This window comes from Oryza glaberrima, chromosome 1 (genome assembly GCF_000147395.1).
Source record: "Oryza glaberrima chromosome 1, OglaRS2, whole genome shotgun sequence".
Classification (NCBI taxonomy): Eukaryota; Viridiplantae; Streptophyta; class Magnoliopsida; order Poales; family Poaceae; genus Oryza; species Oryza glaberrima.
Genome location: NC_068326.1, coordinates 29201703 through 29261032, shown reverse-complemented (window position 1 = coordinate 29261032; position 59330 = coordinate 29201703). Strand labels below are relative to the sequence as shown.

At 45.0% G+C, this 59330-nt stretch overlaps 9 protein-coding genes across 12 annotated transcripts; 7 read left to right on the top strand and 2 right to left on the bottom strand.

Annotated features, from left to right (window-relative positions):
• The first annotated feature begins 3031 nt into the window (after positions 1 to 3031).
• LOC127768939 (dof zinc finger protein 5) lies at positions 3032 to 4279 on the top strand. The gene has a single exon (XM_052294612.1). The coding sequence runs from the start codon at positions 3313 to 3315 to the stop codon at positions 3940 to 3942; it is 630 nt and encodes a 209-aa protein (XP_052150572.1). The 5' UTR covers positions 3032 to 3312; the 3' UTR covers positions 3943 to 4279.
• A 3625-nt stretch (positions 4280 to 7904) lies between these two features.
• Positions 7905 to 9114, top strand: LOC127760071 (uncharacterized). Its single transcript, XM_052284280.1, has 2 exons — positions 7905 to 8408; positions 8483 to 9114. The coding sequence occupies exons 1-2, from the start codon at positions 7996 to 7998 to the stop codon at positions 8949 to 8951; spliced, it is 882 nt and encodes a 293-aa protein (XP_052140240.1). The 5' UTR covers positions 7905 to 7995; the 3' UTR covers positions 8952 to 9114.
• Positions 9115 to 13521: 4407 nt separating this feature from the next.
• On the top strand, positions 13522 to 14399 carry LOC127760140 (heavy metal-associated isoprenylated plant protein 28-like). The gene is made up of 3 exons (XM_052284355.1): positions 13522 to 13610; positions 13716 to 13791; positions 13886 to 14399. The coding sequence occupies exons 1-3, from the start codon at positions 13605 to 13607 to the stop codon at positions 14278 to 14280; spliced, it is 477 nt and encodes a 158-aa protein (XP_052140315.1). The 5' UTR covers positions 13522 to 13604; the 3' UTR covers positions 14281 to 14399.
• A 611-nt stretch (positions 14400 to 15010) lies between these two features.
• LOC127756609 (bifunctional riboflavin kinase/FMN phosphatase-like) lies at positions 15011 to 18750 on the top strand. Its single transcript, XM_052281964.1, has 10 exons — positions 15011 to 15230; positions 15356 to 15542; positions 15629 to 15759; positions 16127 to 16196; positions 16395 to 16460; positions 16998 to 17152; positions 17239 to 17328; positions 17464 to 17603; positions 17875 to 17967; positions 18206 to 18750. The coding sequence occupies exons 1-10, from the start codon at positions 15164 to 15166 to the stop codon at positions 18302 to 18304; spliced, it is 1098 nt and encodes a 365-aa protein (XP_052137924.1). The 5' UTR covers positions 15011 to 15163; the 3' UTR covers positions 18305 to 18750.
• Positions 17047 to 24490, bottom strand: LOC127756598 (DNA polymerase eta). Its single transcript, XM_052281952.1, has 15 exons — positions 24320 to 24490; positions 24075 to 24195; positions 23865 to 23976; positions 23609 to 23776; positions 23363 to 23527; positions 23156 to 23259; positions 22918 to 23037; positions 22587 to 22710; positions 21375 to 21488; positions 21075 to 21266; positions 20631 to 20727; positions 20402 to 20550; positions 19395 to 19482; positions 19052 to 19316; positions 17047 to 17181 (listed from the first exon to the last, which is right to left on the bottom strand). Exons 1-15 carry the CDS (start codon positions 24393 to 24395, stop codon positions 17115 to 17117), a joined length of 1962 nt encoding a protein of 653 aa, XP_052137912.1. The 5' UTR covers positions 24396 to 24490; the 3' UTR covers positions 17047 to 17114.
• A 45-nt stretch (positions 24491 to 24535) lies between these two features.
• LOC127756621 (pentatricopeptide repeat-containing protein At4g21190) lies at positions 24536 to 29262 on the top strand. Of its 4 annotated transcripts, none has more exons than XM_052281981.1 (7): positions 24536 to 24741; positions 24933 to 25030; positions 25122 to 25220; positions 25581 to 25724; positions 25944 to 26156; positions 27545 to 27933; positions 28382 to 29262. In XM_052281981.1, the coding sequence occupies exons 2-6, from the start codon at positions 24941 to 24943 to the stop codon at positions 27884 to 27886; spliced, it is 888 nt and encodes a 295-aa protein (XP_052137941.1). In that variant the 5' UTR covers positions 24536 to 24741; positions 24933 to 24940; the 3' UTR covers positions 27887 to 27933; positions 28382 to 29262. The 4 variants fall into 4 exon arrangements, with proteins under 4 accessions (XP_052137941.1, XP_052137949.1, XP_052137933.1 ...); XM_052281989.1 differs by lacking the exon at positions 28382 to 29262 and adding an exon at positions 28263 to 28279; XM_052281973.1 differs by lacking the exon at positions 28382 to 29262 and having other exon boundaries at positions 27545 to 28158.
• An 8618-nt stretch (positions 29263 to 37880) lies between these two features.
• Positions 37881 to 39995, top strand: LOC127753666 (interactor of constitutive active ROPs 4; the record flags this gene model as incomplete). The annotated part of the gene is made up of 3 exons (XM_052279108.1): positions 37881 to 38284; positions 38358 to 38514; positions 38618 to 39995. Coding segments are annotated over 3 exons (1530 nt in total), but the record flags the coding sequence as incomplete, so codon positions are not given.
• Positions 39996 to 44261: 4266 nt separating this feature from the next.
• LOC127753422 (uncharacterized) lies at positions 44262 to 47529 on the top strand. Its single transcript, XM_052278911.1, has 5 exons — positions 44262 to 44479; positions 44608 to 44766; positions 46173 to 46412; positions 47060 to 47119; positions 47217 to 47529. The coding sequence occupies exons 1-5, from the start codon at positions 44363 to 44365 to the stop codon at positions 47319 to 47321; spliced, it is 681 nt and encodes a 226-aa protein (XP_052134871.1). The 5' UTR covers positions 44262 to 44362; the 3' UTR covers positions 47322 to 47529.
• A 168-nt stretch (positions 47530 to 47697) lies between these two features.
• LOC127753410 (uncharacterized) lies at positions 47698 to 51866 on the bottom strand. The gene is made up of 11 exons (XM_052278903.1): positions 51573 to 51866; positions 51329 to 51472; positions 51151 to 51206; positions 50324 to 50389; positions 50133 to 50240; positions 49839 to 49905; positions 49331 to 49415; positions 48802 to 48962; positions 48540 to 48641; positions 48102 to 48324; positions 47698 to 47977 (listed from the first exon to the last, which is right to left on the bottom strand). Exons 1-11 carry the CDS (start codon positions 51573 to 51575, stop codon positions 47832 to 47834), a joined length of 1161 nt encoding a protein of 386 aa, XP_052134863.1. The 5' UTR covers positions 51576 to 51866; the 3' UTR covers positions 47698 to 47831.
• Between the last annotated feature and the right edge of the window lie 7464 nt (positions 51867 to 59330).

Here is a 59330-nt window from a genome sequence, read left to right as displayed (position 1 = left end):
GAACAAGACTTTCTCTAAAGCACCTTTTTCGATGCCTTTTCTGCATGGTTTTCTCTGTAGATTTGTGTATCATCACTGGCTGCCTTTTGCATGATCACTGGAAGATCAGAGCAGTCCGAAAAAGTCTTTGTTAAAAGAGAGCAAACAGCTATCCATCGGCCGCTCTCTTTTCTTATTTGAAAAAAAAAACACTATTGGCAATTCACTTTATCTGGTCATAAATCAGCAAATTTTCACTTAAATAGTATTTTCTTGGTTTTTTTTCATAAGATGTACTCCCTCCGTACTCATAAAGAAAGCCGTTTAGGACAATATTTAAGTCAAACCTTGGGAATATAAATCATGATAATTTTCAAGTTGTTGAGTTTAAAAATATAAAAATTATATGAATAGATTTGTCTTTAAAAAATACTTTCATAAAAGTATACATATGTCACTTTTTAATAAATATTTTTATAGAAACAAGAAGTCAAAGTTATGTTTTGGAGACCGTGTCGCTGTCCAAAACGACTTTCTTTACGAGTACGGAGGGAGTACGGAGTAGTAGTATTTTGATTATAAAAGGTAGTCAAACTTTATTTTATTTATCAAAGTTAGTCCGATTAGAAATTTAGTGTATAGAAATCATATACGTAGATTTATATTTTAAAGGCGCTTTTAAAAATGTTTGTTTTATAATCAGGGAATGGTCAAGTTGTAATTATGAATGCTTTTTTCAAAATAAAATATATGCCCTATAAAAATCAACAAATGTAGTAGGAAAGTATAGGAGACAGTTTAGAATTCCCTTTTTTTTTTCATTCAACAGCAACACTATGCAAACAGTACTACATAAGAGTGGGCAGCCGTTTATGAATAGGTAGAAACTTGCATTATTTAGAATCTCCGAGTACATGTTTCCTGTGTGCACGTATACAATGTACTTATTCAATACCCTACACACATTTGCTATACTAGTTGGCTGCCAGCATCAGCATGTAAGTAGCACTCCGTTCTTTTGTTGGTCGAAAGGAACATCGTTTCTTACCTTAAAGGGCATGTGCATTAGAGCAAGTTTAGTAGTACAGCTCACTACCAAATGTTAAAGCTAGCATATATAATAGGTTAGCTATAAGGTTAGCTTTATTTTTTTCATCCTCCCTCTTTATCTCTCATGAATTTAATGTATATTTCTTGGAGCTTGTGTAGAGCTAGCTCTTGCATGAGAGCCAACACTCTCCACTTTTATTTATCTCTCTCTTCCACATAAGCATTTAGCTTGTTTGTAGCTCACCATTATCCTTGCTCTTAGTGGATGTGTTAGAGCAGTCATGTGCTTGAAATTCTGGTTCAGTTAGACTGCCATTTTGAAAGTAACTCCTATTTCTAGTTAGGGGTGCTTAGATCTAGGCTGTAAAGTTTTGCGTGTCACATCGGGTATTATATAGGGTGTCGCAGGTGAAATTCTGGTTCAAACACTAATAAAAAAACTAATTACAGAATCCATTAGTAAACCGCGAGATGAATTTATTAAGTCTAATTAAATAGTCATTAGCAAATATTTATTGTATCATCACATTGTCAAATTATGGAGCAATTAGGTGCCTTAAAAGATTCGTCTCACAAATTAGTCGCAGTATGTGTAATTAATTATTTTTTAGCCTATATTTTTTTAGCACTTCATGCAGGTGTTCAAACGTTCGATGTGATGATAGGATGAAAAATTTTAGGGTGAGATCTAAAGAGTGCCTTATTTTTTTTAAGTCCTTGCCAAGTAGGCCCTCCTACGTCCTGGCTTCACACTAAATTCCATGCCACACTTCTAATCTCAGTCATTCTAGCGGCTCCGACACTTATTTGCCGCCTATGGCTGTCACCCACATCGTCCCTCATGTTCACGTCCGATCCAATCTCTAACTCAAAACCCTATTTTAGGTTTTGTTTCGAGAAATCGTTGGCAATCATCAATTGTGTCGGAGAGAAAGAGCTCGCCGACTTTGGAAGGTGGTGATGCTTATGATCTCAGCATCTCTCCTCCTCCCCCCTGGTCCAGACCTTGAAGATGATGCCCTAATAACAGCTAAGCCTAGATAGTTATTTTTCTTTTCTAATTTTAGTCACATGATTGGATACCTAGCAAATACCACAAAGAGAAAAATGATACTAAAACACATGACCCAAATGGTATACTGTGTATTTTCTCAATAGTAGGTGTGAATGATTTTTTTTCCCAATAGCATGTGCGAATGATAGTTCAAAAAAGTACAATGGTCACATGTGGATTTAGTTGTGTTCCTCAGACTCCTACTCCTTCCATTTCACACTACAAGTCCTTTCGATTTTTTTTTATAGTCAAACTTTTCTAAGTTTGATCAGGTTTATAGGAAAATATAATAATATGTTAACACAATATAAATACATCAATATAAATACATTAACGAAACATATTTAAAGTTGTATTTAATGAAACTAGTTTGGTGTTATAAATGTTATTATTTTTTATATAAACTCAGATAAACATAAAGAAGTTTGGCTCGAAAAAAGTTAAGCAATTTATAATATGGAATGGAGGGGTACCTGTAACAGTGATTATCTATCTCTCCAGTGCAATCATTTTTAACATGCAGTTGCCGCGTAGATACCACAGCAACTGTGCAACACCACCTTGGATGTAGCACAAAGCGTAAAGCCGCGGAATACACACATCCATGGCGTAGAAGATCGAGGCAGGCAGTCGCCAGCCACACACCCGAATCGGAGGGCGCGCCCATCCCTTCGCTTTTCCGCAACAGAAGTTACCAGGTCCACCACCCCAAAGCCTCTCCCGCCGCCCCGCGCGCGCACACGACCCGCGAGTCCGCGACGCACCATCGGCGAGCAGCTGGAGCTCGCTTTATATAACCCGGAGATTCCCCTCGAATCACAATCCCCCACATGCAAACCAAATCATCCATCCATCCATCCATCCGCGAACTCACCGGTCTCGCCCCCGCTTTCGCATCACACCGGTGTAAAGTACCCCCCCCCCCCCCCCCCCCCCCCGCGGGACGAAACGAACTCGACGAAATATTCATCCGCGGGCACTGTGCTAGCTGCGCGCGTCAGCGCGTAACGTTTTCTTTGCGCTTTTTCTGCTGCGCCCCAAGCCCATTCTCCTCTCCGGTCTCGCTACTCCTCGGCTTGATGGCATTTAAGTAGCAGCGACCCCGGCCCTCGCACCCCCTCGTTCATTCCCCCTGCCTGCCTGCTGCCTCTCTCGTCGTCTGCTTGCCTACCTTCCTCTCCTTTCTCTTGCCCGCTCCGGTTCTTGGTCCGCAGGCAGGGCGCGTTCGGATGCTGTCCCACGTCGAGATGGCCCCGGCGGCCGGCGGGTTCAAGCTGTTCGGCAAGGTCATCATGCAGTGCGGCGTTTCCGAGGGGACACAGGACAAGGCGCAGGGCTTCGTCGTGGCCCGGGAGAAGGTTGAACCGGAGGAGGAGGAGGAGCAGCGTGTCCCGGCTGCTGCTACGTCGGGGCAGCGCGCGTCGATCAAGCGGGAGGCCGCGGACCGCGACGAGGAGCAACGGCAGGGGGGCGGGGACGCGGCGGGGCAGCCGACGCAGCGGCGGTTGCAGGACTCGGCCGAGGCGCGTGCGGCCGCCGCGGCGCCGCTGCCGTGCCCGCGGTGCCGGAGCCGTGACACCAAGTTCTGCTACTTCAACAACTACAACGTCAACCAGCCGCGCCACTTCTGCAAGGCCTGCCACCGCTACTGGACGGCCGGCGGCGCGCTCCGCAACGTCCCCGTCGGCGCCGGCCGCCGCAAGAACCGTCCCCTGGGCCCCCTCGCGGTCGCCCACCATCACCACCACCACCGCGCGGCCGCCGGCTTCGTCCTCGGCTTCCCCAACCCGTCCTCCCCAACCTCCCCGTCGCCGGTCTACACCGACCGGTGGCCGGTCACCCCGGACCGCCCGTTTTGATCCCGCCATGCATCCAGTCGAACCAACCGGCTTGGATATAGCTTCCCTTTGACTTGCTGCAGCTGGGTTGCGGAGGCTAGCTTGGCTTGCTTGTACGTGAGGCTTACACAAACACATGGGAGATGGAGATATCGAATGGGCTTTTCTTTCTTTTTTTTCTTTTCTCCTCTTGCTAGTACCACCATCATAGCATGCAGCTTCTCTCTCCTTACTACTACTCTCCTGCTAGTAGTTTGTTTCTTCCTCTTTCTCCTTTTGTTGTTTTCTAAGGTTGCGGGTGTAATGTAAGAATGGAAGTGATGAGGTTGCGGAGGCAAGTTGCGAACTCCGTGGAAAATCTGTCCGTCCAACGTGTGTCACTATGCTATGCGCGCTGCCATACGCTTTCTCGGCTTGGCGGAATGCGACGCGGCCCCATGCCTGTCCTTATTCGGATCTCGCAAGTCACCGCGCGAGAGTTTTGTGTCCTCTTATTTTCTGGGAACTGGTGGCATGAGATCGATCGATCGATCGATCCAACGCTAATTTGCTTATCGCTGAATTTGTTCTTCTGGTGGTACACCGTGTGCACTGCAGAGCCTAGCAGCACTTTTCTTGGCATGTAGAGTAGGTAGAGCCTGCTCAGTAAACGCCACGGATAAGATTTTACTTTCTCTGCTGCTGAGGTCAAATAAGCACCAGGACTTGGTTTTCTTTGCTGCTGTTATATCCTTTTGCTTGGTTGCTTGCTTGTTCATGCAAAGGATTTTTAATCTTTGATTGATGGAGCATGCTGCATGCCAAGTTGGTGGCGGATTTATAATTCCCGTGCTCATTTCCGTTTTTTTTTAATCTTTCTCGGCTTTGACTGCACAGTGGATGGATGGCCCAAAAGTGGGTGTTCCTACACTCACGTTTCGGTAAACCTTCGTGGCACTTTTTCACCACTTCCTTTTGGGAAGTTTCTCTCGCAACACCAAGAGAGAGCTGGACGGCATGGGGACAGGCACCTGACTGGTGACTTACTGGCCATCAATGCACAGCAAAAGAGCCATAATGGAAGCTTTTCCAAAAGGGCCAGGAGATAAATATTCCAACCGTCAACTTGTCAGGGTCAAGCCCCGGGGATCCTTTTGAACAGTCTTCTTTCTTTCCCCTTCTTTCCTCCCCCCGGCTTTAATACTCGCAAAATTACTTTATGTAGGCGCGCACGAAAGCGCCGCTGGCCTTTTGCGCAGATTTCACTGCCCTTTTGCGCAGATTTCACTGCTCGCTCGCTCGCATGGTTGGGACTTGGGAGTTGGGACGGACGGACGGACGGACTGCGGCGCCGGGACCTTTTCGCTGCTGGGCCGGAGTCGAGGTCATCCCCACAGGCCACAGCCACAGGTCCACTGCTGGGTGACGTGTGTATACCTAGCTAACTTCTGGCTTTCCATTTCATCAGAGCGGCTAATTAAACCGTTGATGTGCTTCATCTTTAAAACGGAGTTAAGCCGTGATGTGCCCGTGGCTGCGGCCGTGCAAGTGGCCTATGGCGCCAATGCGACACGTCGAGCTTGTAGTACCAGCAGGTGTAGCTTCCGAATGCAGCTCTCTTTCTCCCACTGCACGTACCAAAGAGGGAGCTGATGCATGGTCCAAATCGCCCGTACCGATACGGAGTGCTTATCTGCAGCAAATAGGTGTCACGTTGTAACGTCAGCGCCGGCCGGAGAAAGCTAACGCTATCCCGCCCGCCCAAAAGTGCACCGGCCGCCACGACGTGCAGTTTCGTCCCCCGGCCCCCGGTAAAGGAATCTGCAACAAAAGTAGGCGAAACTGACGGTAAACTTACCGTGTGGATAGAGTACTACTACTGGTGTGGTACTAGCTATCTCTACTCGACTACTGCTAGCTTGGTATACGTTCTCCTCATGTCGAACTGCCGATTCGGTCGCTTTCGCCGGTAAAGTGGTAAACCTCAGGGCGGCTTACATGTGTCCTTTCACCGCCTTCGTTTTCTCGGCAACGATAACGCAAAAAGGACCGGAACAACCGAACAACCCACACCGTGCGCGCCGCGTCTAAAAACGACCTGCGGATCGCGTAGCCACACATGTTACGGAATACGTACATGCCGCGCCGATTTTGGAACCACACGTCGGTGGATGGAAACGAATGATGGATGGGTACGTGACCGATCGATCCGGATGGAGGATTTGGCCGGCTTGCTGCGCTCTGGTCGTTAACTTGGATATGGACCTGATCTGATGCTGCTACGAGGAACTAATGGGTCATTATTTGTTAATCAATGCGAGAACGGGCCATGCAGGGGGTTGCGTTCATCTGCAATTAAGGCAGCTATTAGAGAGAGCCCCAGAAAAACGGATACATGTAGGCATCAGAGGAGCTATTGTTGTGCTGAGCTAATGGTGTGTTGACAACACCCGGGATACATGTCAAGTAAGGCCATGTTTAGAAGATTATGACCCTGTTTAGAAGATTAGCTCAGGACTAATTTTGAGAGCTAATGTTTAGTCATGAATTGGTAGGCTAAACATTAGTCTAGGTGGTATGTTTAGATCCATGGGCTAATTCAAGGCTAAAAGGTGGAGAGAGAGTAGAAAGAGAGGAGAGAGAACTGCTTTTTGATGGTCCCCACACAAAATTAGCCCCATTAGCATCCCTTGGAGGGGCTAATGTTTTGAGTGGGGCTAATTCACATTAGCTCAAAATTAGCCCACCTGTTTGGATCCTTGAGGGCTAATGTAAGGCTAAAAGGTGAGGGCTAAACATTAGCCCATGGAACCAGATAGGGCCTAGCTCAGGGCTAATTTTGAGAGCTAATGTTTAGGCCATGTTTGTTTCCATGGGCTAATTATTAGCCCCCACCTTTTAGCTCTGAATTAGCCCTCAAGGATCCAAACATGTGGGCTAATTTGAGGCTAAAGTGAATTAGCCCCCCTTAAAATATTAGCCTCTCCAAGGGGGTGTTTGGGAGAGAGGGGCTAAACTAAAAACATAAAAGGTGCGAATGGGGCTAATTTTATGTGGGGACCATAAAAAAGCACATCTCTCTCCCTCTCTCTCCTCTCTCTCTACTCTCTCTCTCTCCACCTTTTAGCCTTGAATTAGCTCATAGATTCAAATATACCACTCTAGACAAATAGTACCACTGGATTGTGTTCCTTCGCAATAATTAAGCATGATGTAAGGTGGAACTACTAAACTGGCAGTTCATTCAAAGAGTGAAACCTACCGTTGCACGTACTAAATATTACGATGTGTACTGCTCAATGGTAATTAAGCAAGACTGCAGTGATTGCTACTACAAGCTACAGTATCAGTTGTGAACAGTACCAACCCGGTACCTTCTGTTGGAACGTGATTTTGACTTTTGTACGAGAAGATATAAATGGCCCAGAAAGTTTTGCTTTTCTTCAACCGGCAGTATTCCAGCTTTTCTGAAAAGAAAAAGGACAAAAACATGGACTAAAGCTGAAAAAGATAACCCGGTACATTTCTTCGAAAAGATACCCCAGCACATATGAATACTTTGATCCATGTATACACGAACAGCTTCAACTTTTCCATTCTCATTTGTCCATTAGCTTGAAACTGTCAAAGGTGCCACTGTCAATATGACAAGGAAGCGATCATCTTTTCACACGATAATTATTGTTTGGCCAAATCAAGCTTAGGTTTGAAGGTAGAATTGTATGAGTATTCTTCTCAGTTTATACAGTCAACTAGCTAGAAATATCCAGATAACGGCGACACATTAAGGACTCTATCGGTTGGCCTAATAAATCAAAGCCAAAGTTAAAATTTTTTAAACTTAATTTTGGAAGTTAATTTTAAGATGTTTTTAGCGTAGTTTTTTAATGGTTTAATTGGATCTACGCCATTATAAATTTGTCTATTCAAAAAATATCATTGTAATTCTTATATTTGTAGCCATGCCACTAGAATTTTACAAAATTAGAACCGTTACTCTGTCGTCGCGTTTTCCGTCTATTGCCTTCATTTTCCGTATTCTTCCTTCTTTCTCTCATATTCTTCCGGAGTCAAGCTAGTGAAGCAATCCTCAGAATGCGGTGGTTTCTTGCCGCGATGTGTCGATCAATCTTCTGTTACTCGTTCACGATGACCTCGAAGTCCATGGCCAGCTTGGAGCAGGAGGCCACCGACTCGTCTGAATCAGGAGCCCGGCGCGGTGGCGACATGCTGGCCACCGTGCAGGAGAGCGTGCAGTCCTTCCTCGGTGCTGTCCGCGACAAGATCACCGGGCCTAGCAGCGGCGGCGCATCTGCAAAAGCAAAGGGCTTCGCGGCGGACAAGACGGAGGGCATGTTGTGCGCGCTCGCCGGCTTGGCGACGGCGAGGAAAGGCGAGAGGAACGAGTCCACGTGGCAGCAAGGAGATGACGCACGGCGGTGTGGCGCAGAGAAGGCTGAGGAGGCGCGGGGACAAAGCGCGCAACACGAGCCGTCGTCAAAGGAGAAGTAGCCGTCACCGCCACTCTTGTTCTTGAAAGGTTATCCTATTCTGCTCACCTGACAGGACGTGTCATGCGCAGGGGGGGTCCTGGAAGACACGCTGGCCTCCATGTTGCAGAGCAGGTCTTGCAAGACACCCTGCACCACCTCTTGCGCCGGCGGCGGCGCCGACTGCAGCACGTTGGCCTCCATGTCGCGGAGCAGGTCCTGAAAGCTCATCACGTCGCATGCTGCGTCGCCAATCCTTGGAGCTCGGAGGAGAAGAGGGAGCTCTCATACAAGGGGTTCGGAGAGGGAGCACTCATTGGAGTCGAAACCGAGCACCCCCCACGGCATGCGCCGCCGCCACCCTGCCTCTTGACCCCGCCTGCCCGTACGCCGCGAAGACCCATGTCGCCTTCTCCTCCCAGCGCTGGATCCACGCCACGCACGCCACCTTCCCCTCGCCGCCGTCGCCTGCCATGGTTGAGTTTGTTCACCTCGCCAGTGAGCTCGCTCGCTTTCCTCCTCCAAGCTCCAAGGATTCCGAGGACTGGTTCGCTGGCTTGACTTCGGGAAGAAGATGGGAGAAAGAAGAAAGAAGACGGAAAAGAAAGGAGATGAATGAAAAACGTTACGGCGGTGACACTGTTCTAATTTTGTAAAATTCCAATTGCACGGATACGAATATACGAATTGTAATGATATTTTTTAATAGGCAAATTTGCAATGGTATGGATCCAATTAATTTTTTTATATTGACTTCTAAGGTTCTAAATACATACTCCTTCCGTCCAAAGAAAACCAATCTCGTACTAGGATAGGACACCTTCTAATACAATGAATTTGTACATAGAGTATGTCCAGAATTATTATCACATCCTAGTACGAGATTGGCTTTTTTTGGGACGGAGAAAGTATACAAAAGTTTTACTTATAAATTATTTTTTTATTTCCTAATAAACTGTTTTAACGTATACATCTATGTTCAGCAAGCCAAACACATTTGCGTGGCGAGTACTCCCTCCTTCTCAAATAAACCAATTTATGAGAATTTATCCAGATTTAGTTTACCAGAAAATGTTCCATCCAATTTTTTGTTGGTTTATTTTTTTTCTACGAATGGAGTACTTGTAGTTGCACATTGAAATGTTTAGAGGGAGGCAGTAAGAGCAAGTTTAATAGTATAGCCAACTAATGCTTCCAATTCATCTATAACCAATATAATAGCTCATTCATACAATAGTTATCTATAAACATATGCTACATTATTAATATATGATCCCATCTCTCATACACACACAATGTATTATAGTGAGTGTTGCAGCTGGCTACAAATCTGTAGCCCGCTTTCCTTCTCTCTTCTCTTCTCTTCTCTTCTCTTGTGCTTACAACTGACTTGTAGCATGCTATTGTACTTGCTCTAATAACTGTGTTGGGATCGGACATCTGACATCTAAAAGCTGTAAAGCGTAAATAGCGGTACTAGCAGCCACTTGTCAAAAAGGAGCAAAACAGCTGTCGAAATATCTGAGGCACCAAGTCCATCTGCTTCTACACCCTCCGTATAAGAGCGATGGTATTCTACTCCTTTTATTTTTACTGATAATAGAAAAAAGACTGTGTGTTGCAACAGGTGAAAATAATTTTCGCGATTGATAAAAATTCTGTCAATTTAGATGACAAACCGAAACAAGACAAATAGAATAATGGCAAAACAAAGTCAAAATCATATATAGCATTGAACCTGGTTGCGCTCGTTTCATGCGTCATCACACGAAAAATCCCATCGATTAGGTGACTATTCTATAAGTTGACGCATGGGTTTTTTTTTTGCTATACATTGTCGACCAAATATTGAAATTTTGATTATTCAAATTATTGAGAGAAAGAAAAGAAGAAAAAGAAAACAAAAAAGAGAGAAAAAAAAGACATCGATCGGGGGAGGGGCACGCGGGACGAGGCGGCGGGATGGTGTGGGGCGGTTCGGTTGGGCTAGGATGCGGAGGGGTTGGGCTAGGAAGGGGTATATATAATAGTTATTCTAACTCATGTCGAATTAGATACGAGCATTGAAAATCTGACTCAAATACGGATGACGTACCAAAATTTTGACGGAAAACATCTTTAATTTTTATAATAGTAGAGATGTGTTAGATGATTGAAAAATGAACTTATTTTGCGACGATAAGCATATTTTGTGAGTGTGTTGTTAGTGTTCTAGATATTTGATACCCAGTACTTGTGTACTAACCTCGACATGACCTACTATATATCAGATCTTACACGGAATGAAGCCTCATACATATGACAATAGTCTTGAGTAGATAAGAAAAGTTTCTCAGATAAGAAAATAGAAACATAGTCCTATTCAGGTCCAATGAGGTTTACTCGGATTGTATCCATACGTGCCTTCTTAATTCTACTTGGATAATCTAAATTAATAGCAATGTTTCTAAGTTAATAATTACATATCGAATTTAGTTACACTGTCATAATATATTATATATAAAATACAACTGTATCTATGGAAACATAAGCTATAATTTATATAGCAAATCAAATTCCACTATTAAAACTTAAGGTAAACAAAATAAAATTGTAGTTAAATAGGAAGTTAAAAGATATATACTCCCTTCATCCCATAAAAAATCAACTTCTAGCTAAGAATCTGGATATAGACTATGTCTAGGTTTATAGTCAGAAGTTAGCGTTTTTTTTTACTGAGGGAGTACGTATTAGTCTAATTATTTTGAAGCTTCGTAAAATTTTGCTAAAAATCGGGTGGTAGAAGTAAGTGTCCCTCGCTAGCAACAAGAAGGAAGCATCCCAATACTCAACTCCTTTTCTATTAACATACATAATTATATATTGTCATGGGAGTACAGAATAGATAGAAAACACTAATGAGCCAGCTCGTTGGCCATATGATCTGTTAAAAGTTACAGCTCAATATCTGGAGATAATTTTTGGGACTTCTGATTCACTCCAATATTCGTGTAGCAGGTTGGGATGGAACCCCCTCCCTCCTCTCGTGATTTTGGCCCAGGGAGCAGGAGTGCAGGACAGGATATGTTGCGGAAGTAAATGAGACTTAATCGGTTATATAGGTGCAGACGGCGTAGAGCACAATACCCTACTCCTACAGCGTTCTTTCTTTGATCTTTCATTCATCGTCTAACTTACAATGACATTGCGAAGTCTTGCCACTTGTAGACAAATGGACCCAAACGTTGGCCCCTTATGAGCCTCCATGGGTCCAAACTTGCGAAGAGGCCGTGTTGATCTATCATATGTCTCGCGCGGTTGGAGAAAGATTGGGATAGAAAAAGGCTGGAACCTGAAGGCCGATGAAGGGGACCGTTTGTCAACATCAGGTGGAGAGATGTAGAGAAAGGTGGTGGGACCTATCGGGGGGCATGTTAGTCAACCATGTAGCCTGACAACCCACGCCCCATCCCCATAGGGGTGATGATGGTGTGTGGGATGGCTGTGCAGGAACCATTCTGTCGTTCCAGTCGCACATGAGTGGATAATTTTTTCATCGTATTTAATGCAAAGCTTGCATACATAAGAGCACAACAGCGCGCCGTGTCTCATTGCCATTAACACGTTGTTGATGTCTCCGAGCAGCACAAGACGCCGAACTTAGGGGCAAGGGATGAACAAGCCCCGAGCTCGGATCCCAGCTTGCAACAACCTGAGGAGAGACCCCGAGCTTAACCCTGTTCACGACAACCCAGGCTTCCAACCTGCCTCCTTTCGGGTGTATCACAACCTCACAAATGTTGCATTGCGGTATATTGTCGATTACTTGGGTCGTCCGGCCGTGATGATGTGTCACTGGAGGCCTCGAGCAGCCGATGGTGGGATGTCGGTTCCCACTTCACGGATAGGCTCGTTAGCCACTTAACCATGATAGTTAATGTCGGATCCCGTGGATGAAAAATTCGAGTGTTTTGGCCACAAAAAAGTGTTAAATGCCCTATAGAAAGTCCCATAAAAAATGGTTGGGGTAAAACAATGGAGTTGAAAAACAGAAACTGTAAGAGACTTTTTTTTCAGGGAAAGTGATGAATTACTCATCTATAGAGTCGTTACAGACAAGGAGCGAAATGAAATTACAAGAATCATCTGGCCAAAATGCCGTTAAAGACTCTCGGCGACCTCTACTAGCTAAAGCATGACTGACACTATTTTGCTCGCGATGAAATTTTGTTAGTACAATCTCTGAAACTGTAAGAGACTGTTTGATAAGGCCCTAACTCATAAATCTAACTCTAGGGGTGTAATCCAGAGTGGTGATATGAGATGACCCGAACCCCGCTCCACTCTTTTAGTTTGCATCTGTGTCTACTCCACTCCCTTTTTAGATGGAGCGTTGCCAAACCGGCTCTAAGTTCCTTCACACTGTCCACGGCCCAAACTTGGTTGATTCACGTGAAGTATCCAGACCAGGAAAAGGCAAAGGGCTGGTGATCTCCACATAGGAGTACAAGTCTACTTGGCGTCTTGGCCCGTGCTTGCTTGCAGCCCAGCCCATAGTTACTTATCCCAAATGTTCCTTCTGAACCCTCTGAGTTCTGACCTTTCACTTTGTCAACGCGCCATCGCCCGATGGGCTGTCTGCCTGTCTGGGCATTGGTTGGATCATATATGCAGCGAGAGTATTTAGCAAGGGGGACAGGATCCAGCGCGGGCGGCGCCAGCCACCGTACTCCCCCGCGTGTAGGCAGATCCGAGACGTGCAGCTGCAGCAGCAGCACCCGCGTGCGTGAACACACCGTGCGCTTGCGGTTGCCGCTCCAGTGAGCTGGACGACGTCGCAGACCACGCGCGCAACGGCTCGTCTCACCCCTCCGTCCCCGCCGCCCCGCGCCCGCGCTTCGCTCCGACGAAACGCGCTGACGCTGACGGGGACAAGGCCGCGCGCGGAATATGTGGGGAAGGACGTAGTCGGTGCAGTTTAGCGTAAAATAAGTTCGTCAACTGATTCTCCTTCACGCCGACCCCTGGCAGTTGAACCGTCCTTCCCTTGCTTTCCGGACAGGGTAGTCGTTGCTGCATCACATGGCCATGGCAAAGTGTCGCGTCGTGTATATATAGGGGCGATACACTAGCTAGCTAGAGGATTGAAGAAAGAATCCCATAGTGATCGATCGAGACTTAGTAGTTGATCTTCAGAAAGAGCAAAAAGAGGAAGCATAAAACTAGCGAAGGAATATGACGGTAAGTTGATTTCCCCTTTCATGCATTTTTCATCTGATTATCTCTGTACATTCTTTTTGGGTTTATTTTCTGATCTCTGACGCCGTGTCAATCTATCATGGAAAGATCGTGGAGATGAGCGTGCATATGGACTGCGCCGGGTGTGAGAAGAAGATAAGGAAAGCAATCCAAAGAATGGAAGGTACGTAATCGAACTGAGTTGCCCGACTAAGTACACAGTACTGTACTACTACTGTGGTCGATCTCTGATATGAATGTTGGTTGATCGATTTCAGGAGTCGATGACGTGGAGATCGACATGGAGAGGCAGAAGGTGACGGTGAACGGGAACGTGGAGCAGAAGAAGGTGCTCAAGGCGGTGCGGAGGACGGGGAGGCGTGCCGTGCTGTGGCCGCACCCGTACACCGGCGGCGGCGTCGTCGCGGGCGGCGCCGTGCACGTGCTCGCGCAGCAGCAGAACTACCACCAGTACCACCCCGGCGCGGGGGTGCAGGCGCACGCGGCACACGCGGCGCGCCCGACGTCCTCGTACAACTACTACAAGCATGGCTACGACGACTCGCGCCTCTACGGCGGCTACTACCACCATGGCGCCAACTCCGCCGTCGTCGGCACCAGGGCCACGGATTACTTCAGCGACGAGAACCCGCAGAGCTGCTCTGTCATGTGATTGGAACCATCGATCGCACATGCGTGGAGCAATTTTGTTGCTGTGCTTGTGGCATATGACCGTATCACAAAAGGTGAAAATATTATTCGTACAATTCCCTGATCTGGATAAAAAGAAAGGTTCGTCTCCACAATCCAAACTAGGACAATGTCACAATGCGCAGTGACAAAAACAATTTGGCCGTTGCATCGGAATGAATCCGCTTGCCATTATTCCGTTTAGCACGCCACTACACGATCAACTTAAGCAAGATGCGGTACAGTGGGACACAACACGTGTGTAATATTCCTTGTTGCAATAGTTTATTCCGCCTGTCTAATGACCGGCCGGTGAGCTTATGAGCCATCAGGGTCAACTTACCGGTCCGAACCTGACAACGTTTTTTTTTAGAACTACTACTGTTATAAACGCTCGAGCTTGTTAATTCCAACGCTTTGTTGAAGGCAGAACTAGGCACGTGACCCAGGTGAGTTCGATTCAGAATCCAGCAAGGAAAGGAAGTTCAGATCGTCAGGTGGTTTCGGAAACCTGAATGCCGCTAGCGTAGCCGCCCGCAGGTGGTTCGGCTGCAACAACCGCGCGCGCGCGCAGAGGCAGGCAGGCAGGCAATCGCAGCGAGCAGCCGCGGCGGGCGCGCGGTGACCAGAGCGCGCGTGCGCCGCTGCCGCGTCACGCGCCAATCGGCACGGAACCGCGCGACGCAGGGGGTGCACCCGCAAATCAACCGACCCACAAGCTCGCCAAATGGCCTCCGATTCCCGTCCCCTTGCTCCTCCTCCCGCCCTTAAATCCGACGCGCCGCACTCGCTCCCTCCCCGACTCACCCCCGCCGCCCACAGACTACTCCGCGCCCCCGCGATCGCCTCCCTCGCCTCCGCTGCCCATGGCGGCAACGACGCCCAGGGTCTCGGCCGTGATCTTCGACCTCGACGGCACGCTCCTCGACACAGGTACGCCGACCCGATCGATCTCCCTCGCGCCGTCCTGTCCGATTCCCCCAGCGGCCCCCCTGTTTCGTGCGAATCGTTTGCGGCCTTTGACGCCCCGGGTTCCCAATGTTGTTTTGTTGGTGCAGAGAGGGCAACGAGGGACGTCCTGAACGAGTTCCTGGCGGCGTACGGGAAGGTCCCGGACAAGGAGAAGGAGGAGAGGAGGTTGGGGCAGATGTACAGGGAGTCCACCACCGGGATCATCGCCGATTATGGGCTACCGCTCACCGTAGAAGAGTACGCTGTGGCGATATACCCGTTGTACCTGAAAAGGTTCGTTTCATGTTAGTGTGCTAAGCATGTGCTGACCACCGTCGCAAATTCAGAAAAGCGCTTAGCTTGGCTTCACTGTTCTTCAGGTGGCAAAAGGCAAAGCCACTCCCTGGAGTCGAGAGGCTTGTCAAGCATCTTCATAGGAACGGAGTGCCTCTAGCACTTGCTTCAAATTCCGTCAGGAGAAACATCGATCACAAACTGTTAAAATTAAAAGGTTTGTATGTTTGCTTCAATCTACAGTACACCATGCAGCTAGTTTTTCCTTTTAAAGGTTCTGTAGTATGGCACATGAAATCACCTTATAGTATTTTATTCGTTCCATAAATACCATTTGGTCTCTTCGGAGACATCCGATAAATACCATTTGGAATACAACAAGCAATTGTTTTTTTTTTAACTAAAGGAACCAAAAATCCTCCAATACATTACAAAGGGAATTTTTTGGTGTAATATTATATGTTTGGGCTCTTGGTTTGATCTTTCTTTCATATTAGTTCAGGTAAGAAAGTAAACCTTTACATCTAAGTAGTAAAAACAGCCGGTTTCTCATTTATTAAAAGCTTTCTTTTTATTTTTTTCAGATTGGAAAGACTGTTTTTCTGTGATTCTTGGTGGAGACCAGGTCCCTCGTGGAAAACCTTCCCCTGACATGTGGGTGGCCCTTAGAATCACTGTGTTGCTTCCATCCAACAAAACAATCTGCAAGTTTGCAATACATTATACATCTGATATATTAGTCCTACGATTTACACTTCTAAAGCATCTACGATGGTTAATCACAACTTGATAGATCTTTAGCTCTGTTCATACAATGTTATTGTTGATTCTGTAATCTGTTGGTACCCCTAGATTTCTGGAGGCCGCAAAAGGACTTGGTGTAAATCCATCATCATGTTTGGTCATAGAAGATTCTCTGTAAGTGAACTAAACACTGCTTCGGACAAGTCCTTTTTGCCCATTTTTTCCTCGAATACACAAGAGAGCTGTGTATCATTGCATTAATAGAAAACCATGTTTATGTTTATTGCACGAGAACAAAACTGTTTATAGTTCTGATCCAACAGTAGACAATTTCGTGGTTGGATGAATAACAAACGGAGCAGCTATAAAACATGAAAGATTCTATGTAACAGAACCAAATAAGAAACAAAGTTATTGTCTTGCCTATGATTAATAATTTATAAATAGAGCCCTTGCTAATTTTATTAATTTATATGGCATTTATAATTACCTATTTTGTGTGTCATTTTAGAGCTCATTTAATAGACAATGAAAATTAGCAATTAGCAATTCAACATATTAGTTATATTTTACACATGACGGATGGGATGTAAAGATGTGCCTTCTTCTGTGGTTGGTTGTCTTGATTTGCTAATTGCCGATGATATTGCATAACAGATAATCAGTACTTTATTTAGTTACACTTTATATTTTGTTGCAAAATTCTCCTAGCGTCGGAGTTCAGGGTGCCAGGGCTTCTGGGGCAAAAGTAGTTGCTGTCCCATCACTCCAAAGTCAAAGGCAGCACTACTCAATTGCTGATTCTATCCTCTACTCACTGCTGGACTTTCATCCTGAGTTGTGGGGTCTTCCTCCTTTTGAAGATCGTAACTCTTTCTCCATTAATCCCTGTCCACTGCATTCAATTTAATTTTCATTAGTCTAATTCTGATGTGGGGCATTCATATTTTAGGCATTCAGGGTGCTTTACCAATCGAACAATTATTCTTGAATGCCCAGATAGGCCATGCAATTTCAAAGAGTCTTCATATGGTAATAGCAGGTCAGACACCTTACTATCACTCTTCTAATGCGTCAATAGCCATCAAAACTGAACTTCTCAATCACATAGTAGTTTTTAAAGTACCCTAAGCACACACGTTTTTACTTACTGGTTACTGCATGTATATGCAAACAGGTGATTGTACCTATGAATATGTTCCTGACCAAATATCAGGAATTTTCTTTGGTTGGGCCAAGCCAGAAGCAGGCGGAGTATCTAGGTCGGTGATAAGCATTGGATGGGACTTTTCGCTGCGGACAGTTGAAAGAGTGATGGTTTGTATCTTAGATTTAGGTGGTCTTAAGATCTCATCATAGTTACCTTTTCTTTGCTATTCAAAGGTTTTTTATTTGCCGGGTCTCAAAGGTTTTTTGTTTGCAAGGCCAATTGTTCGAATGTTCCTCCTTGTTTTTAATCAAGACCTTTTATACATTTCAAACTAAACTTTTACTAGTAGTATTAGCACATAGTAAAACTTTGTTCATTTTTGTATGCCCCTATGTAAGAATTGGGAATAAGAATATACCTACGACTGTCCTTTTGCAGCACATATATTTCCTTGATTCCTGTTGTAAGATAACAACGGAGGAGCCCCTGAAGCTGCAGTTAGTTGGGTACATCCGGAAGCTCCAAAGCACGGTGATGACTTTCTCCTAAACCTAATCATGAATTAAAGAATCGTAGACCATATGGAACCATTCATAATGTATGTATTTGGCTATTTACTATGTTATATGGACATTCCATGGCATGCAAGGTAGAAATCTGTTAGATATCAGTAAGCATAACTTATTACAGTTCTGCTTATATCCACAGCTTATAAATCTTGTATGCAAGTTCAAGCATACTTAGCAGCTTCAGTATTTTTTCTATGCAGGAAAATATATCACAAGCATTGGCCATAACTGACGAAGATCAAGCCATTGCAAGGGATGCATTGGACCTCCCAGTTTTCTCTGAACACGCGAAGTTATAAAATGGCCTTCTGCTCTCTTGGCATGATCTCAGAAGTTATATGCTCAGGTTATTGTTTAATTAGCAAGCGAAAACGCTGGCAGCATCTGTTTTCCTTGAATTACAGCAGTATAGGAATCGCTTGCAGAGAATAGCTGCAGGAACGAAGTTTTAGACCTTATTTAAACCGCTCGAAATTGTAATTGAAAATATTTATACAGGGATAGAATAAACAGGTGTTAGGTAGGGATTAAGGCCACTGAGGAGATACGTTATTGTAACAGGCAGGGATTGGGAATACTATGAGGAGATACGTTATACAGGGAGATAATTTTTTTCGTTCTGTTCCGCCTAAGCTCATAAGTACAGGTAGTGAGTAACAAGGCTATGTAATGATTGTTCACGAAGAAATACAGTTTAATGTCTTCTGAATTCAATTAATCAATAAAGTGTCCTTACTGTCAGTCCGTCAGATCAACTTAAGTTTCCTTAGCTTCCTGTTCTAATTTGGTTTATAGTCGTACGGTTGTTACACTGGACCGTAAATAAATTTTAGTACTAATAGTATTTGTTAGTTCCACTGTCAATTAAATTTACAATGCAAATACTATTCACAAGGGCGAACACTTTGGCATTTTGCTGGTCTTTCAGTTGACGCCCATTTGTTGGCGCATCAAGCTGATGCTCCTACAATCTACAGGGGAGAGGTCATGCCAGGAGACGAATCAACATGTTAGAAATATGCATCTCATGGTCTACCTATCCTGACCTCTTTGCAGGTTGGAAGTAAGACGAAATGGTAGAACCCCGTGTCTTTGAGCTTGATTGCTTTGGCGGGCGAATCCATCCATGTATTTCTCTTTGTATTTCCGGCGGCAGTTCTTCTACTACGGCTGGATCGATATCTTCAACGTTGAACATCCATGTGCTACTGCTGGCAGAGTTACTCCCAGCAGTGTTAAACTTGTTCCTATCAACATACTGCGCAGCCTTGTGTTCTTCAGCTTTATTCGGTTCTGAAGAACTTTCAGGACCTAAAACTATCTGAAATTAGCAAGAACAATTGTAGCAGTGACTAGTATTTGTATTGCGCGAATAAAAACACCCCTTACCTGGATGACTGCAAATTAAGCTGTCAAATTTTCTTTTCTCACTGAGTACAGGACTTTGTGAAAGAAATTTCAGAATAGAGCAAGTTCCCTGAACCATTTGCAGTGGGACATCTGGGTGAGTAATTGGTTCAAATAATAAACTTAACAAGAAACTAGAATTTCAGACTTGTACTTCATAATTTGCGAGTAAAGATATTTTTCAAACCAGGACACATGTTTGTTTTAGAGTTAAGGAGGTGGACCAGCTGGGGCTGATAACTTTTCAAGCTGAACTTAATAACTATCTTGGCTCATGCTACGCCTTACTGTGGATAATAAGATGGAGCAGATATAAATTATGCCACTGGATTACAGATTATCTGGTTAAAAATGGATTCTAAGGGCAAAAGGGGCAGGTTAAGTTAAGGACACGGAAAATATAATTATAATGGAAGTTCTGTACTACTTCCTCCGTTTCATAATGTAAGTCTTTCTAGCATTGCCCACATTCATATAGATGTTAATGAATCTAGACATATATGTGTCTCTAGATTCATTAACATTTATATGAATATGAGCAATGCTAGAAACTCTTACATTATGAAACGGAGGGAGTAGTTGAAAAAATATATTAGCAAGGATCTAAATGTCTACTTAAAAGGAAGTTTAGCAACTAAAGGAATACGAGATACACAAGAAAGGAGTCAATATTATTAATCTATTTACTGACATAGTAGAACATCATTAATCATTACTCCTAAAAATTCTGAAAAAACAAATCACTAACTGCTGGGATACATTGCTCCTTCTTTTCCAACACAAATATAGCATTCTTCTATATCACTTCCAAGGATTCAAGGCCCAGTAACTACACAAGTAAACTAAAACTAACCACATTTTGATTGACTAAACTGAATAATGATTTTGTGAATCTTAACCCTGGTAATGTAGCTTCAAGGATTCAAGACCCGGTAACTGATCCACAAGGAGCTGGTTTCATGTATCCAAAGAGGGAAAGAACATCTGACCTTAACTTCAGTTAACTTCTTTGACACCTTTTTTTCTTCCTTTATTTGACACTGTTTGGCTAAATTACTATTGTTTCCACAGTCTTCTTTCTCAGATAATGATGGTTCACAGTGTTCTTCATGATTAGGTGCTATATATAACTTGTTACCTAGAGAAGCATGTCAACAGATAAGTACTGTAAGAGATGACAAAAATACAGACTGGTATTACTGAACTTATTAATCTTACCAAGAGATGGATCCTCAGGTAAAGAAGAACAATTGAGGTTAGCTGGTGAAACAGTGGAATTTGGTCCTTTAATGTATCTCAAGATAGAGCTTGTTCCCTGAAAAATATAAAAAGAAAATGAAGGAAATAAATTCATAACGTGCTTGTATGTCTAATCATATTCAAGGCCTGCTGACACAGTACAAGTAGTGACAAACTAGATACAATGTTATAGCACATTTGTTAATGTTAAAAAAGCTTCTGTACATCAGATAACAATTTCAGAAATAACCCTCAACTTTTGAGAGCAGAAGCTAATGCAATATCAATAAATGCATGGTGTATTGCAATCAAAGAAACAAGATAATCATTTTGCTCTGATCCTTATTTCTCCAGGGATGTTGGTTATTTAAACATGAGAGCAAATCGATATACTTATTACTGATAAAGTTAAAGTATGCATACAATTGGTATGTCGAATATTTTGCTTGCTGAAACAGAAAGAGATGTTATGCTCCATTTTGTGTTCTGAGAACCCAAGAAATCATGAAGCCCAGATTCAAATAGCTTCATTGCATCTTCTTGAATTTTGACAGTCCCATAACGCAACGGACAAGATTTGGAAGGAAATTTCTTGATTGAATCAGACTTGTTTTTCTGTAGCAAAGCAATCAGTAAATAAACTATATATTCATTTTAAGTTACAGAAACTAAGAGCTAATTTATGCAATCCTAGGGGGGAAAAAGATAATTTGCACCAAGTACCTTACATGCCCTGGCATAGAGAGTTAGTGTTTGAGCAATTCTCTTATTCTGGTTCAAATCAGACTGAATCCGTTCGCTCAGTTCTTCACAAAGTCGATCCAGCCATGTCTTAACCTAAACATGAACCTGATATTATTAAAGGACCATGAAATTCCCATTTGTAAAATATTTAGAACATAAACTTCTCTAAACTACACAGGAAATACATATATGGAGCTGTGCAAACACATGTGGGATTTGAATCAGGCAATACAAAGGACCTATTTAATTAGGCTCGCAACATATCTTAATGTAATTGAATGGACACAACAACATGCCACTAGCCAAACTAGTACTCCCTCCGTCCCCTAATATAAGGGATTTTGACATTTTGCTTGCACTGTTTGACCATTCGTCTTATTAAAAAAAATTGGAATTATTTTTTTTTGTGACTTACTTTATTATCCAAAGTACTTTAAGCACAAATTTTCGTTTTTTATATTTGCACGAATTTTTTTGAATAAGACGAGTGGTCAAACAGTGCAACCAAAATGTCAAAATCCTTATATTATGGGACGGAGGGAGTATTTGATAGGAGCATCTGGTACTCAAGTAGGAGGGTAGGCTCCAGCCTAGTGCTCTAGAAATGAGGTGTAGAAGGTATCTGATTAGATTATTACATGATCAATCAAGGCGCACAGACACTGGATATATCAGTAAACTGTCACTAAATGACAGCTAAATGAGGATCTGATTCTTCCAATATCAATTGTTGTCACGTGCTAGGATTATTTGGGATGAAAAGAGGAAGTAACAGCACTGTCCCTGAACCTAAACAGCGCGACGGAGTCCTATCGACGTCGCGCCGGGAAGGCAGGGCCGGTTGGCACTAAGAGATAACTCAATCTAATGCCTAACTGACCTGGAATAGGATCCTTCCTTATATAGATGGAGAACTCCTTAACCTAATCCCAACAGACCCTGACTCTATGCAAGTGAGTTACGTACTTATCGTGAGGGGTGAGGATATCGTTCCCATTGGGCCGGACTCCCGACCCAATGCCCATGACAATTGTTGATTGGAGTGATGAGCTTATATCACTACTTATGACTTTGATGGACCAAAGCAAGTAGTCAAGGCTTATACCAAATGAACATAGTCATCAAAAGACTTCCTGGATATGCTTTGCTATAAGCATCCCTAAACAAAAATGACAGAGTGTAAGTACTTACAGAAGCATTATTCTTTAATGCTTTTGGGCCAGGAAATGTCTTTCCACACCCATGGCTCTTTGGTAGAAGACGATCCTCAACTTCTTCTCCACTAATACCTCTTGCAATCTTCCATAACCACGTCCTGCGTGAGATTAAACGGTTATAAGCTGAGTTATTATTAACTAGACATGACATCCGAAAGTTGTAAAATCTGCATGAAGTATGCTTCCTTGTAATGCATAAAACTAGCCTTCTATCAGCTCTAAAGTTAAGTCATGTACTAAAGATAAAATCAGTAGGGCAACCAAACAACAGTAGAGCAAAAAAATAAATGCAAGCACCAGGTTACCCTGTATTTACTCCATAGTACTCTTGTAATTTGTCCTCTGTAAAACTTAGAAGATCACCAACAGTATTGACCCCAAGGTCATCCTGCAAGGAACTCCCAAGCTTACCACCAAGTTGCTTCCTGCATAATTTAAGCAAACAACATAACCATGAGACCAGATAAATAGGATGTTTGAAAAACTTTGTCCAACAGAAACCAAGAAACTAGCAAAGATGGAGGTGTCACATTAGCTCATTACATCTTCTTTATGGGCAGTGATACTAGAAAATCTTGAACTGCTGATGATGGAACAACTGTCTGCTGAGCAGGTTTGTGCATCCCACTGACAAGTTTTGCTAACATCTACAAAACACAGCAACATCTTGGGTGAGGATTGCAATAGGAAGAGAGGTTTACAGAGTAAAAGAGACCAAACTTCAATCGAAAGAAAGGAATGCATATAAACCTTATTGTGAGCAATACCAGCAGAACATGTGAATTGGGTTTCCTCCAAAACTTTGACCCGTAATTGCGCAACAATTATAGCCCCACAAGATAGTAACTTATCCTGGTAATCAGCATCGGCTCGACAAAGCCATGCCCTCACGCTATCTTCTCTGTTGCTGACATCCTGCACATATGAAGCCCTATTGGTCACATTCATATCAAATTGCAGAGAAACAACAATTAAATCGTGGAGAACAAATATTACAGAAGGAAGGCCCAGGATATTTGACTTTGTGGCCTCCTCAAAAATCAACTCCAATAACTCCGGTGGAGATTCTAAAAGCATTTCCTTGGCTGCATCAGTAAGGTCAAGATAAACTTCGTCGATGGATGCTCGCTCACACTTCCCCTTGGTCGAGAGGATTGCGACAACCTGAGAGTTTAGACGCAAAACTGTCAATGCCATGGAAGCACCTTCATTTTCCATTGTCAATTGTACCAATTAAGATGCACAGACCAACCTCAGAGCCAGCACTACGGTAAACATTAAGATCGGCCTTGTCACGGGCCACCGGAACCTGAACCAAATTGATACTTGGACAGACCATCTTGGCCTCATCACCACGCATGGACCTGAATAACCACAACAATGAGCATACAATCGATCCGTCAGAAAACCCAGCCGATCAAATCGCCTCCGCGGAGAAGGAGAGAGCGGGCTCTCATCGCACCTCTTCACGCCGAACTTCCGGGCCTCGTAGCTGACGGCAATCAGCCCGCCGCCTTTCCAGTCGTTGTACTGCACCACGGCGGTCGGCTGCCCCCTGAGCTCCGGGTTCCTCCGCTGCTCAACTGCGGCAAAATAAAATAAACGCTCACTCCCTCACGTCAGAGGCATCATTCCGCGAGTTTGGGGGTCGAGTCGTGGCGACGGCGGCGAGGGGGGGAGAGAGAGGAGGAGGAGGAGGTAGGTGACCTTGGACGTAGAAGCAATCCATGTCGACATGGGCGATCACCCGCGGCTCCTGCGGCTCCGGCCTCGCCACCGGCATCGCTCGCTGCCCTCACCCCCGCCGCCTCCGGCAACGGCGAAGCGCGCCGTACTCCGCCCTCGCTTCCCTATTCCCTTTTTCCTTTTTTTTTTCTTTTCCTCTTTATTTGACAGAAAACGATACTGATATCTTACTCTTACAGGCCTGAGCCACTGATAGTGGGCCTCACCTTTCATCCAACGCTGAAATTATCTTGCCCAGTGGGGCGGAGAGATTGCGTTGCGGTCGTGCGGCTGCGTCCCTCCTCCCGTTCCCGGACTCTACGCCCAGCGGAGAACGAAGCCGCCGCGGCGCACGGATTCACCGAGGCCAGCGACGGCGGCAACTGCTCCTCCCCTCTTACAAGGTGAGATGTGCTCCCGTCCCTTCGATTCCCCTATTCAGGTGGGGCGAGCGAGAAGGGGAAGAGGAGAGGACAGCTAGAACTTTTTCTTCCCAATTCTTTGCGCAGTTCTTGCTCGCTATCCCTTTTCCTGTTTCGTATACGGACCAGCACTGTCTGCTGCGGAAGGTTTATCCGATTGTTTGTCACGGCAGGTTACACGATGTTTTCTGTGAGGTGCGGGCCGCCTGCATTCGCCTTTGGATTGGAAAGGGCTGCCATTACGCATCCTTCAAAGTTCAGTACTTTAGTGGTAAGTTCAGTTCAGCTGTACTGCATGTGGTTCTTGCGATAGTGCTGGAGCTGCAGTTAAACTGATGGTTTTGATTACGATTGTGATGTAGGTATGTGGTGCCAGGGGCCCGAGGCCAAGATATCCTCGTGTGTGGAAAACTCGCAAGAGAATCGGAACCGTTTCCAAGTCTCAAAAGCTTGTCGAATGTGTGAGGTTCTTCTGCTTTCCTGTGCTGTAATTTCAGTTGCAGTTTGTATCCGCTTTTGCATCCAACATCTTCCTGGTGAGGTGCTAAATTATATGGTTTATCGTACACCTGCTTACCAATAGCTACTCTAGAATTCACCCGCTGCTGCAGCTCTTCAGTTTGCGATAGTTGTGGTTGTCCTTTTTTTCATTAAGCAGCTTATGTATTCTCTCTGATAAAGCAGGCGCCAAACATCAAAAGACTGCAAGTGTTTCATTTCACATTTTTGCATGACGGATTTTGCTGCAACAGATTCAGACTACCTGGTGTTATTCATGCCTCGAGTACCTGAAATTATTGTTCTTTTGTCCTTTCCTGTAGGTTAAAGGCTTGTCTAATGTAAAGGAGGAAGTATATGGTGCTCTTGATTCATTTGTTGCATGGGAATTGGAGTTTCCCTTGATAGCAGTAAAGAAGGCACTTAAGACCCTTGAAGATGAAAAGGAATGGAAACGGATAATTCAGGTATTGTTGCATTGGTTTCATTATTGTGTCCAATGTGTTCCTCTCATGTAATTGCAGTAAAAATCTCAGACTGGACTTGTGCATATACACTGTAAATATCTCCTCCATGAAAACTACATATTTCTAGTGTCGTGTTGACTGTCAAGAATTAGCTGCTCCCTTATAATATACCTGTTTTTTTTCTGAAACACTGTAGTAACTACAGAATTTGTGACTCAGGTTATTAAATGGATGTTTAACAAAGGTCAAGGAAAGACAATGGGAAGTTATTACACTTTGTTGAATGCTTTGATTGAGGATGGACGAGTGGAGGAAGCAGAAGAGCTGTATGGAAAAATATTCTCACGATATTTGGAGGGTTTGCCTCGTACCTTTTTCATGAGAATGATATCTTTATATTACAGACTAGAATCATATCAGAAGATGTTCGAGGTAGGAATCCAAATATATTATACTTTTGTTCTAATGTACACCCTTCTTATGTTAATTCCGGACCATGGTTTCCCTTGCATGGAGGAACAGAAGTGAACTTGTAAAAATTTTCTGCTAACAGCCTAACACATAAGTATTGTTAAGATAGTAAGTTGTAATTTTGTTTAAATTTTTTCTTTGTTTTTCTACTGGTTTTATTTCCACCTAACAGTGTACTGATCAGAGATATTTGGACTAGGAAAACCTAACAGTGTGCTAATCTTAGAGAGCTAGGTATTTGGATATCGTTTAGTAAGTTTCTCATGATATTAGCCTGTGGTATGTATCAGCAGCCACAATGTTAGAAATAATATTCATGGGTTGGATTTATTTCTTCCATGTGACTATCATTTGGCTCCATGTTTTTTAGTGCTGCCTTTGCTTGTATGCTTAATGGAAAGTCTTCATTGCTGCTTACTGCACTGACAAACTACATTTTCTATGCTACAATTTGCTTGAACATGATGATGTTTCAGACTGTTATCATTTTGCAAGTGTTTTAATATCTTAGGTCCTCCTCGAAAGGTCCACTGCGAAATGGCATCTTAATTGAATAGCTCTATTGAATGTTATTGAGAAGCAGATGCTACACATATCCACTGATGAAAATTTGGTAGGCATATTTTATGAAAAGAAAAAGAAAATTTGGTAGGTATGGAATTTCTGATTCCAAATAATGTTGAAACAAGCCCATGGCCCACCTGTGATAGATTATCAAGTCAAGTGCGAAGATTCTATCCTTTTGAAAGTTTCGTGTTTCATATATCGACCTGACTTGGTAGCTTGGGCCCTTTTTTTGTGGAGGATAAGCTTTAGCTTAAAGTTCCCAGAAGATTAAGCTACCCCAAACAGGGCGTGGGTTATTGGTCCTCTCATGAAGCTCAAGGCCACTTTCTGCCAAGAGGCTGAAGCCTATCTCAACCAGCCTATGCAATAAGCCTGAATTGCTCCAAAAGGACCTTGCTTATAAGCAATAGTCATTTCAGTACAGCGGATGGCACAGTTCCTGTTGCAGCTATTGTATTAACTGTTTTAGGAATTTTTGTTCCTTTTCGTAGTCATGTTGGATGAGAAAACATAATCTATTATTACTATGACTTTAACTTACTCCCAGAAGAGGGCAAAGTTGCATTCTTTGTACAAAGAGACACATTTGTGTTACTTGACAAAACAACTGTTAGTTCACCAACTTTGGACTAAATATGTGGTTTTGGTCTCCCGCTCATGTTTTGAACCCAACCTTTTTTGTTGTTGAGAAGTTATACTCAAGGAAACATTGGTAGAATTGCTTATTTATTGCCAAGATTCTAAAGATCTAATCATTGTTGTCTTTCTTGTAAATTTGCCAGATCTTTGCTGATATGGAGGAGCTGGGTGTTAGACCTGACGGTTCGATTATCAGAATGCTTGGTGAGGTATTCCAGAAGTTAGGGATGTTGGACAAATATGTAAAATTAAAGAAGAAATATCCACCACCAAAATGGGAATATCGACACATAAAAGGCAAACGCATCAGAGTAAAAGTCTACCCAAAAGACGAAATTGAAGAACCAATGAGAAACCCTGGCACAGATGAAGTGGAAGAGGAAGAAAACATGGATGTAGATAGTGAATTGGAAGAAGCGGCAAGTGCAGGCCTGGACAGGAATGTATTGGACGAAGCAGCTTGTGGAGACCTTGAATTTGTGTAGTTCAGAGCTTTCCTTTGGTATTATTCATGCCTGCTTCATCAAAGCAGGTTAGAACAATGAACTGATAAGAAGTAACTGACTAGTTAGATTCAGTTTTGTGCCATGAAGTCATGGATTGCCACATTAGAAGATGTAGAATATGTAAAACATTAGCTCATTACAGATTTAATTAGCACGATTAGCATGTTATACAAGGCCATGTTGTTCTAGAACAAGAGTTTCCTCGGAGTTTGTAGTCCTTGTACTGATTTATGATATCATTCCTTAGAGCACTCGTTCTACTTGTTAGATTTATGTGTCAATATGGTAGAACAAAGCTAATCTTATACTTGTTGTACCGGCATTACTACCCTGTAGCAGTTCTGCTTCTTTCCAGTTAGGCTTTAATTTGGGTCGAGGGATATTGGATACTGCAGTCTGCAGCAGCTGCTGTTGCTGGATTTGTGATCCTATAATTTGACGAGCACTGTCTTGGCATATCTTCTTCTTTTTCAGCGGCAGTCCGGGTATTGAACAGCTCATAATATTCTTTGGACTGGCCTGACTTTATTCAATTGCTTCAGAAATAAGCTATGGATAATAGTTAGTTTTTGAAGACCATATCTTGGACCTGAGGCAGGACACCATTGACGTCTTTTGGCTTCACAGATCTACCAGTGAAGATTCTGCCTTCCCACCATGTGCAGCGCAGATGTGCTGCTTCTGTGTGCAATGTGATTAATATGTTGGTTGAACTGGTTGGTCGTTGCTGAGACAGATGGTGTCAATATCCTCGTATCCACTATACACGATATGCTGTCTCTCCAATGGAAGCTTCCGCATGCATGGACGTGACCGTGTCGTCCATCCATTTCAGCCTTTCAGGGAGGAAGAACATGTTGACTGTTGATAGAAACATGTAGTAGTACCTTAGTATCTTCTATCAGTAGTATTATCTATTATCAGTAGTATTATCTATTGTAGGGAAGCAGATCCTCTAATGTGAACTTATGCTTGACGTGGTCATTGGCATGTGAGCCTGTGGATGGTGAAGCCCACATGTCAGTAACCACGTCCTTTTAACTTCACATTAGATGATCTTAATCCGTACCAGAGGGCTCAAATCTGAGACTTTTCACAGATGTTGCAGCAATGTTGCTGTGGTGTTGAAGATGAGCCTTGATCACTTGCAGTATCATCAGACGCAACTGAAGGCACTAGCACATGCTAGTGGAGTCGTCCAGTCGAACGATTACTCTCAGTCTACAGTTCCCAGTTACTACTCCTGATTCTCTCTACAACTTTCAGCACTCGAATTGTACTCTGTGGATATATATGGTGGATGCTGTTCCTGCTGGCGTCTAACTGGTGGATCTGAGGAACGATGTTCTGTCGTCCGATCAAGATTGTAATGCACGTTCCAGTTTGTCTCGTGTCGCATGGCTATATGAAAGTGACATCGCCGACCGAAAGGGAGGAGGAGCCCCTCCGAGTCGTACTGTCCCCATCGCTTTTTCCGCCATGGCCGCTGGCGGCTGGCCGGACTGCATCACCTATTCACCTCCCCCACGTACGCATGCCCACCGCGCGAGCGCGGCGGGACGAACAACCACCGACGGGGGCCCCTCCGTCCACCGACGGCGTGATGGATCTAATCGTGGCATCGGGCGAAATGCGATCGCCGCAACGCGTACGTGCGGGACTCCCACCGTTGGGGACTTGGAACCTTGGAGGCAGCCAGCCCGGCGTCCCCGGACCACGCGGCAGGGACGGTGCGGTGCGTCGTGGCCCGACCGCCCGACGCCAACAAGGCAACAGCCTTTGCTCCGGGACTCAGCGAGTACAATAGCAGCTTATAAGCTAGCTATAACCACATATCGTGAAGAAAAGAGAAGAGAGAAGAAAACGGGTTATGGATTTATAGTCAAGTGTAACATAGACTCCAAGACGTTTTGTGTGTATGAGAGGTGGAATCGGATATTAATGGTGCAGTATATTTTTATAAATAACTATTATATAAATGGACTATTAGATTAGCTATAAGTGATCTGGACTTAGTAACATTTGGCTATACTGCTCTAAAGGCCGGGTAGTCCGTCCTCCACTACACGGCACGGAACCACGGAAGCGGCACCTCCGGTAAAACCGTAAAAGACGGTGCGCTAACCGATACGCACGGTGTAATAACTGAAGTATAGAGAATGCGAGGTGGAAATGAGCGGGGGCCAAAGCTTGCGGAAATGTTATTGAGCGAGCGCGTCGCCCAGAGCGATCAAATTCCCCCCCCCCCCCCTCCTCCCTCCACCTGGTTTCCATTTTTGGCACCGCATTACTTTCCTATTTTAGTATATTTATGCACCTAAAGTTTATACACCTCAAATTTACACATCTAAAGTTTAGAGACCAAAAGTTTATATATCCGATTCAAATATTTTTTATATATAGTATTTCTATATATCTAAAGTTTATATATCCGATTCAAATTTGAATTTGAATTATATCCGATTCAAATTTGAATTTGAATTTGAATTCAAATACCCGATTCAAATTTGAATTTGAATTCAAATATTTTTCATATATAGTATTTCTATACATCTAAAGTTTATATACCCGATTCAAATTTGAATTTGAATTCAAATATCCGATTCAAATTTGAATTTGAATTCAAATATTTTTCATATATAGTATTTCTATACATCTAAAGTTTATAGACCTAAAGTTTATATACCCGATTCAAATTTGAATTTGAATTATATCCGATTCAAATTTGAATTTGAATTCAAATATTTTCTATATATTGTATTTCTATACATCTAAAGTTTATAGACCTAGAGTTTATAAGTCAAAAGTTTACATACCTGATTCAAATTTAAATTTGAATTCAAATTTTCTATATACAGTATTTCTATATATAAATTTTTCTAACTTTTTTTTAAAAAAATTTTAGTGTACTGTAGTAGGAATAGAAGAAGGGAAGGAGGAAGGGGGAGGGGGGGGGGGGGAGAGGAGCAGTGTATCGTATAGAGGTATAGAGGGGGACGGGGAGGGGGGGCGATCCGATCGCTGGGCCCCTCTGCTTGGCCGCTTGCTGCAGCGTGCAAAAACGAACGGGATGGGTCGGGAGACGGGACCCCGTCTGTCAGAGGCCATTACAGCTTGAGGCAACCCGTTTCCATGTAGCCCTCGGTGAGGCTGTGAGGCGCCACTGTGCCTTGCTACCGATACATAATTTACCCACTGTTTAGTTCCTGTTCCAATGCCATCGCCAGCTTTACCTTTATTCTGTAAAGTGCAGAGCAGCCAGTGCATTTGTTTTTCGCAATTCTGTGTCATAGTACGAGAACCACGTGGAAATGTTTGCACTGACAGTGTAATATCCTAGCGTTTGATTGGTACTACTGACTCCAATTATTATTCTGAACTAACGCATTCCAATTATTAGATTACTCCTCAATTTGCATTAAGGTGCTGAGGAGTGAGGACTTCGACAGTTTCGTGCTGACCAATTTACGTTGAGCAAGGCCTGGCAGGCGCAGCATTGCAGATTTGCAAGCATTACTTTACTTTGGTTGTGTTGTTGTGTTAGTTCACACTAAAGTTTGGAAGTTTGGTTGAAATTGATACGATGTGATAGAAAAGTTGTATATATGAAAGATTTGATGAGATAGAAAATTAGAAGTTTGGAAAAAAAAACTTTGAAACTAAACAGGGCCAATGTTTGTTTAGCTGCACATCAGACTAAACAAATTAAAGGCTTGTTTTATTTTCCTACCTTAGAATGTGTTTAGTTAAAAATTAGAAGTTTGATTAAAATTGAAACGATGTGACGAAAAAGTTAAAAATTTGTATGTGTAAAAAAATTTTGATGTGATGAAAAAGTTAGAAGTTTGAAGAAAAAGTTAGGAAATAACCCAGGCCTTACTAAAATTTTCAAAGTGCCGCCCTATCAAAATATTAGGGTTGGCAGCAAAATCGAGGTCAAGAGGAATCCGCCCTCGACGGCGGCAGCACCGCATACCCCGGCTAGACGACGACGGGTCGAGTGGCAGCTCCGAGGGCTGGAGCTTCCTTGTGCCACGAGCCCCAGTGGAGCATAGGCGGAACGAGCATGCTGGACTTTGCATTTCTGGGTCGAAGGACAAAGGACGGACTGGAGTTGTCCGGTGCACAAGCGATGGAGATCGTGAGTTAAACGTCCCTCTCACGTAGGAAACTGGTTCCTTGCAATTTTAGCCATGAAAGTGGATGAAACTGAATACATTTGTTTGGCCATATTAAATTTTGCCGAATTGTTAACCTTTTTGCAAAAGATTTTTTTCTTTTTTAGGAGGGGAGTATTTCTATCGAATTTAGACCATTAAATCTACGCAAAAATATAATTCATGTTGGTCTCCTCCTCAAATCCGACAAGTCATGGTAGCTTCCACGGGACGGCAGTAACCCCAGTCACTTGGGGTTTTGGGATTGGAGGGTTAAATGGGAAAGGGCAGAGGAAGGGGGAAGATAGGGGTTTCCTCGTGGCTTAGAGGGATAGCCGTGGGCAACGGAGGACCGGCAGTGGACGTTGGACTAGGGCGAGTAGTGAGGCGATGCATCGATGGAGCCATCGCGATGGAGGAGGATGGTGGGGGCAAAACAGAGTGACTAGTTAGGATGAGGCGGCTGGTGGTGGTGGATCTGGTAGTGGGGAGCAATAAGAGACGGGGAAGACAGTGAGGCGGGGCACCTCACTACCGTCGACTCAAGAGGAGATCGGGAGGAGGCGAGTCGGGAGGATATTGGTGTCTTTTTACCAACTAGGGAGGCTAGGCAGGCGACGGTGGTTTCGGGACCGAGCGCTCAAGCGTCGCGATGGTGTCTGGTCTTGCGCATGACGGTGCTAGGAGTGAGAAGGGAACGAGGAAGGAGAGGGGGGGTGGAACTAGGGTTTACGGGTGTCCATGAATCTTGCAGCTATCAGATGTTTGGATGTTTGAAAGTTCGTATTATTTTTAGAGGTATTATCTATTAATTTATCAATGGGTAGATGGATAGTCGAAAATTTATAAATATCAATTGGCCCAACAAGATATATACGATGCAGAACGTTTTCAACCGACTTAGGCTATATTCGGCACCCCTTGTTCCCAATCTCTCTCTCTCGTTTTTTGTGTGCACACTTTTCAAACTACTAAATTGTATGTTTTTTTTTCAAAAGTTTCTTTAAGAAAGTTGCTTAAAAATTTATATTAATTTATTTTCCAAGACTCCTAACTGGCACCAAGGAATACAACCTTAGATCATGATGCCATTGATATTTCAACTTTCAAACCATGAAGATCCGGAAAATAAATCTTATTAAGGCCCTCCTCTCTGTCGCTCTCTCTATTCGATAATAATTGACGTGGCTAAACTTGATACTCCCAACTCAAATATTGTTAACTGGAGGGATTATAACCAAATTGCTCTCACTCAGTCACAGCCTTCCACAAAGCTCGCGCAGGCGACCACTGCCTACACCATGCGCCTTGCCTTCCGCGAGGCAGTGCAGCTGCAGCCCTTCATTGCGTTTTCGATCACCTGCAAATGGAACAAGCCAATTCCAATGGAATAGTTTAGTTTCCTCGAGACGAAAGAAGCAGCAGCAGAAACTAGGAACGAGAAGACCGCTGTAGTGACAGCAAAGGAACCAAACCGCACATGAGCGCAAGCATCCACGCCACGCACACGACCTTCCATGGACATCTCATTATCTCACTGATCTCGCCGTGCCTCGCCATGTTCCATGGCTTGATGTGCATTCCAACAAGAGAGCCTTTTTTGGCACCTTTATCTCCTCCTCACCCTTCTTTCTCGTTTGTCCTCAAGCCCCACAGTTTATGCGTCCTTGCACATACATACGCGTTGTTTTTTCTTGGTACTCTACTTCCGGTCCAGGGTATATGATAGTACTCGCTTGTGTAGGCTGGGTTTAGATTCAAAGTTTGGATTCAAACTTTAGTTCTTTTTCATCACATCAATCTGTCATACACACACAACTTTTCAGTCACATCATCTCTAATTTTAACCAAAATTTAAACTTTGCGCTAAAAACACAGTCGTAGTGGGGGGAGCGGATGTCCTGATGACCTGATCATTCATGTGTGCAGTGCGCGTCTTGTTTCCTTTGTGTGATCGATCTCGTCGCCCATACTTCGTGTTATATGTGTTCCAAGTTGGAGTAGGTGTGTAAACCTGTCGTGATCATTTATGGTATTTCCGCTTGGATCTATGCGCATGTAGGTGAGCAGGTGATGTCGCAGCCGGCCACAAGATATGGATCGATCTCTTGACTTCAGTACATCATGTACGTGTATGACGTTGTCCATCTTTTATTTACTCCTACTAGAGCATCCATATTTTGCAGCCTGTTGGAATTTAGTCTTGGCTGTTGAGAAAAAAGGAACCTTTTACAGTAAAAATAGTCATGTTTGCCTTTCGAGATACTGCTATCTGAGAGAGTGTTTGGGAGGGAGGCTAGGGACTTATTTTTTTTGGAAAGAGGGCTCAAACACCCTCTGAGTTTCTAAAACTCGGAAGACCTTCGTGTTATCATGTACAAGATATGCTCGTTTGTATAGGAGACGTATTCCAACACCAGCTCAGAGTAAGCATAAGGGCATGTACAATCAAAACCACTATTAAAGTGTCCTCACTAACCGAGGACACTCTATAGGAAACTCACCTCCTAATGAAGGATACTCCTAATGGGTTCTTTAAAATCTAAGGCCATTTGACGAAGATACTTCAGCCCACAATGGGTGTCTAGTCCAAGGTAGCCCCAAGTACAAAATTCCGAAAGTACCCCTCCCTGCCCACCAATGCGCTCCTCTTTTCTTCCTCCCCTCTCCTCGTCTCTTCTCGTCTCCTCTCCTCCACTCCGCCGATTTCTCCCTCTCTCCTCCACGCTGTCGTTGGCCCACCGCCGCTCGTCGCCGTCCACCTCACCGTGCTTCACCAGATCCATCTGCCTCTCCCACGCCCTCTCTCTCTCTCACTCCTGCCACCGTTCGTCGTCGATCTCCCCCCCTCTTCCCCGCAGCTCGTCGCCGTCCACCTCGCCGGTGCCGAGTGCGGTGGCAGACGGCAAGCGGCACGCGGGGTGGCCGACAACGAACGGCGGTTGACTGACGGCGGACTAGCTCCACCGCTCTCTCTGCCTCTCTCTATCGTTGTCATCCTCCCCGGCCTCCTCCGCCTCGCGCCGTCGCCGGCCGGGGGCGGCAAATCCGGTGCCAACGCTGGCGGATGTGGCCCTCCCGCGGCTAGATCGGGATGGAAATGGTGGCGATGCCAACGGTGTCGGGCGTGGCGCCAACCCCTCCGCCCCGCAGCTCCTCGTTTTGACCCCAGCGCCGGCGGACGCACGAAGTGGAGAAGGAGGCGCGGTGCGACGAGACCGAGGAGAGAGCGAGAGTGAGGCGAGGGTGCAAGGGGAACCTTGGGGGAACGACGCCATGCCCACGAGCTCCACATGCGCTCAACGCGGCGCCTGGCTGCGACTCCCCACAAAAAAGTTGGCGAGGCACAGAGAGAGCCGCGTTCCATCGTGGGGGGACGACGTGGACGGAAAAGCAAACGGCCATCGCTAGGGATACTCTCTCCAGGGTCACGCATTTAACATGCCCTAATAAGCTATAGATATGCTGGTAACATCGCGCACATCAGTTAGCTAGGTATGAAGTAGCATTCATTCAGCTGCTCCATCTGACTTTGCCACGAGATCTATTTCTGCCGCATCGATCGATCAATTCGGGCATCTGATTTCTCTTGACGACTTTTTGTGCGTGCCCGATATTTCTACACTTGCAAATTCAACTTCCCTCGCAGCCTACTTAAAAACTACTCCAGTTTATAGATTATCAGTCTATAAATACCATACTTATTGCCGATTGCGCGTCGACAACCTTCCTTGCGAGCAATGGCGGTCCGGCCTAGTACATTGATTTCCCAATTGCTGCCCATTCGCTTGTGTGGCTTGAGCCATCCAAATTCCTTCATTTGTGTCCATTACTAGTTGTCCTGCGGCAATTCTAGCATTGCCCTTTTCTCTTTCTTGTCGGTTTCCCTAGCTTGAACTGTACTCCCTCCGGTTCCATTTTAATTGACGTTTTGAACAATGATATGGCCTACAAGATATATGTTTGACTTTATTTTTCTATTATAATATATATAACTAGCATGGTGGCTCGCGCAGATTGCGGCTAACATCATTATATTTTCTCTCATATAATAGCATATATGTTTTCTCATTATATTATTATAAAATATATTACAATGACAACATAATTTTAAATTTTACAATAACTTTTCAAAACTACTATGTGTAATAACTACTCTAGTCTCATATTCTAATATTCCTTATTTTTTAATTCTGAATTTCAGCTATTTATAAATTATATTTCTATATGGACTCTGTTTTTTCTTTTTCTCTAATTAATGTAAGAATTTCTAGGCCATGAGAGCGAACGTGGAGGCTTCTTTTTATTTCGAATTTTAGTTGGTATTAAATTCCAATATGAACTCTATCCTATACTTCTAATATTCCTTATTTTTTAATTCCAAATTTCTATTTTTTCTTAATTGTATTTCTATATGGACTATATACTCTACTTCTAATATTTCTTATTTTTAATTCCGAATTTCGGTTATTTCCTAATTGTATTTATATATGGACTCTATACTCTACTTCTAATATTCCTTATTTTTAATTCCGAATTTCAGCTATTTCTAAATTGTATTTTTATATGGACTCTAGTCTCCTCTTATAATATTCCTTGTTTTTTAATTTCGAATTTCAGCTATTTCTAAATTGTATTTCTATATGGACTCTAGTCTCCTCTTCTAATATTCCTTATTTTTTAATTCCGAATTTCAGTTATTTCTAAAGTATATTTCTATATGGACTCTAGTCTCCTCTTCTAATATTTCTTATTTTTTAATTTCGAATTTCAGCTATTTCTAAATTGCATTTCTATATGGACTTTGTTTTTTCTTTTTCTCCGATTAATGTGAGAATTTCTAGGCCATGACAGCGAACGTGGATGCTCCTTTTTTTATTCCGTTAATTATATAATAGATAAATAAATGCATGTTTACTTTTATTATAGTGCTATAAAAGACAAATCTATATATGTTGTTCTAGTTTCTTTAAACTAAATATTTTTAAAGTTATTGATGGTCAAAGTTATAAAAATTTGATCTCAACCTTATCCAAAACATCAATTAATATGGAACCGGAGGGAGTAGTATTCGTTGGAGAATTGTAAAAAGAAAGGATTGCAGAAAAGCTACATGTGAGATAAAGTTGATAGGGGACATTCAACAATCATCAGAAGCACACACAGTAAACTACTGTAGTTAGTAGAGCTCAAAAGTTCAGTACAAACTACCGCGAAAGCGAGTGTAGTGGAGAGGGCCTGAAGCATGTGAGCTTACTAATGGTGCATGCAAAGGCAAAGCAAATCAGAGCCCGTGGATTGCCGCCTGATTGCTTCAAAAGTGGAGTACGCCTCACTTGTCGTAGCTGTTACTACTACTACGTGTATTAACCCCGTCACGATGAAAATGAAACCCCCCCTCTTGTAGACTGTACTACGATTTCAATTGTTTGTACTTGTACTCCAGCGCCCGCTTGTCCTTCTGGCGTACAGCCCCGTTTGTCCACGAGCTGCTGGCTTGCACTGTTCCCCCCCTTGGCAAGCAGCCAAACGGTCACGCAAAGCCAAAGCATCTCCCTGTCACGTACCCGTACAAGCGATGCGCTTTTCGAGCAGCAGCGGCAGCGATCCCTGAGCCGATCAACGCCGGCTGGCTCGTCATCCTGCCCTCTGCCGAGACGGTCAGTGCCTGCAAGTTGGCCACCCGCCATGACCCATGTGGGTGTGGCTCACAACCCCGGCGACGGCGCCGGCTCCGCGCACAGGCTACCGCTCGGCCCGCGTCGTCCCACGGCTCTTCCAGGTCCGGCTCTGCGCGTCACCCCGCGCATTAACGCCCGTGCAGCCGGTGCGCCACCAACCAGAAAACCAGAGAGACCCACGTAACGTTCGGCTGGGTGTGCGGTGCGTGGCGTGGCGTTCCCAAGGCGTTCCAGCTGCGTTCAAATTTGAAATCACCGGTGCGGTGGCCTCGTGGGAGGCGGTGCCACGATTTATTAATACGCAAACAATTCCGTTTTCCCTTGCACGAGGGCTCCTTTTCTTTTCGCCGCTACCTGCGCGGCGCCACATTCGCCTGCCTTTTCCATGAGCCAGTCTTCCCCGCGTTTGCTCTCATCGTAGGCCGCGACCGACGGACGCGGCGAGAGGATAGAGACCAGGGGCGGCCGGGCGGACGGACAGAGCAACCAGCGCCGGCTGCCGGCTTAGCTAGCTCGCGGCGGAGCATGCCGAGATCCAGGTGCGTGACCTGCGATAGCGAGGTGGTTTCCCCGTAGAGGTGTTCCCATTTCTGACGCGGTTGATGATTGCAGGGGGTCCGAGCTGCCGCAGCGAGCGTCGCCGCGGGCGCCGCTGCACCTCAAGACGACGGCCTGCTCGGATGCGAATGGCGCGCACCACCGTACAGTCGTCGACCGGAGCAGCCCCAAGCTCGCCGACCGCCACTCGCCGCGGAGCCCGCTGCATGAGGTAAGTAATAAGCTGCGAAGCTTCTCCTTCCGTTTTCAGTTTTCCCGGTGAGGCCAAGGAGCAGCGGCTCAATCGCTTTTGGCGGTTATTGGTGGGTTTACAGAAGAAGCGCGCGGGGACGCGGGTGGCTGAGCTGGAGACGAAGCTGGGCAAGGTGCAGGACGAGCTCAAGAAGCTGCGGGAGCAGCTCGCCACCGCCGAGGCCGCCAAGAAGGACGCGCAGGTCGCGCTCGAGGAGGCTAAGAAGCGCGTTGGCACCAAGGGGAGCCCCGCTTCCGCCGCCGCGGCGTCTCCGCGCTCCCCATCTCCGGTTGCGGTCGAAACCCCCAAGAAGACTGAGCAGCAGCTGAAGGTGGCGGAGCCGCCGGCCGAGGAGGAGAGCAGCATAAACTCCCCCGCGACGGATGTGTTCGAGGTCGTCCGGACCGAATCGGGGGATAAGGAGAACCAGAGCGCGGCCGGCGCCGAGGACGGCGAGGAGGTGAGCTGTGGCATAAAGGCCGCTTTGGCTGAGAAGGAACTGGAGGAGGAAGAGACAAAGAAGATGATCGAAGAGGAGAGCATTGACGCAACGGCCATTGACTCCGGCGAGAAGGAGAACCCGGAGGTCGCGGAACTAAAGGCCAAGCTGATGGCGAAGGACATGGAGGTCGCCATACTCACGGCCGACAATGCCGAGCTCAAGAAGCAGGTTGGTGAAGCCGCGGAGGCGGCCAAGAAAGCTGAGGAGGAGGCGGCGGCCAAGGCGTCCTTGGTCGAGCAGGACCTGAAGGAGAGAGCGGCGCGGGAGGCCCGCATGGGCGAGCAGCTGAGGGCGTCGGAAGCCGCTCGGGAGACGCTGGAGGCCGAGATGCGGCGCCTGCGCGTGCAGACCGAGCAATGGCGAAAGGCCGCGGAGGCGGCCGCCGCGGTGATTGGCGGGGATGCCCACTTCGTCGGCCACAATGGCAACGGCTGGGGCTCCCCCGCGACGATGCCGGACGACTGCGACGACGAGGGGTTCGGTGGCAAGAGGAAGGGAGCCGGTATCCGGATGCTTGGCGACCTGTGGAAGAAGAAGGGGAGCAAGTGAAGGTGACATGGCATGGCCAAGGCTTGTATCCGATCACTGTTCACGGTGGTGAGCTGCCTCGGCTCGCTGGCTCCAGCACCCATAAACAACTAGCACCGTCGTTTACTGCATTTTGGTTCGGATTTCACTTATGTTTGTATGATCATGAGATGATGTTCGTGAGATTAAACTATGTTTGAAGTGCCGGACAGCCGGAGCATTACATTGACTATGGAGCAACCAAGATGGTTTGGTGTTTTCCTGTAATGCTAGAGTGCTGTTGATCCTGGATCGCCCTTTGGGATTTTTGTCATGAAGACGAACTCGAGGCTGGGATGATGCTAACTCTGAAAACTCTCGATGTTATGAACTGATTCCAGGATGTTGTAACTAGCATTACTTGCCATGCTTAGTCTTACTATCATTGCTTGGATTTGGATTTTCCATCCTTATTACTTAGTACCACATATTTAAGCAAACTTTATAAAACTGCATAGTTTGATAAAAAATATAAGAAAATATAGACTTCAACCGCATATTGTAACATTTCACGTTAAGACACTGTCACAAAACTGTAGAATTGTAGATATAGTTATAAAATTATAATATTTTTTTTAGTTCCATAACGGAAACAGTGCTAGTGTTCTGAACTTCTGATCTTCTTAAATCTTAATCTAGTTTTGATATAAATTCGTTGTCAGATATGCAGTGTTGTGGTATTGTGGTTTAGGTCTGTCGTACGTGACAGTTTGTCAAAATAGTTACAGGCTATGTTTAGGTGACATCAAAATTGGAAGTTGGTCGAAATTGGAACGATGTGGAAAAGTTAGAAGTTTATGTGTGCAGAAAAGTTTTGATGTGATGGAAAAGTTGGAAGTTTGAAGAATTATTTTGGAACTAAACACGGCGTTTGTGAAATTTATCTTTAGATTTTCCATTCAATATTCATTAGCATCTATGTATATGAATGTGGGTAATGCTAGAAAGTCTTACATGGTGAAACGGAGGAAGTATTTCCTAACTCGTACTGCATGAAGTTCCTTTCAAGCTGAAACAGCCCATTATAACGACAAAATTTGAGCCATTTATGATATTGAAATTGTTCTCAACATCTTTTCACCCTATAGTATGAGAACAGCAATATGTTTTTATTCTAAAAATCGTTGGCAGATAAATGAAATTGAATAGCTCATCATTATACAGTATTGTCGATTGTTCAATGATACCATGATAGTCCTCTGGAGAGGATTTTTCGGGGATGCAGACAAAGATTTGAGCATGCATAGGTGATAATGTCTTCTGCATCCGTTTTGAAAACTCCCGGATAGCGGATAGTAGCAATAAGGTCGTGTGTTTGGACCACCTGATTATTTGACTGAAAAAGGGCCGGCTGAAACAGTGGAGTTACGAAACAAAAGTAACCCTTTTCCCTTGTGCATTTGGCAACCTTTGCAGTGCCAAACTGCAAACGACGAGGCGCTGGGCCACACGGGATCTGGAAAAGACATGCATGTGGTGTGGGGGCACATGAATGATCGAGTAGGGGGATGTTTAGATGGGACTAAAACACTTTTTAGCCTATGTCACATGGGATGTTTAGACGCTAATTTAAAGTATTAAATATAAACTAATAAAAAAACCAGTTTCATAAATGAGAGCTAATCCGCGAGACAATTTTTTTAAGCCTAATTAATCCATAATTATCAAAAGTTTACTGTAGCATCACATTGTCAAAATCATGGCGTAATTAGACTCAAAAGATTCGCCTCGCGAATTAGTCCAAGCTTATAGAATGGATTTTATAATTAGTGTATATTTAATACTCTAAATTAATGTCCAAACATTCAATGTGACAGGGACTTAATAATGGAAAACAAACAGCCCATAGGTTGTTCAGAAACGAAAAGAGAGAGCTTGGGAGAGAACAGAGAGGTGCCTACTGTCTAACCAAAAGGCTCGATTAGTACATATTGTATCAACATGATTCCCCATGATCGAGGCATCGGGCTACTCTACCAGTCAATCAAACCCCACCCCCCCCCCCCCTAAAAAAAAAAAAAACGTTTTACTACTACTAGCAAGATCACCGTGGAGAGTAAAGGGAAGCGGTGCGTCTCTGGGTCTGGCTTTTCCTCGACCGTGGCATGCAAACCACGAGCTTTTTTCAGCGTCTGCATCATCAGAACTGCGAAACTTGCTGAAGCCACTGTGCAAAGGCAATGGCAAAGCTAGCGAGCCCGCCACTGTTGGGGGAGAGGAGAGGACGGCACGCATGCGGTGGCCGTAGGGCAGAGTGGCATGTCGCTGGCTGTTGGAGCTCTGTTGCTGCTTGGCCCACGCACGCTACATACTCACCTGTAGACTGTAGCACTAGTCCTCCCCTCTCTTCCCATTCACTTGGGCATGGGCTCTTGGCCTTGGCCTGTTGGCCATACTGCTTTCCTGGACCTGCAGGCTGCTCCGCGCTGGTGGTCGCGTCTCGCCGCAACGCCTCGCGCTGCCAACGTGTATCTCAGCTAGCTTGACCGTGGATCTGTCTTGTCTGCCGATCCGATGGCCGGTGGGCGGTGGGCGTGTGAACCATGGACTGCACCGGGGTTGGCGGGGTCCGACCCGATCGGTTGCGCTCCGCCTCGTCGCTTTATTGGCGGTCGCCCGAGTAGTTGCGCCCTTTTTGACTGGAGTAGTGGCGGGGCGCCTGTCAGCGGCTGGCCGGCCTGCACGATGCTGTAGCTCATCAACCTCTTGTCTACGGGATTTCTCGCCTTGCAGCATCCGATGCATTCCCACGAGATAACAGTGTATTCACACCGGTTTTAGCGTCAGGTGCAACTGGGAGAGTGAGTGCGCGCCGGGAGACTGGGAGACATCTCTTGACGCGGTGCAATTTAACCGCACGCCATTACCAAAGGTGTTGGTTGGTTGTTAACTTGGTCCTTGGCAGTTTGGCATGACCAGTACTAGTACTTGGTAACTTGATCCTTGCCATGCTACTCCCATGTGGGGGTAAGGCGCGCGCTGTAACATCTGCAGCAGGCTGCCAATGCATAGTCGGTCGCGACTGCACCGGAGTTAAGTCGTACAAGGGGGGGGGGGGGGGGGGGGGGGGCACACATTGACACATGCGTTTCAGTTCGTTGAATAGTTCCTTATTAATGCTAACCATTGGGTAGCGTGGTGTGTTAGCTGCGCCGGGCACACCGCGGGCGTCCATGCACGCAGACGCAACACAGCGAGACCTAGCTGCCTCCCAAGTCCCCGAGCTACTGTTAGGGTGTGTTTGGATGGAGGGTTTTGGGTGGATCCATGGATATGATATGGCGGCTCATTTTTTTAGGTGTTTGGTTGGTGGGCGGGAGTAGGATAGGGTGGCCCAAAGGGGAATATTTCCCTCAGATGCCGGATGGATGAATCCGGCTGATTTGCCCGGATTTAGCCGCCCGAGCGAGTCGGGCGAGCGGTAGCGTCACCCCGTAGAGAGAGAGAGAGAGAGAGAGAGAGAGAGAGAGAGAGAGAGATGGCCGGTGCCCGGCGACGACGATGATGACGTGCTGCGGCCGAGAGGAGGGAGCAACGACGAGCGCTGACACGGGCAGCGACAGCGATGCCGATGCATGCCCGGCGACGACGACGAGGACGTGCTGCATCGGCGAGAGGAGGGATCAGCGGTGAGCCGGTGGGAGGAGGCGGCGGCGGAGGAGGCGGCCGGGGGGAGGAGGCGCGAGGTCCCTGCCGGCGGGAGGAGGCGGCGGCGGCGGTGAGCCCCTGAGAGGCCCAGATCTAGCCAGCTTTTTTCCCTCTTTTTTTTTCTATGTGTATTTATAATGGAGATAGAAGTGAAAATTTGTGGAAATTTTATGATTTGTATTGTGTATTAATTTGATGGGGGTTATACTCACCATCTCAAGTGAGAAGTGACCACACCTACAAATTCATCCTACTCCCTCCAATCAAACAAAAAATTGGATCACCAAATCTATCTTCATCCCTACAACCAAACAAAAAACTAGATCGCTATATTCTCTCAACTAAAAAAACTGGATCGCCATATCCAACAAAATATGGATCGTCATATCCCATCCAGCCTTAACCGTGAACCAAACACACCCTTTAGTCTGTTGCTCCGCATATCATGCAAGGCCGCAACATTCAAGTGCTGAACTGTGGATCGCGCGGTGTTGGGGGTCGGCTGCGTCGGCACGACGGCACGTACAGATGGATGGCATTTGCATCTTCCTTTGCTTCTTCTTGCTGGAGCCCAACATTAATTTGCACGCTAGGTCGCTAGCTAGCGAGCCGGTACGTGTTCGCGACATGTAGGGGCGAGTGTGCATTGCGCGTCCTACACACTCGTACTGGAAGACTATTGGTGTAGTGGTTGCAATTGGTCACCGTTAAAAGCAAGTGAAGATGCCATCCATCCATACAGCGAACTGCCTCTGAAAATTCCTGAAGTAGTAGTAGATCAGGAATTTGAATTTTGAACGGACCATGAAAATTTGGAAAAGCGAGAAAAATAACCCCCAAAACAGTTTCAATTTGATGGGCCGGATTTTCAAGGCTCATTATCTTCTCTCCTGGGCATGACTCGGGTGAGGCCCAACGGTTCGGGCCGCCGGCCCGCCCCTCGTTCTCGACGCCTCCACGGAATCGTCGCTGCATCTCCATTCCTCTAGAACGTTCTCCTCCCTTCCACTTCCGACCTAAACCCTTCATAACCCACCACCGGAAAGACACGAGAGGCGACGGAGAGAGAGAGAGAGAGAGAGAGAGAGAGAGAAAGCTAAGCTTCCAGAGATGTCGGCGGACGAGCTGCGGCTGGACCTGGAGGAGCTGCGGCGGCTGGAGGGCCTCGCCAAGCGGCCCCGCGTCCTCTCCGCCCTCGCCAACGAGATCCGCGCCGTCGATGCCAAGGTTGTTTCATTTCCTTTTTTCTTTCTTTTTTTTTTTCACTCTCGTGATCTTCTTCGCCGATTCGTTTCGGGGCTTGGGTGGTGCGTATGGATTCGGAATTCCTGACGTTTGTCTTTGTGTGCGGATAGCTGGCGAAAGCGACCGAGCCGCAGGCACCGCAGGCCGTCGCGGCGGGATCGCCACCTGTAGTGGCGGCGGCGGCGGCACCGGCACCTGCTGCTGCTGCTGGGGTGAGCTACGTGACGTTGGGGTCGTTCAGCTGGGATCAGGATGCTGAGAAGATAAAGGTATGTTGCTTTGGAGAATGAAACATTTTGCTCGTTCGATGGTTGGCATATGCTTAACAATGATGGATCGATGGTTGTGATTGCTAGTATGATCTAGTTAATGTTGGAATTTAAGCTCTTGTAAATTTGCGGGACATTTGATATGTTAGAAGTTGCAATGTTTGATTAGGGATTCCTGTTGTATATGTGGAATCAATTAGCAGAATGATTGCATTGACTAGTACTCCCTCCGTCCCAAAAAAAGACAAACCTTGGTTTCCGTGTCCAACGCTTGACTGTCCGTCTTTTTCGAAAAAATTATGAACAAAATTAAAAATATAAGTCACGCATAAAAAAATATAAGTCACGCATAAAGTATTAATCATATTTTATCATCTAACAACAATGAAAATATTAATTATAAAAAAATTTCATATAAGACGGATAGTCAAACGTTGATACGGAAACCTAGGGTCTGCCTTTTTTTGGGACGAAGGGAGTAGAGGATAGTGAAACGATATAAGTATTCTGTATGCAGAATTGCAAATACAGAAGAGATCGACGATCTTGGATGTTTAATGATGATTTGATTTTATGAAGTGAAATAAAAAACGTAAAACTTCTTAGTGTTTTGTTTATATGTACCTTGAATAAGATTGTTAAACTATATAGGTGAGCATATGCTTGCCATGTTATCAACTACGAGAAAACTCAGTGATACAAACTTCCGTAATTCTTCTATTTTTAGGGCTTGTTTCGTTAATCCTAGGAGAAAGGGATTGGAAGGATTTGAACGAGGTTAATTCCACATCTCAATAGGTCTGGAATTATTCCCCATCAAATCCCCTTCAATCCTCTTGAAAGAGGGATTAACCGAACAAGACCTTAGGATTGTTTTGGTCATTTTGTGTTTCGTAGACATTAGTTCATGGCTCTCATATATTAATAGTGTCTAGTAATATGCCCATGCTAACGCTAAGGTGCAATTATATATTTTTCAAAAAAACTTTAAGAATTTCATGTTAGCAAAAACTATTTTCCTATGCTCCGTTCAATTGAGCTTAAATTCAATTTATGTCGTATATCAAATATATTTCTGGCAAGTACAATAATATGATATTTTGTAGGCATAATAATTCTTGACCATATTGTGTTTCATGGTTTTCATGTATTAATAGTGATTGATGAGGAGGAAATTCTCTGTTGTTAAACTTGGAAGCACAATAATGTGATGTATCCTGCTTTACTTAATGAGATGTCAGTCAGTATCTTGTGGATCATTAGCTTCATTTAGGGCTAGTGAAGATGACGAAAATATGATAAGTGCATATGTAAAGTTTATGCTGTTTATTAATCAAATCCTGTGGCATTTGCATTTGGAGACTTTATGAGCATTGAGATAATAATCTAGCTTTGTCCATCTTCAGATTTATGTATTCCTGGAGGGTGTTGAGCAAGATAAGGTGGAGACTACTTTTAAGCCTATGTCAGTAGATATAAAATTCCATGATGTGAAGGGCAAGAACTACCGATGTGCCATACCTAAGCTGCACAAAGAAATTGTTCCTGAGAAATGCAAGGTTTTAGTCAAGCCTACAAAGATTATTGTGACGCTTTACAAAGCTTCCAAAGGCAACTGGTTAGACTTGCATTTCAAGGAGGATAAGGTAACTGTCTAGTTGATATGCCAAGCTATTTATTTGTTTTTGTTCTAATGCACAATGATTGTTGCTTTAATGCATTTTCTTAACCTGAACACCAAAGAACATACTTCCAAAAATATTGGATTCTCCAGTGTAAATAATTTATGGTAGCGGTGATGCCAACTGGTGACCAGAGTGTACATTCGTGAATTGAGTTAGTTCTCCATGTGGCATTTTATGTACTTACGTACATGTATATCAATGAGGAAGCACTGAAAGCTCACTATGCTAATTTACCCTTGATCCTTCTGTTGCCATGATAAATCATATGCTCGTATGTTCTCAATCACAACTAACATAATTAACTTTATGTTATGGCACTTCAGTATTATTCGTGCTTTTGTGCAATGATTAAACCGATAATCTCATTGCTGACCAATTGTTTGAAGTTTCTGTATCCACTTGTCTTGCACTATTTCTGCTGGTCATTGGTCAATCATTGCTCCAAGTTACTTTGTTCAGTTTTTCTTTTGAAAATAAAATTGGTCATTTCAATAGTCTGTCTGGGCAAGTTGGATAACACCTACATGTAGAATTTGTTTGGCTCCTAAAATAATTGGTTATGGTACTGATAATGATATATAGATGTGCTAACTTTAATTTGCTGACAGTTCAAGCCAAGCATGGCTAAGGAGAAGGATCCAATGTCTGGAATTATGGATTTGATGAAGGTAAACACCTACCCGTCATAATGATGAGTCATGACTTCAGACTTGAACAATTAGTCTGGAAATCCTGTTCTGACTGTTGTGCTACTTATGTCTGCAGAACATGTATGAGGAAGGTGACGAAGACATGAAGCGCACAATAGCCAAGGCCTGGTCTGATGCAAGGTCAGGGAAGACCGCCGATTCAGTGAGGGGATTACCTTGAGTTTGCCCGAAGTGTTGGCTCTGCTGAGCCAGTTCGTTGTGATTGAATGCACTTGGTTATCTTATTTTGCATGTAACGAACTGGAAATCGGTCACGCCGGGCCTGTTCATTTGTGAAGAAAACATCTTCTCGTGTGATATTATCACTTCTGCGTGTGATCAGCCTTTAATGGAATGATTATGTGCCAATGGCCGCTTTTGCGATGTCATGTTGTTTGCGCGCTCCATCGCTGGTCGTCCGTTATAAATGGGATGGATCATGTGGACGTTGGTCGTACCATACTAGTGGTAATAGCCGGTGCAAAGGAAAACTGGCAGCATAGGATCCAGCCTTCTGCTTCGACGATGCGGAGCACATATAAAAGGAGGCAATTGCGTTCGATATTCATGATGCTATTTATTTCATAACTGCTGCAGCAGCGACATCCGTTTGCAACGTTCGCCTCACAACTTAAACTGCTGCAGAAAAAATGTTGCGTCCTGAAAATGGTATGTCTGAACTTTGAGAAGTTCAGGCTTGCTCCTGACTAAGGATCTGGCTTCCGTAATCCTGGTTAAACTTCTCATAGCGATGTGCATGGAGATGCGCAGATGGCCTTGTGTTCCTCAAAGCAACTTCGATGTCTTCAGGTTTGAGAGGACCAACCTCGGGCAATTCTGCAACCCAAGAGAAAAGGTATCACATAAAAATGTGTAACAATAGCATGAATTTTTTTCAGTTCAGTGGTATAATTTCATCAGAAAAAAAAATAGCACCACTGAGAAAAGAACCAAAACTAACCTTCCTCAGGCACCAGCTCATCTCTGGCTTCAAGAACTGACATAAGACGTCTTAGTGGTTGCATGGCAGCTTCTTTGCACACAAGACGGATATCTGAACCAGAGTACCCTTCAGTCTTCTCAACTAAAGTATCATATGGAACCTCTAGCTTTGAGGTAGTTGATGGCAAAAGTTCCTCAAACATAGCATGCCTTGCTTCAGCCTCAGGAAGAGGTACGAGAATCTGACGACCAAAGGCACCAAGGTTACAACAAAATTTTCAAATGTTTAGTGAGCATTATCAAATGTCCTAAAATAAGTTTCTTTAGGCTAAAGTATGCACCAAGAAAAGAAAATCCATCCAAGGCAAAGCTCAAATGACTATTACAAAGAAGATTTACAAATTTAATCCCGCCCCTACTTATTGGACTATAGTACCGGAATGTAAAAAATATGTACCCGTTTCTCAAGCCGGCGGAGCATAGCTGCGTCCAGTTCCCAAGGTAAATTTGTTGCTGCAAGTACAAATACCAAGTCGTTCGTCTTTGTCAAGCCATCCATCTGCAGTAAACATTGACAGAAATATAGAAACTTTGAAATCTGACGTATTGTTTGTTGGGAGTTGGGACAGTTTCAAGCTGAAAGATTATGAAGTAGGAAACCATGACTTGGAGTGCTACACTAGCAAGCTTAATTTTGATATGTTCAAACAAGCAGAAACCTGAATGAGTAGCTCAGTCTTCAAGCGTCGACTAGCTTCATGCTCACTGCGAGCTTCACCACGTTGGCTGATAATAGCATCAATTTCATCAAGAAATATTGTCGATGGTGCATGATGTCTAGCAAGCTCAAACAGAACTTTAACTAGCTTCTCTGAATCCCCTGCATTAGCGCGCACACAGAAAAATACCAACATTAAAATTAAATATTTAAATACTTCTATTGATCAAAAGTTTTAAGTTCCATGATTGAATTAGATTGATCAAAATAATTGTGTGGGAGCACAGGAGGAAAAAACTTTCAACAACGACCAGGATGTCTGTGTCTTTGATGAAAAAGAGGATGACAACAAGAACTCACTAATTAACTACTGCCTCTTGCCCTCTTATCACTATCAGCGAACATAGAAACTAAATGGTCAAAGAGAGAACAACTAGGACAACTCTACAAAAAAGAATAGCTAAAAACAACTTGTTTTCTGTGCAATAAAAGAAAGATGGGGTCAGGACCAGGTGTTCAAAGAAACATACCACGCCATTTGCTAACAATTGATGATGCTGAAATGTTGAAGAATGTAGTTTTACACTCAGTAGCAACAGCCTTTGCCAGCATTGTCTGCAAATAGGAATTGCTTGAAACTGACTACCGAAGTATATAGTAATAGACAGAGATATTGCAAAATCAGAAAATTTCAAAGTACTCACAATGCAAATATAGCATGACAAAATAACGATGTATGTTCATTAAAAAAAAAATTACCCCATCGCCAGTGGTGAATGTCAGTTGTTAGAGGTAGCTTGCCAATCATTAAATGAGTTTGTCGGTTCACAAATCCTTAGGTCATATGCTATTAGGTTAAACATCTTAAGGAGTTAAGGTTATATGTTATTGTACTTTATAAACTAGATAAGTAGTTAGGGACACCTACTTAAGAGGTTGCATTCAAATATAGGAAAAGGTAAGAAAGTATTGCTATACTCCATAGATGTACTCGACCAATTAGCAGAAGTAACATATCAATCAAGTGCATATACAAACCTTCCCAGTTCCTGGGGGACCAAAAAGTAAAATGCCTTTCCATGGTGACAAGAGACCAGTGAAGTATCTGAAATAGTCCAAAATATGATTATGAATAACTGATAGATTGATTGATTATCTGTATGTCACACAAAACATATTTTGTACATTTGCAATATAGAGCTAGATAACTGGCCTCTAAATACTGGATACCACCAGTCTACCGCTAGTGAAAGGCTGAATTATTGTACAGCTGTAAATTACAGTATGAGACCATGTCCTTCTATTCCAATAAACATGAAACAGCTAACTTACTTGGGATACTTTATGGGCATGACAACTGCCTCTTTTAGAAGGCGTTTGGCATTCTCCAGTCCTTTGATGCTTTCCCATTTCACATCTGGACTGCCGCGAATAATGTCCCTGAAAGATGAAGGCAAGAATATATAGTCAATGGCCAAATTTGTGCTTTCCTATTTTTCGAAAGTTTGTGAATCTTGAATTACCGCAACAATGTCTCTGCAAGATTACGCATTTCAGCTGACTCAAACGAAGGTAGGAGGGGCTTCTGGCTGCAAAAGAAAACTCCAAAATCGTAATGTTTGAGAGCATAATTTTATTGAGTTAATGTCTTAATAAATCAAAGTTGGCCATGAGAAAAGCATTATTTCAGGAATAAGTGTCTTGAAATGCCAGTAATGAATCACCGAGACTTTAGAGTGTTAGTATCTATGATTTTTCATATGTTAGTTTGCCACTTTGTTGTGTGCTACTTTAAGCATATTTAAAGATGATTGATGCTATTTCCTTTAACAAATAAACTGCATGTCAATCTTGTATAGGCTTTTGACAAGGCAGAAGAAAGCCTGCACGCCCTAATTCAATTTAATCTAGCCTTCATCAGCAGGGTGAGATATAATGCTTAAGCCACAAGTCCAAACCAAATTATCAGCTTGGTATCTTTCCAGGATAATTTCACCAATGTTCATCAGCAGGGATTTTTCCTTACACAACCTTTTTCTAGCTCTAAGGTTCCTCTGATGCTACTCCTTTGAAGAACAGGATCACACATCCATGATTCAAGGAACTTAACATCTTGTCTGTATGAAGTGCCAATGGTTACATATTCCAGTCCAAAGTAGTACGATGGTTAGATCTCTCTGAATTTTCAGCGAATCAAAATCCCTTTCTTACAAAAACGAGGCTAATTCAAACCTAAAAGTTCAGATCTAATCTAATAAGCAATCCCCAGCCAGATGCTCTATCACACATGCATTGCTTCGAGATTCCATCAGGAAAAAAGAGAAAACAATGAACTGAAAAGAGTCCTCACATCGCATCAGCATTCCCATCGCGAATCGCCGCGGCGCGCACCTCCGTCTGCCTGGCCTGAAACAGCAACACCGATCGAGGATCAAGGACTACACGAGAGACGAGACGCCTGTCCAAGAACACCTGCACGCACGCAAACCATTCCATACCAAAAGAGGATCGCTAACGCACGGAAATACCTGCTGCTCGAACTGCTCGTAGACCGCCAAATCGGACGTCCTCTTCCTGACGCTCCCGTTCGCCACCCCATTGGCGTGCCCGTTCTGCTCCGGCTCCTGCTCCTTCTTGCCCCCGAATCTGGACTCCCAGAACCCCTTGAAATCCTGTGAAATAAGAATGAGGAAACAGCTGATCTCACGAAACTAGAGCGCGCGCGAGGCAAAGCGCGCAAGGAAGAGCGAGTGAGGCTTTTCCATGACTCGCCATTGCTCCGCGGGCCTCGCGCTTCGCCGGGCGGCGCCTGACTCTGCCGCGGGGGAGAGCGAGAGCGAGCGCCGCACTACGTGGTCGCGATCTCGCACGGTCGGTCTCCCCGGAGACTGGGGGAGCTAGCGGGCACAGCGACTGGTACACAGTGGGAGATCAGTTGGTGGGGCCGGCATCAGTTGGTGGGGCCCGCGGGAGTTTTGCGCAGATGCCATCGAGATCGGGGGAGGATCTGGATGCGGATCCGGGGAGAGTACTGCACCGCCGCTGCATTTTCCTCCCCGCAGGATGCCAGAATTGCGTCTCCGTGCTTGTGTTCAAAGCTGCTGGACCAGCGATGCAAAACTGCCCACAATTCACAAATTATACATGGAGTTGATTAATTCTTTAAAAATCGTTGGCAGTGTAGGTTTTTTAGACAGCTAACGTAGGCGTAGAACAAGGACACGAGCAATGACCGGCCTAAAATTAATCATGAAATCAAAGTACAATGAACATGGCTTTTATGTTCAAGTAGTCTACTACTTCCTCTGTCCCAAAAAAACACGCTTCTAGTTATGTATACTAGTTTATATATGGATAGTGGACTTGTTCGGCTATCTAATACTTCATCCGTTTCATATTATAAGACTTTCTAGCATTGCTCACATTCATATATATGTTAATGAATATGAATTTGGACAATGCTAGAAAGTCTTATAACCTGACGGAGGTAGTATAGTGTTACCCCGTTGTCTGCACCAATTCACTTTTTGTAGCAACTAGCAATAAGGTGGCAGTGAGAATTGTATAGGTCAGTCGAACATGTCCAACATATGCTATGCATGTAGTTAGTTTTTTCCACCTTTAGAAAATTGTATAATTGCATTGCATACTAATTTATATAAATTAAAAAATTTATCAGAAGATATTCCAAAAATACAGTCTTTGTTGGAGAGGAAAAAACGTGGCCTCGTCGCTCATAGGCATTTAAAAATGTGATCTTTTGTTATTCTTTTTTAAGGCCCCGCCTACAATATTTTATTGTTTTTGCCAACTCAACGAGAGAATTTACAAAATAACCATAATACGCTTGGGACTATACTAGTCCAGATGCTGTAGTTAAAGTTTAAGGGGGAGGTGGCCACTCTAACATATGGTTTGGTCAAAGCGGACACATAGGGGTGGCATTTTTCCTGTTGGGGCTGGGGAGCCGCCCCTACGGGGCCAGGGCCGGGGGAGAATTCTCACCCACGGGTGAGTGGGGACGGGGCCCATAAATTTCCGGGCCAGGGCGGGGATCGGAAGTAAACCCGTGGGTGACCCGAAGTGACCCCAGATGTGAGTTACCTCTTTAAAAATAGCCCATTGCAACAATATAAGTCCAGCAAGCCCATTTCAAATTGACATATAAAAACTCAACACCCTAGTTCCCATCAACCCTAATCCCTTTCCTTCCTTCAACCAAACCCCACCGCCCCAACACGCGTTGCGAGCAGCAAGCCACTAACCAGTGCCCCCAATCCTAGACACAACCGTGGCAAGATGGCCGCCAATTGCTACTCCTCCACAGCAGCTTGTCTCCAGCGGCCGGTGCCCCGATCGACGTCGGCTTTCCCCTTCCTTGTCGCCTATTTCGTCACATCGATTCGTCTCCACGTCACCTCGTCATCGAGTCACTAAGGGCAAGTACAAAGGTAGAGACTAGTATGGTCTCTACGTTAATTAGAGGCTATCACATTACAATAGTTAAGAAAATACGGTCTCTAACCATTAATGTACCAAAATGCTTTTTTACTAGTCATCTTTCCTTTATTAGACTCAATGCAACGAAAAATTTCCTTATAAATGCTAAGATCGACTCTATGCCGTTGTCATGCGTAGCAACCATCTTTCTCTTTCCTTCTTCCTCTCTCTTCCACGTCACCAAATATGCTTACATGATAATAAAGAGAGACCGCTAATAAAGACCATTATACATGCCCTAAAGCAACCAGCCGCCGTCCAACCTGCCACGTGCTAATCATAATGTGTCATGTATGTATATGTGCTACTTTCGTGTATTAGTGGATTGACCTTGACCATGTGCTTTACGTATGGGTGTGATGATCAATGAGTATATATTGCTATTGAAATTTTTTTCATACTATTATTCGGTGTATTGTCATATTTTATGGAGTATAACTTCATCCGGGTGATGCAGGACCTCGGTTACCCATCGGGTCCCTTACAGGGGCAGGTACGGGTGATGATTTTCACCCGATTGCCTTTGTGGGGCTGGGGGCTGGGACGTTCTAGCCCAACCCGGTCCCGGCCTGTTGCCACCCTTAAGGATACATAATCCTATCTGGTCCAAGGACACTCTTGTCGTTTCACTTTTTTTTCTCCAAAAGCACAAATGATAAAATATTGTATGTGGTATTCGGTAGAAAAATTACTATATTTCAAAAGTGTTGATGAGGACATCCTCCACTATTACCGCTGGCAAAGATGTTAAAGTTGGGCGTCGACTGTGTGAGCCTCTGAATAATCCCACCTTGCTTAGCTTGGGAGGAGGAAGCCACCTTAAAAGGGAGAGCCACCATTTCTCTATTGGACTAGTCTTTTAGGGTGATTGGGCCTTTCCCCGAGTTGGTGTGCCTATAAACTGTTGGGGTCCGGGCAACCTTAAGTTATTGGGCCTCGGCCAACCCCATCTGGGCCGGATCGTTATCATTTGGTATCAGAGCTTGGCCCTTGTTAAGGGGTGAATGATGAGGACATCCTCCACTATTACCCGCTGGCAAAGACGCCAAAGTCAGGCGGCGACCGTGTGAGCCTCTAAATAATCCCACATTGCTTAGCTTGGGAGGAGGAGGAAACCACCTTAAAAGAGAGAGCCACCCTTCTCCTATCGGACTAGTCTTTTAGGGTGATTGGGCCTTTCCTCGAGTGGGTGTGCCTATGAACTGTTGGGGTCCGGGGGCCTCGGCCAACCTCACCTGGGCCGGATTGTTATCAAGTGTCCTATGTTATTTGGTGTCATGTGGCAAAGATTATGTTTACTATGTCCTATAGCAAAATTTTACCTAAGAGGCAACAAGTGAACATGCTTTCTACCAACGCCAAGAACTAGAATATCCATAATTCAGTGCACATCTATGAGCAGCGGTAGCTCCAATGCAGTCTATGGACTTGTTTGGAGAGCTTATGGTAACTGTAGCTTCACTTAGAATCAGAAGATCCAAAAAAAATACAACTTTTTATTTAGATTCTAAGAATATATAGTTAAAAGTCTGAAAAATAAACTAGAAGTCGAATGTTGAGAAACCTAAGGTTTTCAGATCACTAATTTAAATTATGTTCTCCAACCAAACCTTACTGCACATCACAAAACAACTCAATGACAGCAGTGCACCACAAGTCCATAACTTCCATCTTCCACAATCCCAGATCAATCGTATCCCATCCCCATACCTACATATCTGCAGAACATTCTTTAGACACGGAGAGACAAACAAGGTATAACTCGAGGTCCTTAAACGGGCCGGCCTATGCCACACGGCCTTTTATATTTGGGCCCAGACCGCAGCTCAGGAAGTGGACGCATCAAAATGGGCTTGTTAGCCCATACGAAACTTCACGATCGAATTGGTCCCCTGAACCGTTGTCTCTGCTTCTGCTCCTCGACGATACCGAACCGCCGAGTCAGCCAACCGAGTAGCAGCCGCGGCCGCCGCAAGATGAGAGCGGCGGCGCCAAACACCCAAACCACGCTGCGTCACCGAGCTAATCCCAGTATGACACCATTGTTCTTCTACCACATGCATTCTGAATTCTGATTCACATGTGACCTGGCCGGGATCTCAATCTCATAAGCAAAATACACATATTTTATGGCGCACGTTCCTCCGCTAGCTGTCCTGTCAGTTCAGTGAGGTTTTTAGGGGTCCTCCGTAATAATTAAAACAAAATATTCTCTGCTTGCCCCAGATCTGGATTAACTGGTCGCAATTCTGCTCGCTGTCCCCAGCAGCAAGTTGCCACACCGCAAGCTCTCGAGCTTTTGGCGACGCAGCCTTCTTGCAAGAACGTGTCGATTTTTTTTTTTAATATGTTCAGAGAATGTATCTGGTGAAACAAAAGGTACTACTCATTTCTGACGAGTTCGTTCTCGAGAATTATTGGGGTATAGTAGCAGATAGAAAGGCAATTCCACAATGCAGTGCACCTATGCAGCAGGGACCCCAGCTGACAAGGCAACACAAGCAGCCGAAACTGCACTGCCGGTTGTGTCGTGGTTACTGGTTTAGCGTCTCCGACTGGTGGTGATCACTGGTGCATGAACCTTAACACGGGGCAGGACGGGAATGATGGAGAAGGGGAGCCGTTCTGTTCTCACTTTCCGTTCCAGCTTTGGCGATCCCGTCCAGGGGGGAAGAACAAGATCTCTCTGGCTTTGCCAGTGTGCCAGGTTCATAATAAACACAATCATCGAGGAAAGCTGGTCCGGTCTCTCTGCTTTGCTGGATCCAGCAGCTCGATCGATTTTCTGGTGCAACGTTAACGCTGGACCGGCCCTTGGATGCGTTGATAGGCCCAAAGCCTGAGCCACTTCAGCATGCAGGGCCCAATTAGCCAACCTGTTCGTGGCCTCGCCCGGGCCCAGGGCCGCTCTGACATGCTGGTGCACGAGCACTTCGCTCGCGTCGCATGCATGCACCTGCGTTATCCACCGTACACGCGTCCGTGCGACGTGCCATCGGAAATTAACGCAGCCTGTAGCCTGCAGGCGGCACATCAACTGCGGCACTGCCCAAAAACACGTGTGCGGCCACCTACGCTAGCTGTAACGTACGTAGCTAGCGCTCGCCGGCGATCGTCTCCGGCCGGCGAGACAATATCGCCGTCGATAGATCGATATCGCTGCGTCGTCGTCGTTGTTAACTTGCCAATCGATCGACGTCCCGGCTACATCGGTCACACGCTCTCGCACGTTGGATATATATACGTGTGGATATCCGACGTGCGTACGTGCATGCTCTCTCGGCCAGGTACGAGCACAGTAGCCGCTGCATGACTCTTTGACGTAGACACACAGTGACACAAACATGGCATGGTCATGGTGGCTAGCTGGTGTCCTGACGTGAAAGAGAGAATACGCACTAGGGTCAAAACTAGAACGACGACGTACGTTACGCGCGTGGTTGGGAGAAAATTAAAACTGGTGGCGCCGCACCGTCGCGTGCTAGAGCAAGCTAGCGCGCGACTCGCCATAGGATATATGCAGTTCGCAAAATCGCATATATCCATTGATTACTATGATAGGTTAGCTTAGCTAGCTACAGTATATAGGGTCCACAAGACTCCAGGCTACAGAACTCGTAAAGCCTGGGCACTCGATATGATATATGCAGGACGTACGTTGCTCTGATGCATGATTTAATTCCTCCTAACCAAAGTCCTAACCTTGCATGCATGTGCCCGTTTGGGGCGGGCATAGGACCAGCTGACCTAGCTAGAGCGATGCTAGCTATAGCTATATAGTTCCAGGCTTCCAGCCGTTAGGTCATCTAGTGAGATTATCAACAGTACAGCACGATCTGATCTCGATCGTTCGCCCGTCAGCGCGATAGTGAGGTTCGCAATAATATCGATCAATGTAACTGACCGGTGCAATACAGTACAGAGAGGCAGTTAATGTTACAATTGTCATCAGTAATGCCAGATACTAGCGGCCGTGTGAGGAGATTATCCAAAGCCCCCCTCTTTGCTGGAAAGGAGTTCGGAACAGGGCCTCATCAATCACGGATCCATCGATCTACTCCGGCCCCCAACCGAGCCACCGGTAGCACACGCGTCAGTAGCTATTAGCGGGCGCGGCGTGGCACAATTGGTCCCCGGCCGCCGGCCGGTGGCCCCGCCAAATCCAGAACTCCACGCGAGAGGGAACGGAAAACATACACAGGTCGATCGGCTAGCAACAGCATTCATCCGTTCAAAACAGCTAGCAACAGACTGCCAGCAGTACGGGCGATGGCCAGAGGCTGTCGTCCGTACACGCATGCATCCAATGCACGCCACTCTCGATCGATCTGATGTTTGGCTAATGCTCGAACTACCTCGTGCATGCGTGCAGGCCCCGACCGTATTACTGCCACCACGACCACGACGGTGCATGTATACAGCGTTATAATGCGTGCGTTGCAAATACGGTGGGCTGCTCGCGGATTGATTGCATCCTCGTTGGGCTCCTGGCGTCCTCACCAGAGGCGGATCTACATTAGAAGGGCTGGTGTCAAGCGATACCGACGACTTTCAACAAAACCTATAGCGAAACTGCTTATCTACATGCTATAACACTATGATCTAAGCATAATTAGCATACTATAACACGGATAGACATGTTCTGACACTAACGAATCGATTTTCTGGATCCGCCACTAATCTCACAGAGCCTTTGACAACAAAAACATACCAGTGTACTAGCTGGCTGGCTAGCGCGTGGTAGCAGCAGCAGTATCGGCATCTAGGCGGCACATCCAGCGCTCCAGCCGCAGTGCCCAGCTAGTGGCCACCACCACAGCCCTGCATGCGTTGCGCTGCGCTCAGGGCGTCAAGCGGTCAGCCACGCGAGAGACCGGCTCAATTTGAGCGTCGCTGCCCACCGCACCGCAGGCACGCAGTCCACCCTGTTTGACACAGCTTTTGCCCTCGCTTCTTTTATTCCCCGTGGTCCGCGGAGGCTGGATTGCGGGTCGTACAGTCCGCTGGCGCCGCCTTTACTACGCGAATGGTAACCTAGCTAGATGGCTGCTGCTCATGCTGGTGGTACGGTTGTCTTCAATGGCCTTTCTTCCTCAGCCATATATCGTTTCTGCTGCTGCACAAATGAAGAGTATAGCAACGGAGGGTGGTTTGAAAGGACGAGCATTAGTGAAAGATGCAACTATCATGCCTTGGGTAGAGGGAGTAGGGCCAATCCAAAAGGCATTATCACTAGAGAGGTTTTATAATGGTCACTGCTGGACAAACCCACAATAGTTCCGGTTTGTAACCCCTTTAATCTCGGTTGTAAATTGGGACCACGAATCTGGGACTAAAGATATCGATATTTAGTCCCGGATGATGTTACCAACCGTGTCTATTTTTTTCTTTTTCTTTTCATTTGTTTTTTATGTTTGCATATTGGTTTTGAACCAAACTCAACAATTAAATTATCCACATTCATAGAAACATCACAAAGTCATCCACAAATTCACAGATCGAATGAATATACTCAAATAGACATCACAAATTTACAGATCCAAAGACATCACAAATCAATAAATTTACAGACAAACATATCACCCGTGCCAGGTACCTCCCCTCCCGCTTTGCCACCTGTGTCAGCGTCGGCAACACGGCCGCACGGGCCGCCGCCGCCATCGCCTTCGCTCGCTCCTCGCTGCTGCTACTGCAAGAAAAGGAGAGCATAAGAGAGAGAAGAGAGAGGAGGAAGGGATGAGAGGAAGTTAAAGATGAGGAGGAGTTTGCAATCGAGGATGAGAGGATAAGTGCAAGGGATTACATATGACACGTTGATTTTTAATACCAATCGGGACTAAAGATAGTAGGGGCCAGACGCTTTTTGAACCGGAACTAAAATGATTTTTAGTCCCGGTTGGTAAAGATTATAAAGTGGTGTTGTGCTTTTTAACTGGGACAAAAAAATGTTTAGAGGCTAATGTGATTTTTGGCCGACCCACGAAAGATCAGTTCTTCAGTAATGGATCGTGACACTAGAATCAATCTGGG

Bases quoted from the DNA above. Each gene is read 5' to 3' on its own strand.
- LOC127768939 (XM_052294612.1), top strand. From the start codon at position 3,313: ATGCTGTCCCACGTCGAGATGGCCCCGGCGGCCGGCGGGTTCAAGCTG.
- LOC127760071 (XM_052284280.1), top strand. From the start codon at position 7,996: ATGCGGTGGTTTCTTGCCGCGATGTGTCGATCAATCTTCTGTTACTCG. The intron at 8,409-8,482 runs GTAGCCGTCACC...TGTCATGCGCAG, and splicing joins GAGCCGTCGTCAAAGGAGAA to GGGGGGTCCTGGAAGACACG.
- LOC127760140 (XM_052284355.1), top strand. The intron at 13,792-13,885 runs GTACGTAATCGA...GATCGATTTCAG, and splicing joins AGCAATCCAAAGAATGGAAG to GAGTCGATGACGTGGAGATC.
- LOC127756609 (XM_052281964.1), top strand. From the start codon at position 15,164: ATGGCGGCAACGACGCCCAGGGTCTCGGCCGTGATCTTCGACCTCGAC. The intron at 15,760-16,126 runs GTTTGTATGTTT...TATTTTTTTCAG, and splicing joins CAAACTGTTAAAATTAAAAG to ATTGGAAAGACTGTTTTTCT. The intron at 17,604-17,874 runs GTTTGTATCTTA...GTCCTTTTGCAG, and splicing joins GGACAGTTGAAAGAGTGATG to CACATATATTTCCTTGATTC.
- LOC127756598 (XM_052281952.1), bottom strand. From the start codon at position 24,395: ATGCCGGTGGCGAGGCCGGAGCCGCAGGAGCCGCGGGTGATCGCCCAT. The intron at 23,977-24,074 runs GTGCGATGAGAG...GTGGTTATTCAG, and splicing joins CGGAAGTTCGGCGTGAAGAG to GTCCATGCGTGGTGATGAGG. The intron at 23,260-23,362 runs GTTTATATGCAT...TGTGTTTTGTAG, and splicing joins CTGGTATTGCTCACAATAAG to ATGTTAGCAAAACTTGTCAG.
- LOC127756621 (XM_052281981.1), top strand. From the start codon at position 24,941: ATGTTTTCTGTGAGGTGCGGGCCGCCTGCATTCGCCTTTGGATTGGAA. The intron at 25,221-25,580 runs GTGAGGTTCTTC...CCTTTCCTGTAG, and splicing joins CTCAAAAGCTTGTCGAATGT to GTTAAAGGCTTGTCTAATGT. The intron at 26,157-27,544 runs GTAGGAATCCAA...TAAATTTGCCAG, and splicing joins CATATCAGAAGATGTTCGAG to ATCTTTGCTGATATGGAGGA.
- LOC127753422 (XM_052278911.1), top strand. From the start codon at position 44,363: ATGTCGGCGGACGAGCTGCGGCTGGACCTGGAGGAGCTGCGGCGGCTG. The intron at 44,480-44,607 runs GTTGTTTCATTT...GTGTGCGGATAG, and splicing joins TCCGCGCCGTCGATGCCAAG to CTGGCGAAAGCGACCGAGCC. The intron at 47,120-47,216 runs GTAAACACCTAC...TTATGTCTGCAG, and splicing joins GAATTATGGATTTGATGAAG to AACATGTATGAGGAAGGTGA.
- LOC127753410 (XM_052278903.1), bottom strand. The intron at 48,642-48,801 runs GTTTCTGCTTGT...TGTTTACTGCAG, and splicing joins AGACTGAGCTACTCATTCAG to ATGGATGGCTTGACAAAGAC. The intron at 48,325-48,539 runs GTACATATTTTT...TTTGGTCGTCAG, and splicing joins TCCGCCGGCTTGAGAAACGG to ATTCTCGTACCTCTTCCTGA.